At 40.0% G+C, this 60,948-nt stretch overlaps 2 protein-coding genes across 4 annotated transcripts in view; both read right to left on the bottom strand.

The window, feature by feature from the left end:
• Positions 1 to 1,103: 1,103 nt before the first annotated feature.
• Positions 1,104 to 40,506, bottom strand: CPT1A (carnitine palmitoyltransferase 1A). 3 transcript variants are annotated; one of them, XM_039552465.1, is made up of 20 exons: positions 40,422 to 40,506; positions 27,312 to 27,399; positions 27,025 to 27,179; positions 25,856 to 25,995; positions 25,283 to 25,454; positions 22,122 to 22,223; positions 21,321 to 21,458; positions 20,326 to 20,403; positions 19,583 to 19,690; positions 18,679 to 18,766; positions 16,212 to 16,407; positions 15,473 to 15,661; positions 13,919 to 14,024; positions 12,008 to 12,124; positions 10,972 to 11,136; positions 10,110 to 10,244; positions 8,893 to 9,045; positions 7,710 to 7,814; positions 5,722 to 5,814; positions 1,104 to 4,213 (listed from the first exon to the last, which is right to left on the bottom strand). In XM_039552465.1, the coding sequence occupies exons 3-20, from the start codon at positions 27,163 to 27,165 to the stop codon at positions 4,127 to 4,129; spliced, it is 2,313 nt and encodes a 770-aa protein (XP_039408399.1). In that variant the 5' UTR covers positions 27,166 to 27,179; positions 27,312 to 27,399; positions 40,422 to 40,506; the 3' UTR covers positions 1,104 to 4,126. The 3 variants fall into 3 exon arrangements, with proteins under 3 accessions (XP_039408399.1, XP_039408398.1, XP_010404195.1); XM_039552464.1 differs by having other exon boundaries at positions 27,321 to 27,399; XM_010405893.4 differs by lacking the exon at positions 40,422 to 40,506 and adding an exon at positions 34,686 to 34,736 and having other exon boundaries at positions 27,321 to 27,399.
• A 19,628-nt stretch (positions 40,507 to 60,134) lies between these two features.
• ELF5 (E74 like ETS transcription factor 5) overlaps positions 60,135 to 60,948 on the bottom strand; it is a 4,393-nt gene continuing 3,579 nt past the window's right edge. The window contains 2 exon segments of the mRNA XM_039552937.1: positions 60,135 to 60,634; positions 60,636 to 60,662. Coding sequence (XP_039408871.1) covers positions 60,577 to 60,634; positions 60,636 to 60,662 — 85 coding nt within the window. The 3' untranslated portion in view covers positions 60,135 to 60,576.

Genomic DNA, 60,948 nt, shown 5'->3' with positions numbered 1-60,948 from the left:
TTACTTGCAGCTGGAGATAGGAATGATATGAACACCTGAAGAAAAGAAATTTTTACTTATAACTATGTATTAAATTATTCATTTTTAAAAGCCAAATGACTAAACAAAAAACATGACGTAGTGACCTTGAAAATGGGAAGCTATATACATTTTCATGGCATAATAAGGCAATTAAATGCTGTGGCCCATTCAGCATTACCAGCTACTGTTACATACTTAGAATATTATTTCTGTTTTTTTCTTTTCAGTGCACAGCTCTGGTTTAGGTGTATTTACAACTATAATAGCATCACACTTAATACCTACATTTGTGTTTTCAAAAATAAACCAACCAAACAGAAAATGGAACAAAGACAGAAACCAACTGTAGCTTGCTTTTCTAGTTTCAAGTTAGAATTTAAGTTGTTTGAACTTGAAAATTTGCTTTCCACCTGTGTGTGCTGTGCTTGCTCTTTATATATGTGCTTCCGAGCAGTTTAGGAAGGTAAGCAAGCAACACAGAAACAAGCAATCAGTTTTATTTCAAAAAAAGTATTTTTAACCTGACCAGAACTTCATTCTAATACCTTCAAGAAGAAGGGCAAATGAAGGAAACATTCATATTTAGTGTCATAACCTATAAGGATATGAGGAAGCAAGCTGGTCAGAAAGAATTTTCTAAATCTCATTTTTTTAGCTCCTGGTACAGAGACTAACAAACTTTCATTATCTTCAACTTTGAAGAAAGCACCTGTTCCACCTGATCACATCTTTATTATCTGTATGACTGTTCCTTCTGGAGAAAAAATGCCTCAAGTCAGAACACTGACGTTTTTATGTGGCATCACTACAGAAAAAAGAAAGTGAACACAATTTGATGGCAGACAAGGGTGAATCCGTATGTTCAGCTTCTTTTGGGAGCTTTAATTCCTCTTAGTTGTAATCATTCATTAACACATTCCCTATTAACTAGAAGACGTTTAAATCACTGCTAAAACTAACGGAATAGTTCACTGCTACTGCTCCTAACTGGATTTAACAGCAATGGTTTCACAAGTCCTGAATTTCAAGAAACTACACGGAGCTGGGAAGAAAATAGAAAAGATATTAAACATTGTACTAAGTAGTGGTAATTGTGAATTTTTATTTCATTTTTTGAAGTCACAGAAGGAAGTAGAAAATAGAGACAAAGTGTAAGTAACCAACAATAGATGTCAAGTAACTAAACAGGATAAAAAAAAATCTGCTAGCTTAAATTAATATATTTTACATGAGAAGACAATTGGTACAAAAGCTGAATTAGAAGGATGATTTTCAAGGTCAGGCACACACTTCCTTAGTCCCTCAAAACACTCAAACCTTAAAAGAATATTCAGCTGGGAATGGTATTAATCCTGAACAATGGTACCCTGTAAATGGACTTAATGCTTTCCTAATTTCTGCCATGAAATAATAAATTCAGAAAATGCCCATTTGAGGCATATTCCACCAATTCCACACTGCTATTTAATAAACAGAAACATTTATTTTCATCCAACCTGACTTTTAACCACCTCCTCAACCCTAAGTTTGATTTCCTAAATTACTAATTGAGAATTAATAATTCAAGGTTTTAATATCAAATTAGTAGTTTTACTGGAATATGAACATTTTACTTTACAATAAAATACACTGTACTAGAAGGTTCATTCAAAGCTAGGTAATTTCAGTTACATTTCTATGGCTTTGAGCAAAAGAGACACCCCAAGCAGTTTTACTGTATGTACACAATATTGAACATCAAGATTTAAATTATTAATAACCTACATTCACTGTGGATTTCTAAGATTTACATCCAAAAAGCATACTTTATTCACATGCTGCTGACATTTTAAAGAAAAAGAAACAAAATATTATCTCTTTAGGAATTACATCTATTCCAAAATTTAAAAAGATACATTTAACACCACAAAATGTTTTAAACATTTACAATAAAAACCAGCTTTCTGTGCCAATTATACTTACTCTCCAAGAATGTAAAATTGCATTGATAACTGCACTAACTACAATTAGACTAGAAACACTTAAGACCTGAGAGTCAAATCTAAACCATTTTTCTTTTAAAGAAAATCCTACAAGCTAATATGCACTTATGTTAATTTAAACACAGACTGGTCAGTGGTCAATTAAAAAAAAAAAAAAAAAACAAACCAACACCAAAAACAACCCCCAAAACACTCAGTGCATTATTTTTGCAGCTCCAAAAATAGATCACTATAAAATGGTTGCAGTAGCTTGATAAGTGCCAGGCCTGCCAGATGCAGTAAGGCTTATTTCAAAGTGTCCTTTCCCACATACTGGACCCTAATCAAATAATGAGTGTCTTTGATCAATACCTGTGAGGGTTCCTACATTTATGTAAGCATGCAGTCGCTTAAGTACGCATCTTGGATTTTTGAAGGTTCCCACCTCAAGCATACATACCCAGGCATTTTAATAGCTAGATGAGAGTAAAAATAAACATGAAGAAGCATAGAAAGTTAGAAATACTGGCCAGAAAACATTCAAAGTCTAATGGGAAGTTTTATACCCACTCCAAGGGTCTTTTAAACTCAGCATAGCTCAGGAGTATCATTCACTGTATTAGTAGCCATCATGTACCTTATATAAAATAGTAGAAAATAGAAAGTGGTTGTGCTAACAAGTACACTTTACTGCACTGCAGGATGTAAAACAAAGCTACCCCACCTATAAAGCCTGGGGAAGAGAAGCATCATGCAAAAATTACTCCATTTGGTAGCAGCCATTTTGTTTCTGCACTTGGAAACATCGTGCTCCTTTCTGAGTGAAACAGCTTTCCCATCCCTCCCGGTATCCTTTAGAAACTGCCTGACCAAGAGCATCTCCCAGGAGGGGCTTGAGAAGGCCATGATTTTCCCACTCTGGAGCTATTTCCCATGGCTTTAGCAGTTTGCCCTTCTCATGCAGATGGTTGGCAATGCAGTAGTGGCCCCTCCAGGCTGGAAGCAGGCAAACTGCAATCGATCAGCCTACACAGGCAGCCTTGCTTTGCAGGCTATCCAACACATTGCATTCAACCCAATTCACATTTCCTGGGACCCAGAAACTCGAGTGACCACCAATTCCCTTCACCAAAGCAAACACATGAATATCTGTTAACCCAAAACAAAGTTAGTCCTGCACTGCCTAAGGACTGACCTTTGCTATTTAAGACAGGAGAATTTCATTACAGCTTTAAACCTGACTGCACCATTTGGCAACGTATTCACGTCTGCTTATGCCACTTCATTCTAATTTGTAATTTGAAAACCAGATCTGCATTACTACAACTTCACCTCTTGCACCACTGAAACAACTCCCAGCATATGCCTTTCTCCTGGGTTAAGGATCTTCATTTTTCTAAGGCACTCGCATCAACAAGCACACAGGTCCATTTATTTACACAGAAATAAAATCAACGTCACAAACATGCTTGTAAGCAGTAAGAAAAATGTGATACCTGATAATGAGGGGACACATTTTGCTGTCCAATGGTTGGATTTCTTTTTTTTTTTTTCTTTTCAAAAACCATAATATTTCTACAATTTAGTGTGTTAAGGTGGGTTACAGCAGGGATTTTTTGGCATGTTCTACAGTATTTAGCTCTAAAATGAAACCAAACAAGGCAAATGGCCACAAATTTTGTCACTCGTTTACATAAAACAGCAGATATATTGAAGAACATTCTGCTATTAACACACAGAAAATCTAACTTTTTCTAGTATTTAAGTCAGTGTGTTTTATCCCTTTGATTCTGGAAAAAAGTAAACTAAAGTAAAAAAAAAAAGAGAAAGTGTATACAAAATAAGAGAAAACTGCAGAAGTTAGAATATACATGACTTCATGCTTCATCCCTAGAAACACAGGAGATTTTAAAAGTAATCCTTTGTGGAAATAAGCTCTTCCATACTACTGACTAAAAACACCTAACCAACAAACCACAACAAAAGAGACACATTTAATATACTGCTAAGGTTTTAATAGGTGATCAAGAAGGTGTTGACTCAGTTTCTTCTCCAGCTACTCTTTGACAAACCTTGCTCTTGTTCAATGTGCAGAAGACTTCTCATCCCACCAACAGGAGGTTGCTTGGCACCAAGAAAGCAGCTCACTTTGTACAGTTTTTACCAAGGTTAAATAAACCCATGATGTCAACCATTGCTTTCTGGATGTTCTTTCCAAAGCGATGAGAATCCTTTAAAAAGAAACAGAAACCAAAACCAAATACTCGCACTGTCCACCAACAGCTATTTTTCAGGCAAAAGAAGAAACTTTTTAAAAAAGTTAAAAAACTTAGTATTTTTTAATTTTGGAGCTTATGGAATTCAGGCATGTATTTTACCACACAATGGGAAATTAGAATACCAGAAATTTTAACGCTATACAGATTAATCCAGATTTATGCTATTACTGACCAATGAGTTCTTCATTATGCATTTACTTTCCTTCAGCCGGAAATGAGATCATATCCTTTTGAAATCAGATGGATGAATAGCTTTCTGCTACTTTAAAATCACTGGGTTTTGATATTGCTTTTCCTACAAGATTTTGCAAAAGCTCATCTTCAGAAAACAAAGTGAGTGTATGACTGATGACCAAGAAGTACTGAAAGAACAGAAGAATGTTTTTTATTTGAGTTCCTATCAGAAATGCTGAATCATTTGCCACTGAAAAAAATATTGAAAATGAAAGGAACAGTTTCCTAAGTGTAAATAAGATGGGCACTTGTTCTGTTTATTCCAAGTGCTAGATGAATGGTACAAAAAAGAAATTAAGATTACCAATATAAATTATTAGCTACATTACAGGATCTACTACAATGACCCTACTAATATCAAGACCTCACTCATGAAATGCTGCCTTTTCTGTATGGACCTTTGACTTCACTAATAAGTAAAAAGAACAGAGAGAAATTTAAAGTACAAGCTAACAGGCATCTGAAGAACAATTTCAACTATGAACAAAACAAAGTTGCATTTCCTGATCTTTAATGATTAACCAGGCGCCATGATCTCCAGGACAAGTTAAGGTCAAAAGAGGAAAACTAGATCAGCTATGTAACCCTGAACAAACTTAGCATGCTTAGTAAAGTATATGTTTTAAAGTATAAAAGTATAAAGGATAAATTGAACTCAAAGCAGGCTTCCACAACAGCAGGATATTCAACATATGACGTCTACTACACTCTAATAATGGGTGTTATTTTAATAAATTTTTGATTCGTTATGTTCCTTAAGTACAGATTATAACTTATGGGTCAGTTTCTTTCAGGTTTATTTAAAGCAGGAAGGCTTAAATAGGGAGCATACATTTTACTCTGTCTTTACAGCTGCAGCCTGAGACACCAATCAGAACTGTAATGAGAAAAACCAAGAGATGCCCATCTTTCTGTTTAGGGGACACATATGATCATTTTACATGAGTTGCAGGGAACTACATGTGTAAAGATAATCCTGGGACACATGTTTTCTTTATGCTTGAAAGCATAAGTGAAATAGAATACGGTATCCTTGGGTCATGAGCTATTAAACTTATACAAGTGGAGACAAAAACTCCAGCAAAACAGCATATATTGAGAAAGAAAAAACACATTGTAACAGTGTGTTGCAAGTTCTACTGTATTTTTTAGACAATGAGTAGAACAGTTCTATAAGCACAGATCAGAACAGATTTATTAAACCATAGGAAAGGACTGACTCTTACCGTTTCAGAACAAGATACTTTGCTGGAGATGTGGAAATGAATGGAATTTTCACCCAAGATAATGTAAGAAACACCATACCCATCATCAGCCACCTAGGGGAAGAAAGAAGAGAAAAACACATTTTAAACTTTTTTCTCCTTCATTCTCAATCGACTTATGCACAACTAAGAAGTTGTTGCAGTTCTTAAAATCAGTTGCAATTTCCTCAAGTCAAACTTCAACTTCTACATTTAATGCACAATTTCTGAAGATTGGTTCCACTTAAGGAATAGTTCTAGTCTCGTCTGAAAGGCATGGAATTACCATTTTCTGAATATTTGTCTGTAATATTTCCCACCTTTAATATTTTGGAATAAAATACTTATTCAAAGAGCTTCTCTTATCAAGGCCTGGTCCTAAGCAGCTATACAACTTCAGTGCTTAAGCAGCAAGGAATAAAATAGTTCAGCTGTATACCTAAACAATCATTTTCCTGGGATCATTCTGCTGATATAAACAAACACAATATAAAAGCCTTGTATTATGAAAACTTGCCAAAGGCAAGTTTTCATCTGACTCTACAGCAAACATGTGATTCTGAACACCTGTATCATGAGCAGAGGTCTGGTCCAATTTCAACATTAGCAGCATTAACTGTCCCAAGTTTCAGTCTGATATTCAAACTATGCCTGGTAAACGCAGATTATCCTGATGTCACCCCTCTTCATGTCTCTCCTAACTCAAAGGATCACAGCCTTCCATGTCTTGGCTACCACTGCTGCTAAGCAGCCTGACAGTATTCTCACTGTTAGTGCTACACAGGTAAATTCTACAGAATGCTTAAAAAACCCCTTCAAAACCAACAAAAAACACATGCATGGAAAGGTGATGTACTGCATCTCTGGGCTACTTCTGCAAACCAAAGCACAGTTTTTGTAAACAGAAACAAAAGGAAAACAGTGTTAGAAATTCCTGCAGCCAAACCCCTCTCCTATTGCCTTTTGGGCATTTGGAATACTGACTTCATAATCTGCTATGGGAAGCCAGTTTCTCAGGAATGAGCAGTATGGCTGTAGCTAGGCTTCCTTGATACTGCAAGTCAAACTCATTCCAACTTCAAAAACCACTGACAGCTGTATCAGAAACATGAATAAATAAATAATAACAACTTAAGATACCCCCCCCACCCCTCCTCCCACCATCTTCCAGCTTGACAAACCAGCCAAAATACACTGGACTCATCACCCTAATTTCTGTGTGGCGAAGAGCAGTCCTGTGACCCCTCTCACTGTTCTTTCAACAGAAATTATTTTGGAAAACATATTAGTCTGGTATAATAGCCCCATAAAGGCTGCTTAAGAGATCTTGTTGACACCAATATTCTCATCAATGACCAAGTTCAAATACCAGTAGAATATTACAGCAAGTAAGCAGCTTGTCAAATCTCTAACAATACACTGGTTTCTTGAAAGTCTACAGAAGCCAAGAACACAGCTGTATTCTTGATTTGGCCACTTAGGAGGGCAAGCAGAACAATGTGAGCAGCTCAGTCTGGAGGAATGTATGAACACATCTATTAATCAAACAGGAAATATAAAGAACAAGTCAAGTAGAAGTCAACTTCTACAAACCCCAACCTTAAAATCTAGTTCAAGTAATATGGCATTTGTCACTGTAGTAACAGCCTGATGTACAGAAGATCTGGGCACAGGCAATGTGATAAAAACTCCAACTTCATCAGATCTCTCTGCTATGGAGCCCTGTAGCACATTTCAGAACTGTGTACTTCCTTAAGAATGATCCATTCTTGTAGTGGGATACCAGAAAAAGGCGATGCAGATTTTTCTGAGCACATCCACATCATGGGAAAGCATTACATACATGCATTTAAAAGCATGAGCTGCACCTCTGATATGCAGCAATGAGGCATCACAGATCTGAATTTTTTAGACTGGCTTCTTGAAAATAAAACTCTTTTTTAGTGGGGACTTCTATTTAGGAAACATACCGGTCCAAACCCTCCACCAGAGGCTAACATCTCTGGGTTCTTCTTCAGGTCAACGTGCTGCTGTGGTGTCTGACTTGTTGACAGCCTCCAAGGTTCTGACAAAACCTTTATTAGATATGAAAGAGATGCAAACAAATATGAAACACTGTTTAAGAACATGCAACTTTCTCCAAAACTAGTCAAGATAACAAGTGTTATAATGACAAGTGTAATATTGCTTTATGAAGTGTTAGAAAACACTTCATAAAGCAATATTAAGGATAACTCCCATTTCATTGGAAAGAACAATTAAAAAGCTTAAATGAAATAGTTAAACTTGTCCTGGTACGGAAACCATTAACATATGAGGAGGTGATGTCAATTCCTCAAAGAGAATAAAATAGAATTTGGATAGAAATGCTACTTCAAACAAGATTATCTGGTCTATAGCCTAGCAACTTCCACACAACAGGTCTTGTTTTAACAGGATCATTATTAGTCATATTTAAACCCCAGTAAGATCCTACATCAAGTTAGAAGCTTGTAAAATCTCTAACAACACACATATATCTTGGAAATTTGGAAACTGTAGAAAGTTGTTTTATTCTTGACTTAGCCACATTTAGGAGAGCAAGCAGACAAATGTGAGCAGCTTAATTTTGCAGCAAGGTGGAACACATTTTTTATTAATCAGAAAAAATGAACAAGTGCAGTGTAATTATTTTTATAAAATCCAACCTTAAAATCTAGTTTAAGTAATAAAGAGTTTGTCACAGTAATAGTGACATTAATGCCACATACAGCTTAACTCATAGTAACTTAAAAGAAACTGAATTTGTCAGTTTTACAAGAAAATTCTCAGAGAAAACACACAGCCTCTGTTCCACTCCCTTGAAAATATGCAAAACCCACAACCAAAAATCGTTTTTTAATACTGACTATATCTTTCTTGCAATTCCAAGTAACATGTATTATGTTAAAAAGCTCACTGAAAGCATTCTTCTAGGACTATCAACAAAGGTATACATAAAGGAAAATGAAACTAACTTAATTTATCAGCAGATGTTGAACAACACTACCTGAAATTTTACCTTTTTTCTTAGGAAAACCAGAGTTGTATCTTGAGCAGATACCACTGCTAAGAACACTACCTAACCCAAGGACTATTTACTGTAACAAAGAGTTACCAATAAAAGTCACCTACTTCCTTGAGGAAAGGAGAATCTACAGCGAGGTACTTGGACACAATATAAAGGCAGAAGAGGTGGCGGTCGATGCCAGCCCCAGTCATGGCAAGGCGATACAAGTGCTGATGTTTGGCAGCTGCCAGCCCAAACAACTTCAGCTTATTTTCAGTCTAACAAATAAAAAACAGATTAAGAAAACTCAGTTAAGTGAACTGCATTAATGATGGAGGTGCAGAAACTAAGTTACAGCAATTATTCTCAAGCATTGAGCACTTAAAGGTCAAGTACAAGACAACTGACCCCACATAGCATCCTCTGGCTTTTCAACCTCATGTACTCAATTTCAGGTATCAGCAAGTGCCAGCAAACTGCATAAAGAAAACTAATTTGTATTTTAAGTGTGATCTAACCCCACAATCTAACATGATTACAACTCAAGTTTGCTGCATTATTTATGGTTTCTAAAGACACTGGTCTTAAAGAGTTACAGAGAGCAAATCTCAATGTGATTTAAGAAAAACTCAAGCTGCCAGAGCTATTTTAGAAGGCAAACTGCCAACACTGAAGCTACAGAGGTCCAAAAATGCTGGTGATCAAAATCAACACACAAGAACAACTACTTCCTTCATGTGAATTATTCTTGCTTCCCCGTCAGAAAGGAAAGCTAAATTGGTATGAGATTAGTTGTTCTACAAATCTACGTTTGAGTTTTACAACTCACAAAAATTTCACAAGTAACCACTGTTTCCTGGAATTCAGGAACGGTAAATAATGGTATATTTGGTTATTTTCTGCCATTCTCTTTTGGTATGACCTAGAATTTCTGATGCATTGACAGAAAAATGTGGACAATTACCTTATGCTGCTCTTTTTTCCTAAAAAAAGGCATCACTCTAAACGCTTAAAAACTATTTGCGGACTTATACGGTTGTCTAGTGGTAACTCATGTGACTTATAAATTATCACAGAATCACAGGTTGGCTGGGTTGGAAGGGACCTTAAAGATCATCTTGTTCCAACCCCCCTTGCCGTGGGCAGGGACACCTTACACTAGACCAGGTTGCTCAGAGCCCCATCCAGCCTGGCCTTGAACACTGACAGGAATGGGAGAGCCACAGCTTCTTTAGGGCAACTGTCCCAGTACCTCACCACCCTCACAGCAAAGAATTTATTCCTAATATCCAATCCAAACCTACTCTCCCAATTGTATAAGGCACCAACACCATGACCTTACACTTTCAGTTGCATCTTCCATGGCTTGAACAAAACGAGAGGACTCAACAGTGCACGAACGAACCGTCTCGGTCCTGCCTTCTCGGAACAAGCGTGTCATAGACGCTTCATATGTTAAAGAAAATTTTCCCATATCCTTGTAAAAGGGATAAACAAGAACATTAAGGTTAAGCCAGACTTGGCCCCCCTCTTTCTTAATCAACAGTCCAAGCTAAGCACACAGGCTATGAATCATTCCACAAATTAAACTCAACATTAAGTTTTCAGTAGTCCACCATTAGCCCACTTACCTGAAGATAATAAAGGCAAAAGTAAGAACAGAAGCAGGGTTTGATAAACACTAACAGAACAACCAGACTAGCAAGGACTACTCTCTGCATTTCATATTCAACCTTCTTCAGTTTATAAGAGAAGCTGAATGTTACTACACTGGTCTTTTTTACAACACACTACAGAGAAGGTGAACTAACAGAAGAAAACACAGGTAGGCATTTCTTGTTAATCTTCTTAGGGAGTGTCCATGACAACTGCATTATGTGTGACTCTAAACTAAAAGACAAATTTAACATTGTTTACATTATGAACACAGCTAACTCGAAGTTTCATATCTTATTTCAAGTCCAAAATGCCTAGGGATAGACCAACTAAGCAGAAGAGAAAACATTTAGTATCAATATGTGAACCTTTGGAGAATTGTTTTCCAGCTAGTAATCTGTTTAGAGTTTGTATCAATTTCCACCGAATGTCTTTAATAACCATGTACAAGCAGTGCAAGATTACTGTGCACAGTCACATGTTTTAGTCACAAACATGTTATGCCCAGCTTAATGAGGTTCTGTAAGCCAGAAACAGTCTTTTCTTACCCGATAGTGAGCAAGCTGCAGGGCAAGCTGCACAAAGGCATCAGGGCTGGTTTTCACTTTCTTTATTAGTCCTTTCCCAAAAGCATCAAAATAAAATGAACAGAAGTCCACATCATCTGCTAGAGCTACGGCAGTGCTCAGAGACTTCTCAATCACTTCTTGGCACTTAAAACAAACAAACAAACACCTGTATGTATACACACATGCATTCATGGCATTTGAGAGAACTGTTGAAAAAGTTCAAGTATTTTTAACTGATAAACAGGAAATGCTGCCTTTATGCATGCCAGGAACATCATTACCTAAATAATCTCCCTTTAGAGAAAGAAGAGAAGCTATCTTTGCTAGAAAGATAAAATTCAAAAAGCCAATGAAAATGTTTTAAGCCAGTACACATCCAAAAATAACACTTAAAAAAAACCACCAGCATTAAAACTGTTCGGATCAGGAGAATATAAAAGAATGACCTACAGTTATAGAATGGCAAGAGTAGCGTGGCTTCCAAGCTGCCAATGCTTAATTAAATATATCACCAACCATTACCTTTTTATTCAAAATTAAAATCCAAATAGGAGGTGGCAGTTTTTCTTGAACTCAGGCAAAAAAAACCAACTTAAAAAATCAAATCTTATTAGGCATGTATACAGAACTATGAACACACAAAAAAAAAGACAGCTATTCTAAAGGAACTGTTAAACAAGAGTATTTGTTGTGACAACAGTAATGAAACCCCAGCAAATAAAAGTTTCTTTTAATACAGTCACTATTTAGGTGGCCACTTATTTTTGACATACAGGCAACCAAGAAGGCTTCTAGTAAAATGTTGTCACTTCCCAGTCAGAATTTTTAAAGACTGGTATTAAAACCCCCTGACTTTTGAAGCAAACTGACTAATGGCTACTGATGAAGTACACAACCTACAGGACTCAGAGGAATTTAAAGCTGATTTATAGGGTTATCAATAATTACATAAATGATTTGACCACTGGGGAAAAGAGAAGTTTCTTCCTCAAACCACTAAATCTTCTGTACTTACTTCTTCTGGAATTTCCCACTGCAGTTTAGTAGGAATAGGAATATTTGGATTGGTATCTCCTTTGCAATGGCCATCTGCTGAATAGCCCAGTTCAAGATACTCAGTTGCCATCACATTCTGCAAAGAATGATACTTCTTCAGAACTGCAACACATTACTTATTGCTGTGGAATTAGGATTTCATAGTGAAATCAATATAACCTATTTTCACTACACAGTGAAATACAACATACAACCTATTTCCAAATACTGAAAACAACTGCATGTGAAGCCCTCAGTTTTACCTTTCATTTTAAGGTATTTTTACTTGTGTTCTGAGTGGGAAGAACATCAGATGTGCACCAAACACTTTTTCAATTACACTGGTGCATTCTGTTAGATGCTACTGATTTAATCAAAACTTTTTCGATTCAAAACCCACCTCAAACTAAGTAGAAAACTAAACAGATAAACAGACTTAGATTTCACAATCTTTGTTCAATTTAGATTCTAGAGAATTTCTTCAAGTTTGTTATCTGTCAAAACTTACTCATCAAGAAGTAATTTATTTTAAAGTAAGTGCAAATCCCTGCAAGAATTCAATTATTTTTCAGATTAGTATCCCTTTCAAAATTGCAGTTTATTTTACATGTGCTCTAGAGCTCTTGGGTGGGAAAGAAGAATGTTTCCAAGATGAAGAACACAACTTGAACAGACATAAAAGGCTCTGTCTTACAAGATATCAAGCATCCTCAATGTTAAAAAAAAAAAAATCCAGAAACAACAAACCCACAAACAAACAAAAAGAATTACCAAAAGATTTGAATCTGCTCAATATGGAAAGAAAAAGCTTGATGATTTATTTCTAATCTCTTATTTTAATTTCATTTTCTCATTTCACTTAGTGGTCAGAACATGACAACTATGAAATAAAGCTTAGTCCATTCTATTTTAAAAATAGACAATCTGTAAAAAGCTAACAACAGATAACTTTATAGAAAATAAAATCTTATTTTGTTTCAGTCATCCTTATTCTTAGCAGAAAATGTACCAACTAATATTAAGTACAGATATATGAACTAAAAAATACACTATCATTCATTAAAAGCAAAAAAAGTAACCCTCTTTCACTGAGATAGTCTACACTGCATTGTCAAGTCACTCTCAAATCAGTTTGGTCTTTTTTTTTCCCTGGGTGGAGAATGCAATGAGGCTTTTTTTTGTTCTTACACACATGGAAACACTTCTATAATAGAACTAGGAAATTACTTGGGGGACCAGTTTAGACCTAAGACCCATTTGCACAAATACATATGAAACTAAAATTAACTAATGCTTTTGAAACAGTTTTAATTGATTTGAGTCACATAATTGTTTATAGGTTTAAGCTTCGAAAAGAAAAAGGAAAAAAATCAAATAGGATTTCAAGTATTAAACTAAGCATATGAACAGACCTGGCAAAGTGCATTTATTCATTGCAAATAAATACAAGAGATAATGTCAACAGCATATCAATCTGCAGCTTATCAAACAATGCTCAGAGAAAAAGTTAAACTCTGTACAATTTTTTAAATTTTGAAAGTAAGCACAAGAAAGCTTAAGAGCTTTAGGAGCATGTGTATACAAAAATACAATGCCATATCAAAGAGGCAGCAATCCATGGATTTAAAACATAGAAAAGTTAGATGGGGAGCTGTATCACTTTCCTGTGGAAACAGCTAAGCTCACTAAAATGCTGTCCCTCAAAAAAGGCAGCCTCTTTAAGCAAAGGTTTGGGTTCTTCTTCAAATTCTACAGTTGCTGTAGACATAGGCCCCTAGTCACTCATCAGCAACGTGCATGCAAGGGATTGAAAGGAGCTGCTGACCTTCAGGGCTGCTTCAAGACCACATCACATTATCATCTGCATTAGCTCTTGGTACCAAACACTCACCTCCCACAGGTGTCCAACAATAGGAGCATCTGCCCAGGAGTGCTCTGCATTCAGACCAATTCTGCCATTTTTGAATACTATAAGAGTGAATGTCTTATCAAACCACCTACAAAAGAAATCAAGGTTTTTTAATGGTTTTGTACATTTCAAAAGCACTTCTATATTGTAATTTCCTCTCTCTCTAAAATTCACATTCAAACGCAGTAGTTCTTGTCCTTTTTTATTTAAGAACATTTAACTAAATAGACAGAAACCTAAACCTCATGAAGTTCAACAAGGCCAACTACAAGGCCTTGCACCTGGGTCAAGACAATGCCCAGCATCAACAGACTGATGGATGAATGGATTTAGCAGCTCTTTAGCAGTTTAAGCAAAAACTTATAAAATGAAGGCCTTGTTGCCTTTGTAAAATCATAGCTCAGGCCTGTTACTTTGGCTAGAGAAGGACTGTGAGAAAAGTCCGTGAGATGAAAAACAATTAGTTTTTACCCATGAGAATGTAGTATCAACAGAAGCATGAAAGTTAAACAGTAGAAGGAGAAAACAGCAACAGATCTGCACCTGTTACTTTTCTGAAAGCCTGAATGCTGATGCTATAGGTAGCCAATGGTAGTATGTTGAAGTTAGTAATAGCCAGTGAGTCTATTGTAGTGAATATGTAACACGAATGGTAACGTACAAGAAGTGTATAAAAGAGGCTGCTTTGGTTAATAAATGGCTTTTTGGCCCTTGAAAGAGGCACTGTCTGTGTGTGTCATGACCACCCCAACAGTGACACAGAGGACCTGGGAATGAAAAATTCGTCATGAGCTGGCAATGTGCACTTGCAGTCCAGAAAGTCAATCATGCCCTGGGCTGCTTAAGAAGCAGTGTGGCCAGCAGGCGAGAGAGGGGATTCTGCCCCTCTACTCCACTCTGGTGAGATCCCACCTGGAGAGCTGTGTCCAGCTCTGGGGTTCTCAGCACAAGAAAGACATGGAGCTGTTAGACTGGGTCAGAAGGGAGTCATGAAAATGGCAAGAGTGCTGGAATACTTCTCCCATGAAGAAAGGCTGAGAGTCAGACTTACTGCTCAGTCTGGAGAAGTCTCTGAGAACACGTTCTTGCAGCCTTTCAACATATAAAGAGTGTTTATAAGAAAATCTGAGAAAGGCTTTTTAGCATGGCTCATAGTGACAGGACACAGGGCTACAGACACAAACTGAAAGAGGGTAAATTTAGATGTGTTATAACGGAGAAATATTTTTTACAATGGGCTTGTGAGACACTGGAACAGATTGTCCAGAGAATTTGTGGATGCCTTGTCATTGCAAATGTTCAAGGTCAGGTTGGACTGGGCTTTGAGCAGCCTGATGTCGTGGAAGTTGTCCCCTTTCTGTTGCAAAGGGGGTTGGAACTAGATGATCTTTGAAGGTCCTTTCCAACCCAAACCCCTCTGTGATTCTATGGAATTTATAAACTTATAACTCGTCACTAATTCATATGTATTAGCCAAATTCTAAAAAAAAAAAAAAAAAAAAAGAGGAAGTATTTTCCACGGAGTCGATACTGCACCTGTCGTAACATCTGCCATGTATCAGTGATTTCGCATATGCATCCAGTGACCTCACTGGATCTTCTTTCCTGTACCCCTGCTCGATGTCATCCAATGTCACAAAAAATGCTGCTTTTTCAACAGCATCTAGGGACTGTTTGTTCTTTCCACGGCTAAAATAAGCCTGACGAGCCTTAGCCCATGGTACTCTGTAAAAAAAAAATTTGGTTTATAGCCAGATTACATAAATTTGGCTATGTTTTATTACACTTAAAATCACTATGAGACATTCCTCCTACTTCTGTGGTATTTGACACAATTACTTTCATTGCATTCAAACTATGGGAGCTGTGAACAGCTCTGACAGTACTTGTACAATGTAAACCTAGGAACCAATTCAACCCATCATCACACGTGCAAAACCTCATTCTCAGAAACTGAACATCTCTGCACATGCAATACCTAAAGCATGGATCATCTACACTTAAAACTAAACAAAAGAAAGTATCTATTACAAGGAAGAAGACAATAGTAAAAACAATAATCCACATATAGGGTTGCCACTGCAAAATTTCTTTAACTCCACATGGTTACAAATGACTGAAACACTGTTACACATCACCAATATACAAAATCAGTGACCAAGGTATACACAACTGACTGCAGACTATTTTAAAACTCCAAATCCAAAGTTCAATGACTGTGTTATGCAACAACTTCTAAATGCTAAACTTATTTAAAAAATAATAGCCACCATACCTATCTCCTGCAGTAAGAGCTGCAAGTTTCTCTTCACCAGGCTGAGGTTCTGAATCATCATCAAGAATTCTCTGTATTTGCTGTTCAATTTCTCGGGGTCTCAACAATCTGCCATCATGGTACAGCCACACTTTGAAGTACCGGCCCTTGTGATACACAACAATGTGTTTGCTGTCTTTCACATGCTGGAGGGTATCTAGAATTGCAATCACTCACATGAACACAAAGCTGAAGTCTCAAAACACTAATGCACTCAATGACATCAAATGCCCATTGCATGCACTACAACTTATTTCAGCATCCCATGTTATTTCATTACAAAGCATGAATCAGTCAAATACCCAGATCTGACAATCATTTGCATATATAGCACCACCAGTTTGCACACTGGAGGCCAGTATTAAGCAACTAAAGCTGGATTTCTGTATCTGAAAAACAAGCACTAGTTGTGTAGTCTGGTGAAGCAGTCAGCAAAAGAACATGCTAGATGAGTATGAGGAAAGGTATTTTTAAATCTTTTGCATTCAGGTGCTAGACAACTCGTGAAGAGTCTTAAGAAATCCCAAATTTATACCATCAGCTTTTGTTTACATTTGTCCTGGCAGATGCAGAGTGAATACTCCATACATAGCCAAAATGTGTAATGCTATGTGAAGTAGAAGACTAGGCCACATTTTTTTCCTCATTTTCCTATCTATATGGCTTAACTGGGATAAGCCTGAATTTAATCATGAAGGCATTGTATCAAACCACAGGTGAAGTGGTTCACTCCACAGTGTGTTGTGTTAAAAATAATGAATATTTAACCACTGCTCAAGTGATAGGATAAAATGTTCATGAAGATTTTACCACCAGTTAATATGAACACATGTCAAAAATTTTTTTCCCTTTTTTTTCTTTAGGAATATAATATATATAAAATAATTGAAAACGGGGTACAAGGAATGAAGCTGCTCATGACAATGTGTGAAAAATGGTTTTGCAACTCACTTAGACATATACAGAATGACACAATTGTTTTTCCTTCAGAAAAACAGAAACAAAGAAAAATTGAAAAAGTGTAATAAGAAATGTGACATGCTTAGGAGGAAAATAAGATTATTATCATACTGACAGTTAATTTGAAAGACTTTAAACAGGAGAACTGAGGAGAACTAAGATACAGAGGATGTATTTTAATCAGGTGTTAGTTAGAATGAGCCACTTCTACATTTTTGTGCAAAACTCATTTTAGACTGAAAGAACACCAAATACAACGCCAAATGTAAATTGTTTATACCTTTTATTTTATTGAGGACAGGGAAGGGGCAAGGGTTGCACTCTCAGTACGTCAAGTATTGAAGTATTCTAAATAATAGTAGCTCATAGACTACAGTTTTCCAACAGAGATTTATAAAACTGCTCATCCATTTAAGCTACTGGTTATGACAGGGAGTAATCACACCAAGAATGTTCTTTTCTTCACTTTGCAGATAAAGCTGGCTGAGGCACAGCTGAAATAAAATTCCTCAACAATCTAGCAAAGTCCTTATCTGACACGTGCACCTCCTGCTTTATCCACTACCCAATGCCACTTCTCCCCCTTATCCAACTTCATACAGCACAGCAAACATCAGCCCTTCAGCAGGGAAGAGTGGGCACATCCCAGTGTTCAGAAACTCTTTGTTTTGAATTCTGTAGTTGAGTGGGAGTAACATGCTCAAAGGCAGTTTGAAAGCTTAGAGTGAGTTACAGGTCTCACAGAAAGTAAACCAAACATATCCTGTCTTCAAGTGACAGCCTGTCCATGCACTCCCAATGGAGGTGACTGAACAATAACTCCTGCTTGTATTTCACTGTGATCCTGCCACAATGATGCACTGTCGGATAAACATGTGACATCTGCTCTAAGAGGCTCTTCAGCATATGACATGATCAGAGAAGCCTAGATACAGCTTAAGCTTTTGTAGAAAAACACAAGAGCACAAGTCTCCACTAAAATCTGCTGTGAAGTTCTCAAAGAGTAAGAAAATGAATAGCAATGTTTTCTTCCACCTGCTGATCACAAATGGTAAGTCCTTCTAGATGCAATCTGACTCTTTTTACAGTGACAAAACTTAGGAAAAACAAAAAAAAGGCAACAAAAAATGCCACTTTTAATATTAAGACCTCAAAAAGCATCTTAAGCTTGGGAAAATGGAGAAAAGTAAACGTTATTTATAAATTAAAAAACAGGGCAGACAACAGTATCTTGAAGTTCGTTTTTTAAGTAAAGGAGAAAGACCACTGAAAAAGCTTCCAATTCTTCTTAAAATGAAAAACATCCAGGCACTCTACAGCAATCCATTACATCTTGAGTCTTGGAACACAGTATTGATGTACACTTGTGCCACTCAGATCTTTATCTGGAAACCAGATTTTTAGTAGAAAAGACACTAAGCCCTTAACTCAATCAAGGTGCTCATTCTCCTTGGCTGGCCTTGCTTACCTGATTCCTCTCCCGGGATACGGGAAGTATTAAACATCCTTTCCCACTGAGCTGAGCAGAGTGGAACAGTAGATCCCATCAGAAGAATCTGTGATGCAAACATACATTCAAATGTCATTTTGCATATACGATTGGAAAATTAAGAAGTAAAGAAAAAACCCCTAGATCTGGTTAAACACAGGCTTCAGAATAATGAGATTTATAATGCATTAATGCAGTGTAGAGCTTTTTCCTCCTTGCTCACCATCTTTCCTTGAAGTACATTTGAAGGATTCCATGGACATTCCAGTAGCATGATTTTTTCCCCTCCTACCAAAAGCTCACCCTTCCTGAGGGAAGACTGAAGCTAGCTAGCATCTGAAATCCAAAGTGCTCTCCATGGCTGGTCTGGATGCAAAACTTACACATGCAACATGCATTACCCCTCAATTAATCCTTTTAAGCTGTTTATGGTTGTGTAGGAACAAAAGTTCACATTTCTCAGATTCGGAGTTCTGTACAACTAATCACATCCCTTCCACAACCTCGATTAAAACTACTTAATTGTTTGCTACAATACACAGCCACTGGACAGAACAGATTTAGCTTGCCTATCTTTGCTACCCAGAAATTAGTGCAACACAGGATTTTAGCATCATCTTAAGCTCCCACTGGCCCCCTCTTGGTGTCAAGTGGCCTCCAGTCCTTTAACCCAACCTTCCTGTATTGTATCCAGCCAATTCTGTATTTTTCATAGTTGGTAGTTTCTGCCCATGTGCAATTCAAGTGACAGCCGAGGTGATTGGGACCACAAAAATTAGTAACAGTAAGACAATTCCACTCCTCTCCCATTCTGAAAACTGATCAACTTCTCATAGACTGTGCTGGAAAAAGATCAAACAGCCATTTAAACTGATATACATACTGGCTTGATTTCTTGTCTGTCCAGTTTTTTCCGATAGAGCAGGGTGGCATGGATAACATTACCAGCTCTAGCTGCCTGCAGAGTTGTGGGATACAAAGAAAGGAAGTCCTATAAAGTAGAGGAGAATCATAAGCTAATGATTACCAGACTACATTTAAAGAACAAACCCTGATTGTACTTCTCATCCACATTCTTAAAAGTTTATTCTGGACAATACAGAGAAGGCTTTAAAATATATAAAGTGCACAAATACAGTGAGCTGATGAAACTTTTCTTCAGCAGTCACAATCTCCTTAAACATTACTAATCATTTGAGTAGAAAAGACAATGCTACATAAAACTTGATCCGAGACCATCATATTTATTTTTTCCTTTTTATTTTAGAGTCTTTTACAATTTTACTTCCTGTACAGGCATTTACTAGTATGAGCACACACCTCCTTCAACTGTGTTACCCATGAAGTTTTACATGGAGCTTTTGAAAGATTGCTTTTTACAGTAAAGACAAAACTGTTTAAGTCATTACTGCATGAGTTTGCCAAAGTGGCAGCTGTGCTAGGGTTGTTAAGATAGGTGTACTTGAAGTACTTCAAGCACGTGACATACTTGAAGGTACCTGAAGATACTGGCTGCAGGTTATACTAGAAGAAAAATGAAGGTTGCATACTCAGTGGCAACAGATTTCTAAGCAGAACAATGCCAAGAAGCAAGAGCTGCCAGAAATGTTTATAGGATTCACCTACCATTGCAAAATAGTTACTATTAACCATAATCGGTCCACGTCCTCTAAGGTAGATATATTCTTCCCACCAATCACTAACCTGCAGCAGGAAGGAAAAACAAAAGCAGTCAAATCCCATGATCTCCACAGTTTATGTCTTCCATGTTGATGGCTCCACAAGACAACATTCCACACAGAAGCAGGAAGGAAACTGCTACTCTGCCTCCCTACTTAAAACAGACAACAATCCCCCGCCCCGCTATTTTCTATCAAGCTTCAGGGAAAACAAGGAAAAAAAGGGGTGAGAGAACTAAATTAAATTCAGCTATATCTTGCTGATAAGGTTCCAAAGAAGTCATGATCTCCACATAATATTTAAAATGTCCTGAATGTTTAAATATATTATATTTATAATATATTTAATATTTAAAATGTCTCCTGAATGCTTTACAGCCTTTGCCAGGACAGATTAGGCTACCTGGGCACTATTATGGCAGATAATATATCAAGAAGGAATTGCATTACAGGTCTCACTATGATGTTGGGGGTTGGATTTTCTTTTTGGTAGGAAAAAAAAAGAAAAAAAAGAAAAGATAGGCCAAACACTGTATTGCTACAATTCTTTACTTTTCTTACATATACCTCAGATGCTTTATATTAAAAAATTGTTCTAAATCATTCTTCTAAACTACCTAGGTAGTCAGGCCCATTATTGAGGTATCAAGCTCAAAAGGCAAATAAACAAACCCCAAAAGCAATCCTAACAGCAAAATGCTCCAGAACAACAAAATGCAAAATAAGGATTCATTTTTTCAAGTTTCATTCACCTTTGCTCACCACACTGTTTACCAAATCACACAAATTATTTATGTGCAAAATCACAAGTACTTAAAAAAATATTAAGCAGTTTCAATTTCCTGCTTTTACATTTCAGAAATAATAGAACTTAAGCCAAAAAGAGCCCCAGGGAACAAATGATGTAATTTGAACAACTGAGCCTTCTATTTATCTACTCACATAATTGGTGGCCCACCAGGATTTTAGCTTCAAATACCATTGAAGCCTTGGTCCCAAATTAAATGCAAAATCTTTGGCAAGACCCTCCATTCTTTTGAACTCTTCATCATCCATAAGTGGTCGAACTGACTCCAGATACTGGAACACAGGAAAAGAATCAGCATCAGTAGAGGAATTAATACATAGCTTCTCACCATTCCTACATAAAGCACTCTAACAGTAAACAAAGATTATCCAGTCTAAATCCATAAGGCTGCAAATACTATATTCAAACTTCAAAAAATAAACTATTTTTTCAGACATTTGTCAGCAAAACACAAGTGGAAGAGGTAACTTTTCTAGATATTTTCCTTTTCAAAGGATAAGACCTGCTGCTTCTCCAGTAGCAGAGATTTTCTTCTCTAAAAATCAAACCTTCAGTTTCTGTGACATACTGTCACATTTGCACACTTTACTACAAGGTTTTGTGTCATAACACACCATTTAATAACACACACTGTACAGCCTGTGGAGGATCACAAAAGTGCTGTGCTTCAAAAACCCTGGATATTACACTTTGTGGCACAGCCTTACAACAACAGGCATCATGTCATCCAGTGTGAATCACACTGGCTTCAAACTGTCACCAGTTTCACTGGTTTGTCACAGCCTTCATTTTAATCTCCATGCAGAAGTTTGAACCTGTTACACTATATTAGTACCACGATGCAGTATTTCATGAGACATGGCAAAAACACCCCAAAAGGCATCTAAGTATGGATTCTGTGTTACTGAAGAAAATAAATTGATGAATGTACATACCCTGTTAACTGTGTCTTTAACAGCTGGAACTGGCAATCGTGGTAAAGATGTCTGGAAACTGTACAACATGGGCTTACGCCCTGAGAAGAGTTTTACAAGGGCCTGAAGAAAAGCAAAACCAAAATACACACATCAAATTATTAGGTTCAACAAAAGAAAAATGACAGATTAAATGTGTAATGTAACTCACAGTCCTTTGCACTGGTAAATTATACTGTACTAGGTTTAGGAAGCTACCATATTTATGACTGTTTCACAAGTTAAAAAAGGCCTTGACAGAAACTAACTTCCTAAAAGTTAAACAACATGTCAGTGGAAGAGCAAGATAGGCATGGTCATTCCTGACTTCCCAGTCATTTTCCTGTCACAGACAAGATTGCTGTTCATGTATTGCACACCTTGATCTCAATATAAAGACAGTTACTTAGCACTTCTTCATACATTCCCTCTGGAAAGATTAAAAAGACCAAGTCTACCAGTTGATCTTTTACTATACTACACAGTAGATACTACAAACATATCTGAATTGTGCTTCAAAACACAATCATTATCAAGCCTGTGACTCACCTAAAGTTTCTAGATAACTACAGTACTCTTTAAAAGTAATACTTATGCTTTGGTATCATGGTCTATTGTTTTCCAAAGTTACAGCTCAACATCAATAATAGGGCTGTGGTTAATTCAAGCATGAATCAATGTCAGGTAGTCTACTGCATGATTTGAACATACCAAATTGTGCAAGCATGCCAGTGTTATACTCAGTGCTTGTGTTACAAAACCCCCAGCAACAAAACAAAAAAGCCAGAGACAACTTAGCTTCAGATATTATCCTGTTCCATAGGAGAGTGAAAACAGAAGCAGCATTTCTGTCTACCACCACTTTTCAGCTGCAGCACACACTAAGCTGGAATTCTAGACCATGCAACTTCCAGGCTACTCACAAAAGGATTTTGATACTGCCACCTTATTTCAGCATGAAAGTAAGGTCAAGTGTTATACAAACAATCCAGTGGAACTTTTATTGTCAAAGTGTAATCTTGGTCCAATACACAGGATAGTATACACAAGCCAACAGACAAGACAAAATAAAACAGGGGATGTCATTTCACTACTAAATTCTGAAAACTCCTACCAAAACTGTTAGAAGGCAGAGTTTTTCCTCCCTCTCAGTTTCCTGGGTCAGCACAGCTAGAGAAGATAATTTTAGGCAGCACAAAAACAACTAAGAATTGCACAGTATTACCAGCAACAAAGACCTCCCTGCAAATGAATCTGTATCAGAGCCATCAGAAGCCACAGTGATCTGCCCAATGAAATCTAGTTGTGCTTCAGGACAAGATAATTTTGAAAACGGGCGGGAAAGAAAAAGCTCAGCTTTTCATCAGGAAATCTAATTTCGTACTTAGAGACAATTTTATTCCAGAACTCTTAAGCCATAAAAGGCTAAAATTAGCCTTTTCAGAGAGTACTTGCTCAACTGCAAAAAAACCAGCAAACACATTTCACAGTATCTCTTAAGAAAACTTGTAATAGAGAACTTACAATAGCTTGAGACCAATAAAGTGATCTGACAGACACACACATTTTGTTACATCTCTGATTTCATACACAGACATGACAAATAATGTCATTCTAACGTACGTTGCATTTGTTCACGCATTATTACCACTTTTAAATTAATTTTTTAAAACAGCAACTAATATTTGGATCTTCCCCTTAATACGGATACAAGAAATCTGACTTTACAAGGTGAAATATGCTGATTAAAAGTGCCACCAGACTTCCAACCAGCCTGAAAAAATACTTTGTACTGTGACTAAAATCAGAGTTCAAGTTTTTGATCTGCATGACCATTTGAAGAGAAAACAGTACTAGAAAGCTAAGCTAGTCGGAGCTGTTTCACTAGTGAATCCAGTCTTCTCTTTTGTTGGGTCTGGTTAAATAGACCTCCATAGTAAGTATAGATGAGACACTGTTGGGCAAACACCTCTAATGTTCTGTATTTTTAAAACATATATAATACACAGTAAAATACATATGCAACATATATGATAGACAAAATTTATAAATACAATATGCAACAAAGCATGGTAAGTAGCATTACAGTTCGTACTGTTTTAAGGTTGGTAAGGCAATATTAAGAGCTTTAAAGTATCTATCTGGTAGGACATGCCGAAAACCAAGGCAGCTACAGCTCCAAGCAATTGACAGAAAGAGCCTTACCATTCAGAGCCTCTGGACTGTATGAATTCGAGTCACGAGGCTGATACCGCTTCCAGGAGAAACCACCAATTAGAAATTCCATTTGTAACAGATAAACATTAAACTCTATTTTAGTGTACACCATTCTGGACACCTGCCCTTGAACATCTCCCATAGTAAATCATGACCTGTGCTTAGTTTAGTGTACATCCGCTCGTTTTTGAGGCTGCAGAGACTAATTTTAGCACAGTACAGAAATGAAGCTATTTCTACAACAATATGGGCAAAAGTGAGATGGAACAACTGAGTCCAAGTAGTAAAACCCCACTTCATCTCTTGCAGCACCTACATCTCCTACATTTTCTCACTTTATACCTATCACATCCTCTAAGAGTCCTTTTCCAAAGCACCACAACAACCCACAGGAGAAATGCCACTCTCACCTTATCCTTATCTGAAAACTGCGTAACATGTTACCTACACCTTATGCTTCTTCCCTAACCCATTTTGGAGGCATACAAATAAATCAATTGAAAGGACATTCAATAATATTTTCTTGAAGCATGAGAATAATTTTATAATGGATGACTAGAAACCCTAACACTACAACAAAGAATTAGGGGAGCACTTTCTGAGAGGATAAGATTCTTTGGTGCTTGCAGCCCAAGATCTTTAAGATGTACTTGCACATAGAGAAAAAGTAGGTATTGAGTCACACAGGCCCAAGGTGTTGGCAAATTTAGAAGTTATTCTTGAAGTGTTTACTCTTCTTTCTAGAAGACCATAATGAATAGTTTATTTACAGCATTAGAAGCTGACAGTAGAAATAGCTACCTAACAGCCTCCTGTCCCATGACACAAAAAACACAAGAAAGGAATAAAACTACAAAATTTTCTCTTAGGGCTTTGAATACTGATCAGTTAGAAGTTAAGATGAAATGAAACCAACATATCCTTACCATCCACAACCTGGTGCCAGCAGTAAGCTTGCCATGCTCAGAGAACATCCAACCATGGTAGGAGAGCAGCATTTTCAGGGAGTAGCGCATTGTGACAATAAGGGCAACCCAAAGCCCTGTGCCAAAAAGTACTCCACTCACAATGTTCTGTGTTTGGTTTGACATATAGCCACTGTTGAAAACAAAAGCCAGCATACGCCAGTTAGTGTCCATTTAAGATCCAAAGAGAAGCTGGTATTGCAAGCAGAAGTCTAACAGTACTACAGGCAGGCCTTACACAAGCTTTATGCCGGCTTACCCTGCTTTCATAAATTCCTTTCCAAACACCTTTTCATGCAGCAACATCAAAGGCCATAAAAGTTCCTAAATGTGCTTCCCAAATACCCAGAAAACAATGCAGCAATACTGGCACAACCACCTTCCTATTTCATATCCTCATACATCTGTTTATTTGGCTTACCATGTCAAAAACATACTGTTCCAAAATGGATACATTTTAACAGGAACTTTAAGAGTAGCTGCAAATAAAACGAATCTCCCTTTAGAGGAACAGCAACCTTTCAGCCTACTTACGTTGTATCAAGTGTTCGGTTGATCTTAGCTATTATTCCTAAGGAAGGATCAACTTTGGCATACATTGTTGACATCACACCCACAACTACAATAAGCCAGCTAGATGGGCTCGCAGGATAAACGCCGGTGATAATTCCATTCTGGAAAGAAAAGCCTTCACATAATTTTTTCATACCAAAGTGATTGACTTCATATTACCATGGAAAGAAACAAAAATCAACACATTTAAGTCATTTAGTTATAAACAAGTACTTAAGATTATCCAACATTTTCTTACATATGATTATCTCAGGAGGTAGGGAATGGATTTGCTTAAGTTTGATTACTACAGAAAATTGTAACAATGTTATCAACAATGAAAGGAACTTTTACATTCTCTTGTAGAAATCACTGATCCTGCTGCAAGTCTTACTAAAAATACTGAAGCTAACAACTCTAAAACAAATGACACTTCAATAATTTCAACCTACACTGAGTTAGACCTTTCTGCATGAATACATGGCAAAAATATTCTACTGAACAAGACATTGAGAACCAGAATTAATTTGGTTTTATATAATTTAAACGGTCCTTGTCATAGCTTTATAAGAAAATTTTAGTAAGATTGCTGTTAACATGTTTATGTTTTTGAAAGAAATGTGGAATACAGCCTGTAGGTTATGTAGTTTGCTACTAATGAAACAGATACTTACAATTATAATCTCATGAACAAAACAATAAATTCACAGCAAACAAATCATCATCAAATACCTCATCAGAAACAATACTACTTAGCCTAAATAAAGAGTGGAGCCTTGTACCTCTAAGAGGTATGACACTAAAGGTCACAACTAGTTGTATTTTTGACTTCTGCTAAAATATTACATAATTACACAGCACACTTTGAAGAGAATGGAGTCAGTTAAAGCTGTTGTTAATTTCTGCATCTGCTTCATCTTGCTTCCATAGAAAAAATCAAAAATATGCACCCTTTCAGTCTACATAGTATCACCCAGTGCTATCTTCCTCAGTACCCCTTGTCCTCACTAAACCCCACATAAGTCTTTCACAATGAGGAACTTCACTTACCATAAAGAAAAAAAAAAATCTATTTTCCCTAACAAAGTTCAGTAAATTCATAAAACATTAAATAACCCTGAAGTTTGGTGGACTTCACTAGTTTAGCATACCTTGAATCTGATGAACTTCTTCTTCCATGAATAGACACCAGACAGGTAAATCTGTTTGAGTGCCTCATGGCTCATACGCAGGTCAATCCCATCTGGAGTTACTGTAAATTGAAAAGCTACTGCCTGATGAGCTTCCGCCATTTTCAGAGAGAGTTCTGCCAAAAAACAAAGTTAAAAACAAGTATTTCCTTCTTGTCCAAAGGAACCAGGACCTAGCCCATTTCTAGCAAGATATTTTCTACACCATAATTTTGGCAAAGATCTCCAAATATGAAAAATTTACGTACAGTACTTGCCTTTTCCTTACAGGCTATGCTTGTGCTTCAGTCTGAGTGTCCTGAAGGTTAATTAAGGCACCTCTTCTAACCACAACAGCTGCAAACAGAAACAAAACACTCGAGTAACTTGGGTGTTTTGGCAGCATCATAGATAGCTGCATATCACCTAATACATGCAATACATAAAAAAATCAGAGCAGAACAGAAAGTGAAAGCCATGGCATTTAGAAAAGCATATCACAGGTATACAGCATCTTACTTCTCGAAGAAAATTCAGATGTTTTATTTGAAACAAAATGTATCTAAAGTTTTCACCTCAGCTGGAAGAACAAAGCTGCTGCTGGCCATGTCTTCTCCCAAAATTTTTTTCATATCCTAATTTCAAACTGATTACTCAAAGCAATAAGAGACTATAGACCCTGTGGCTCCGTGCTGTGACTGGCAAATAACTAAGAAAATCAAAACTATGCAGAGTTGAGGAAACCAAATTACAACTGTCAGAAAAATTACCTTCCCATAGAAATTTGAAATTATGATGAAATTTCATGGAATTGCAGCTCAGTTTAACTGCCCAAACAAGTATCAACAACCATGCCAATATAGACAGAAGACAATTATACTGGGCAGCCATAAAAGACTCAAACAAAAACAACTGGAAGTTAAAACAGGAATGGAAACCCAATGTAGCCCCAAGAATCCCACCATGTGCCTGAGAGTGTTGTGCAAATGCCTCTTGAACTCTGTCAGGCTTGGGGCTGCAACCATATCCCTGGGGAGCCTGTGCCAGTGCTCAACCATCCTCTAGGTGAAGAACCTTTTCCAAATATCTAACCTAAACTTCCCCAGAAGAGCTTCAGGCCGTTCCCTCGGATCCTGTCACTGGCCACCAGAGAAGAGATCAGTGCCTGCCCCTCCTCCTTCCCTCACAAGAAGTTGCAGGCTGCAATGAGGTCTCCCCTCAGTCTCTTCTTCTCCAAGCCAAGCAGCCCAAGTGACCTCAGCCACTCCTTGTATCATTTCCCCTCTAGACCCTTCACCATCCAGAGACCCTCTGGACTCTTTCTAATAGCTTTATATAATTTTTATATTGTGGCACCCAAAACTGCCCCAGCACTCGAGGTGAGGCCGCCCCAGTGCAGAGCAGAGCAGGACAATCCCCTCCCTTGCCCGGCTGGCCATGCTGTGCCTGATGTACCCCGGGGCACGGGTGGCCCTCCTGGCTGCCAGGGCACTGATGGCTCAGATTCAACTTGCCAGTGAGCAGGACCCCCAGGTCCCTTTCTACAGTGCTGCTTTCCAGCACTTCATTCCCCATCTGTGCACACATCCAAGGTGCACCCCAAACCAAATGCAGAATCTGGCACTTCCCCTTGTTAAACTTGTTGGAAATTCCATAGCTTTTCTTAGTTTCTGTAACCAGCATTTGTACGTGAACACCCTGGAAGTTACTCCTACTAATCATTAATTCAGACTAATGTTGTTGGAGCACATACAGTTAGAATGTAAATTTTTGCAGACAGACTCTATGTATAATGTTGAAATAGTCCAAACTATGTATTCCTGAAGAGCCCATCATGATTCCAAAGTCGGTCTCTCGTCCAACTTAATTTATTAGCTTACTAAAACTTTCATGCATAGCCATAAAAACAATATCCTCCTAGAAGTGTGACTAAATGGTAGTGGAATTTATTACCCCGTCTGTAGGTCAGGATTCAAGGGTAAGTTTTAGATTAAGATTTTCACTGGTACAAAACACATTATCAATACCAAGTATTCTAAGGTTGCACTGGCATTTCTATGTAAATAAAATAAAAAAAAGTACAACTTTTACCCTTTTAACATCCTAAATGCTAAAATTCACATTTTGTTTGCAAACCTAAAACTAGTAATGAAATTCTGGTAGATTGTCATCCCCTGTTGAACAGCACATGAGGACCAACCAGTGCAGTTTAGGTGGGCATTTCAAAAGCACTTTATTGTGACTGTAGTGCTGCTCCTCTAGTCTGTAAATACTCCACTATATCAAAGTCATCTGAAACACAAAGCATGGGTGCAAAGGTGTACGAGTAGACAACCAGGGAATATAAGCACTGGGAATGCTGCAATAACAGTAGGCCTAGGAAATAAATACACAATAAAGAAAGAGGAGGAATATTTGACAGAGATGAATGAGGTAAGTGCTGCTGCACATCTTCTATTAAGGTTGCTGACCAACAGGCATGGATTCTTTGCAATATTTAACGTGCCTGTCCCTGGACCAGCCTACAGTGATCCACCTCTGCAATACAACTACTGCTACAGTGCCTAATAGTAATTCACAGATCTCGCAAATCTATCAGCCACTGCTCAAGTTTTAGAAGCTGTGTGCTGGGTGAATCAAGGCAGCTAAAGCTCACAGTATCCTACAGATAGTACGCAACTGATTTATGTGTGTGCAGTGTCTGATTAAAATAACAAGGAAGAAAAAATAGGAAGAAGGAAACCCAGCTTTGAACACCAGTTTCAAAAGCTTTAACACAAGCCCTTCGTGCCCTAGTAACAACTGCAATTTGTAGTACTTAATGACTCTGTCACTAATAACTACTTATATGGGCCCTGCTGTAGGCAAGTATGAGGAAGTCCAAGTCAGCTGTCCATTCATTCATTTAAATTGTTCATCACTAGCTGACAAGTGAGCAATAAAACAGGCAGAGGCAGCAGTAATACAGGGTCTAACCGGAACTCAGCAGGGTTTGAAAAAGCATTCAAAGTTAAGAATTTATCATATGTTTAGTGGCCCTATTAAGACTGGAATGATAAAACCTGAACAAACAACGAACCTAACTGGATCTGCACACAGAGAATCAGGCACCTGGATTTGTCTCAAGAAGGGCCAGCAGGTTCTGCTCAGTTCGCTCACGGAATTTTGTATTCTGGAATGCCAGTGTCTTAAGTACAAGATCAATTAGTTTCTGTTACCCTTCAACTACCCTGTGACTTCTCAGCCTGGAAATTTGTATTTGACCTCCTCTTTGTTTCTGAATGGAAAGAATTTCAGGAACTCTTTCGTTTTTAAGCACATGCTTTTTTTACAGTCCAAGGCAGAAAAATATTATAAATAGCATTAAGCATTAATAGTCAACCCCGACATTTTAATGAATTAAAATTTAGCATTCTCATAGAAATAAATAAGCTTCATTAAGGAAAATATTCCTCACTCCCAAATGAAAAAAAATATTAATCCAGCAAGAATTAATCCTGAATCAACCAAACGAGCCCTGAAAACAAATACAGTCCAGTTCTAGGACTGTACTGCTTGACATTAAGATGTGAAACAATAAAACAGCTTGTTTCTTTTCATATTCCTTTTCTTTACTTAAGAAAACCATAAACCTTTAAGACTGCCCTGAATTATGATGGCGGAATACCAAAGGCTTCCCGAAGCCCGCTTCTTTGAACACTTGTTTCCCTCCTTAAAGGCCAATTTAATCATAAGCCGCGGTACGCTTCCCCTCGCTGCATTCCTGCGCTGCCACGTGCTCGCCAGCAAAGTAGGTAAAAGGGCACAGGCGGAGCCTTGGACTTTTAAACTTGACTTGCCACTGTTCCTAAGGCAGCACCCACATCAATCACTCAGCCAGCACCGAAACAATAGCGTCTTCTAACTGCGGGCATTTGGGTCTGCAGCATATTTGTGCACAGCATACACTAATTAACCTCGTTCCCAACAGAGAGCCATGAACAACAGCTTTTGACTTCCCTAGCAGCTTGGCAGTCTTACTCAAAGGGGAAAAAAAACCCCCGGCACAGTAATTTCTACAACTGATCGGAAATGGCTATTTTCATTCTTTTCAGTGTTCTCTCGTGATAATAATGTATCTTTAAAAAAACACACACACCCCTTAAAGTTTGGTTTATTGATTGTTTGCGAGTTTTTTCCTTTTATTTAAAGGAGAAAACTGCCTGTTCCTTGCTCTTATCTGGTTTTGCTTAAATTCAAACATGCTGTAACAGCTGCAGATGATTCTCCGCTTCCTTTTTCATACCTCTGCTTGAGCCAAACTAAACGAAGTCCAATTTTTTACTCATTGTTATAAACAAACACTGCTAGGCTGGATGTCACTTTTAAGTCAAGAAAATACATTGCACACTAAAAATCCTGTGTGCTGATGGTCTGAAAAACTATGCTGCTACATCTACTATGCATAAAGCATCCTCAGACTGTTACGTTATTTCTGCAGTTTCAGGACATTTACACTGCAAAGACTGAGGTTTAACTCAGACACCTTATGACTTCAGGTTGCAGACACTCAACAGTCGGTGTTAGGGCTTACATGTTGCTACAATCACAGAAGCAGGTAAGGGCTTCAGCTCTGGAAAATCTGAAGCTAAGAGAGGTCCCATGTGCAGGATGCTTCCATTTAAGTCAGGCATGCAAGAAGTTACCTGTGGTTGGCAGTGTCTCTCTGAAGCACAGAGAAGGAACTGCCATGTGCATTTTAAAAAGCATCAAGCCATGACACAAAAGCTAACTGCATTACAGTACACTGCACAAAACAAGGTATTAATTCTTGAAGCAGTTACTCTTGGAAATGCTATTGAGTATGAATCTTTTTATGTTTTTGTAGATTTCATATGCTTTACATGGATAGTGCTAAAAAGAGTAAAGTCACCACCTACACCTCAAAAAGAAGCAAATCCTCGGCTTTAAGAGGATGTCTTCTGCTTCCCATACATTGCTTGGCTTATGCAATTCACTTTTTCCCCCCATTTACTCTTCCTCTTGAATAGAAAACCCCCTGCCATTTCTCCTTGTCAGGATTCTAAACACCTAATGAAGAGAGACATATTACTTAAACACAATTTTCACATCTAGAGCTCCTGCAAAGGAAATTAACAACTGCAGAGGAAAACTGAAGAGGTCTCATTCACATGATCCCAAACACCTAAAACCTCAATGAAAGACTTAATTCTATGACTCCCCTTTCTAGGTAGGCGGATAATTTAGTTTCAGTCTCTCCTCACAGGTTTCTGACACCTATTCATAGGTTAGCTTTTATATGCATATATATATATGATAGGACATATGACTGTCAGTAACCAAACCAAGCTCACAAAACAATTCTCTCCAACTATTCTACTTGGACAACCAAAAATCGACAGCTTTCTACAAAAAGCAATGGCTGCTGCGTACAGTGTCTCTGAGAACATGGCCATGTACCACCACACACAGGTTTGATGCTGTCAGAGCTCTCAAACAGACATCCTTGGCACCTAGGCCAAGAGTGTTCACAGATTGTGGGTAGATTTGCAGCATTATAGGTATGATGGCAGTTCTGAGTTCAGAATTACCTGTATCATGGCATTTCTGAATTCAGAATTACCTGGAAGCCCTCATAACTTCAGGCACATACAAGGTACCACCAATAAAGCAATGAGAAGCATCTTATCACAAAGGCTTTGTCTTCTGACTCCTGCAAAGTTCCAACTAGGCAAGCTTAGAAGCAAAAAAAAACCCAACCCAAAACAAAAGATCAACAAACCACAACTGAAACTTGACCCTAAAGAACTCTTCATTCCTTTCTGAAAATAAACTTACAACTTCAAATTTTAGCTTGGCACTCTGGTTTAAAATACAGACTAGTGAGGAAAAAAGTGTGACACTAAACTATTTAAAATGACATTGCTTAAGGAAGCTTTCAAGATGGGAAGTGGAGGAAAATATCAGAGGAAAGTACATGAAACCCAATTTTAATTAGTAAACATACTTAAAACTATATTAAAATTTCCATTTAAAGGTGGACATCTTGAATGGAGAATGGTTTTGGAAAACTAAGCAAGTACCCCGAAGTCTTGGTCTGACCCCAAACCAGTCTATTTAAAAGAGAAAAGCGAGGGGGAGGGAATCTATTTCTATTAACATGCAAATCAGTAAGAGTTACTGTTTGAATGTTAAAAGAAGCCACAGAGAACTGGAAAATAATTCTGGAGTTCCCAGAAGTTCTCGTAAAAGGCTTTAACTCTGAAACCTCTTTAAATATTGAAAATATTGAAGAAGTTTTATTTAGTATTTAGCTGTCCACACATCAGATCTCCCTTCAGGAGGTGAGCTTGCTATAGCTTTTAAAAGAAAACAGACACCCAAAAGGTTTATTTTGTATGTTTAGTGATAACGTATTTTGACACTTTAGGGTAGATCACTAAATTTTAAGAGTCTGAGGACAGACTTAATGAAATCAAAGCCAGTATTTAAACACTTGAACATCAGCACTGTGTTTGTGCTGAGACAGTGACCAAGTATTTTCTCTCAGGGGTGTAAGCCATCACTATAGAAATTTGCATTTTCTATCTCCCAGAAAGCCAAAACTATTAATGCATTTTTTTTATACAAATCACTAAGTAACTTCTCATGCTCAAATGTGTTGATTTCATATCAGGCACTAAATCAAAAGAAAGAGAATTCCAAACACTGAGATGTCTATCCAATCTCTTCAGGCATTATTACACATTTCACTTGGATTTCTGTTATTGATGGTCCTGTCAGTCCAATCCCTCAGTACCACCTACACAAAGTATTCAGGCTAGACTATGGCAGCTGACTTGGCCTAGACTGTGCTTGCAATGAAATGATATATAGTGAAGCACTACAAAGCCAGTGTCAACATCCTCAAATAACTTTTTAGCACGTTTATTTCCACACTTTGCCACTTACTACAGTTTAATTGACATATACAGTCATCCCAGAAGTGGATGCAAAAAAAACCAAAACCCCACCCACCAGAGAAAAAAACCACCAAACTGAAACTGCCCATGGATTTACAAGTACAGGGAATGAAACTGGGAGCAGTGGCTGAGAAACTAAAGGTTTTCACTGCCATCCAGATGGACCTTGACAGGCTGGAGCAACAGGCAGGCTGAAACCTTGTGAAGTTCAACAAGGAGAAGTGCAAAGTCCCACATGTGGGGAGGAGTAACCCCACACAGCAGCATACACCAGACTGACTGGCTGGAAAGCAAAGCTCAGCAAGCTGCATGTGAGCTAAGAAGGTGCCCTTGCAGCAAAGGCTGCAGAGGGTTCTAACAGAATCCTGGGGACACTAGGAGGACTGTTGCCACCAGGTTGAGGGAAGTGACTCTGCCCTTCTACTCAGTGCTGGTGAGGCCCCATCTCAAAAACTCTGCCCAGTTCTGGGCTCCCCAATGAGAGAAATGAAATTACTGGAGAGAGTCCAGTGAAGAGCCAGTAAGAGGATTAAGGGCTTGAACCATCAAACATGCAGAGATGTTTTAAGAAATTTAATGTAGGAGTTTTCATAAGACACCTGCTGTAAAAAATAAACTTATAGAGCACTAAGGCCTGAACAAGAAATTTTGTGCTTCAATTGCTTTAAATAAATAACGTACCTTGAAATTCAAATTGGTAGCAGCAGCCAAATATTCGAAAAGAGCCAAGTTTTCTGCAATTGACAAAAATGTATGAGTAGTTTGGAGGATAAAAGAAGCTGGACTTTGCAGGAAAAACTGTTTAGAAAATGATTCATCTCAGATTTTCAATGTTATTCCAGTAACTCTGCCTTCGCTGAAAAGCACCAATGTGCCATTATACAAGGTTTTCAAATGCATGTTGGTATTCTAAACACCACTACCTTGTCCAGTGAAAGCCTGCCAGTCTTAAGGCTGCAGGTAGATTTCTGGAGCTGACTTTGAGTGCCACGTATTTTGCAGCGATATGGTGGGAAACTGTGAAAGCTCCTAATAAAAAAATAAGCTTGAAATTCAATGTTACATGTATATACACCTACCTAGAGAAAACACTGACTGCTCCTATCAAATTAAAAACTACTGTATTATCAATAATAAAACTGATGTGACTTCAGTAAAGTATATGAAGGTTTTTCATGGAGTTTGCTATAAATAAAATAATTTCAGGCACTGAAGTACACTGTACAGCAGCATCCAGCACTGACTCGGTAACTCAAGGTCCCATCCACTCCTGGGTCAGACAGTGGTGGGGAGTCAGTCACTCACATAAATGCCAAAATTCTGCCCTACTGCAAGAGGATCAATAAGGTAAGGCAGCTAACCAGAGAATGACAAAAGGATGCCAAAAATGCTTTTACTTGTGTGCATGTGGTGCTCCTTTTATGCATAGTTGAACAAAATTAAAACTAAAGCTATGGAAAAAGCATTCAGTTTATGAGAAATCTAAACAAACAGCAAATTTGTCTAGAGTTCTATGCCTTTCAAAGGAAATTCAGGTCTTGTTATATAGAATCTTCAGTGAACAGTATAGAATATGCAGCTGGAACATTTAAACATATGAACAAAAAGACTGTCTGGTCTCTTATATCTGTTTCTTGGAAATTCTCTTAGGTAATGACACCTTCCTGTATACTGCACTTACGCAAAAAGGTATCAAGATACCAAAGCCTCAAAAAGAACAGTTTATTGAGCTTATACTTAGCTCATGTGACATTCCACAAGGTGCTGACTTCTGAACTTACTATAAAGATTAACCAGACGCAGTTATTCCCTTTTGATTTTCTATTTCTAAATTGCTTCCTTGCCTACTAACCTTCAATAATGTCTGATCATGCTTCAGGATATCGGACGACACTGATACTTGCTGCTTCCAAGTCTTACCAATAACTCAGCTATCTTACAATGACTAATCATATTTTACAGACACAAAATCTTTATGGGAAATATGAGAGGAGTGAAGCCAAATCATATCTGTGCAAAAATTAGCCACAAGGATTAAATTCACTCAAGGCTTCTCAGGTGAACCTAATGACTATGGCACAGAAATAAAAATCAAAGAGTCACTCTCCTTTAAAAGATGAATTAACATAGCCCTGATGAAAACAAAGTTAACCTGACAGGTGTTCTCATGATGCTTTTGTTAGGACAAGTTCTCATATTTGATTATTGCTAATCATTTGCTCCAATCCTTCCCACCCTCACCTACACCTGACAGGTGTGGTCTCCTGGAATTGCAAATGTCTTTAAGGATTTTTCACAACTAAAAGAAGAACAAATGCTGTAGTTCAAGCCAAGGTGGAGAACTGAATACTTCTATTTGCCCAAGTACAGCAATACTGGGACCCACAGCAAATCTCACCCCCAGGAGAGACTCTGAAATTAGAACAGCTTAGAAGTCTTCAGTAACTTGCTGTCCCACTGACAGCTTGTGTCCTGACCTCAGCAGTTTCCCAAGATCACCTGTGGGTGAATTTATTCATTACCCTCTGCAGATATCTCCTTTGGAGTCTTGGGCCAATTTTCTTATTCCCTTTCTAGGCGGTAAACTGGAGCAACGGGTCTATATGGATGGAAAGAGATAATGACAAACAGGCCAATGAATGCAACATAAACATACCCCAACAGCTGTCTTCCCTAAAAGCAGGCTTGAGATCTATTTGTCACGCACAGACCTTCTGTCCCAGAAGCTTACTGCCCCTGGGATCCTGAATAATGCAGGACACACCAAGAGGCAGACTCATTCCAATGCTCCTAGCTCCTAACAGACACTACACTGTAGCAATGGCAAACACACAGCTGTAGCTCTCAAACAGAAAGTCAAGAAAAGCAGCTTGAGCTTTGATTCACACACAGCTTTCAACTGCTCAGAGGGGCTGGATCAGATTGGAACCATTTCAGAAAAACTGATGGCAATGGAGAAAATAGCCACCGACAGGTTCTGAAACACTATTTTCCATTACACTGAATGACACTGTTTACACTGCACACGTCCAAGGCGGTGAGGAACTGTGGAGTGACAGAAAGATCATGTGCTCCCCACTCGGTCATTGCTGAGGGCTCAAGCAGTGATTGCCAGCTACTGGGACAAGCAAGTTAATTTCAGGGGCCAGACTCCAATGCTAGGCTCAGCTTTCAGTTTAAGACATCTAACCAAGTGTTTGTCTGCAGGCTTTAAACTCCCATTAGACTCAGCACAGATGCTATCAAGATTTCTTGGAGAGGGGTTCAGAGAACAGACTGTTTTCACCAGCATTTCAAGGAGAAAACCCACGGTTAGCAAGTTGTCTTCTCACCTGATCTGGAAACAGGCAAAGTACAGGAGATTTGCAAACAATCTGTTAATTAATTACTAGGCTAACCCTTAGGAATATTAATCCCTACAGTTACTGGATCATATCATCTCTCTTCTCTTCCCAACAGCATGCTCCTGTAGAAGATGGTTCCAAAATGTACACTTCAACAAATAAACAAACAACCTCCTAAAGCCCCCAACAAACACAAACCACCAACATTCTCCAAATCAAAACAGAAACTCTTACAACTGGGTTTATTCCTAGGGATTTTTTCCTTATACAGGACATACTATATTGTTCCTAGGCCTCTTAGATCATTCTAGCCTCTATTGCAATACATGTTATATTGTCCACATCCCAGCAAGCTACATCCTTTGACCTTCTAGAAATCCAGAATAATCTTACTGAGTAAGAGAGAAGCATACTCTGCTAAAACACTGCACAGTTACCGTACCACGTAGAAACCTCCCCCACTCCATAAAAACTAGGCTTTAGACCTGGGTATTTCTTTTTAACTGCTATAAAAGACATACCCGGGCATTTAGATTATACAAGTTTATCCCTTCCCTCGCCCTTTGAACTTAATGAGCTTCTGTGCTCTTGCAGTAAGCAAGAATTATTATCTTCCCTATGACAACAAATGTCTCTGGAACGGCAGGACTTATACGAGACATAAAAGATGTCACATTTTAGGATTTAGGAGATCCTGGAAGATGGACAACAATGTGTGGTGATCAAAAGCAAACTGAGTTAATTGCTCTCACAGTAGTCCAATGACCATTTACTGCACAAGGTTGAAAGACCTCAATAAGGTCTTTCAGCCTGTACGAGGCTGAAAGACTGAAGAACCGGTTCTAAAGATCTGCAAAAATATTGAAATTGACATTCGCATTAAAGTCAACCCAGACTTGAAGAAATAGGGTTCAGTCATTTGAATCCTGTTTTTCCAAACATGCGGAGTTCAGGACTACAATACAGCATGCTGCAGGACAAACACAATGGGTTTGGAATGCTAAAAAAAAATACATAGCTTTGAAGTTTTGTTGACTGGCGGGGGTTTTATTTGTGGATTTTTTCGGGGAGTGGGGATGTTATTCGTTCGTCTTTTTAATTCAAGCCCTTGCTTCAGCCGCCTTTCACCCGGGATATCGGGGGAAGACGTGAATCCCACACCGCCCCGGCCCGGCCGCGGGGCCGCCCCAGCCGCCGCCGGCCCCAGCGCGCTCACGTGACCGCGCCCGAGAAGTGGGTGAAAGGTCGCGCCGCCGCGGCCCCGCCCCGCGCCGCCCGCGCGTCCCCGGCCGCTCCAGGCCTTTCCGCGCGCGCCGGGAAGGCGCTGCCAAACAAAAGTTCCCAGAGAAAAGGACCGCAAGCAGGGAGAGAAGCCAAGCGCACCTCACTGTGAGCAGGGGGAAAAGGGTGTGCTCAGCTCGTGCAGCTGAGAGGTTTCTAGTCTGGTTCTCAGCGCTAAAAAGCCTCAGCTGTTCAAGGTTACACTTTTCTTGAACAAGGCATAGTGATTTCTTCCTGGATGAAGCTCTTCAGTCAGGGCTGAAACATCCCAAAATTTCAAAGAGCTTTCAGATCAACCTACCTTTCAAACTAAGTCAACAGCTGTGACAGAGCCCGATACCTGTGTAACCATGTGAAGTTACATTTCGTAGGCTAACAGGGATCCACACACCACCACCTGTGCTATTGTAAACTGGCAATCGTTAGTTTATATCGATATGCTTACAACAGGAAAAGAACCTGCTTTCCAGAGTACTTAGCCCACAATACTTATTTTAAGTACCATCCAGTCCTGATGGTCAGAAAAAGTGTAAAGGAGTTACCAGAGCTGGAAACTGAACGCGTCAGATACTCTGGAAAACATAAGGAAAGAAGAACGAAGGCACCAGGTCTCTATTTTCAGTGCTACTCCCCTACACACACGTGGAAAGGAAACGAGCAGTTTTCTGTACTGTAATTTCCTTTAGACTGCAGATTGTCCTCTAAGTGCTGACAAACTGCCAGGTTAAGAGGAAGAATGACACGTTTGTCTTGGTCCTACTTTGCACTTTTTCCAAAAAAGGTGCTTCCTGTTACAGTTTCACCAACACTAGTACAGATCTATTATAATTGGATCACAGCCCAAGCAATGTTTTAGGTTGAGTTTTCTATTTTAAACCATAGCGCAAAAGACCAAACTTGCGGGAATATGGGGTGAGAAAATGGAATTCCGTGATGCTGCAAGAATCTTGATCTAGCTTTTAAAAGAAGTCTAGTTAGCATTCTCATGCAGTAAACCTGTCACGCCTTGAACAAGATATTACACTTCCTGTGTTTGTAGTTCCAGCAGTTTGTAGTGACTGCGGTTTTTATAGGTTTCACAGGCTGGAAGCACACAGACATATAGACTAGTCGCGCGCTCTCTCTCTCTAGACACACACACAATAAATTCGCTTCCGCACTTGAAAACCCACCACTGCTGCCACGCCGCGGGCACACTTCCACAGCCGTGAAACTCCTCCCGGTTACGAGTCAAACCCACGAAGCTGCGGGTCACTAGTGTGACCTTTGTTTCGGCGGCGGCACAGACCCGGCGAATCTCCCGGTGTACCTGTGCCACACCGCTCCCCTGCCCCCATCCCCGCCCTTATCTGCAGCACTAAGGCACTACCCCTCAAACGGGGGCAAACCGCGAGCACGATGCCAAGGACACCGCGCCTTTCCAGGACTCTCCAGCGCCCGCCAGCACCGCGCCCACCACCCTTCCCTGCATTTCCACCCTTTTCTCCAGCAAAGACAAGCCCTGCTTAGGGAGCAGCGCCCAGCGCACTCGCACATGCACCACGGAACTTCGTGCTCGACCTAATGGAAACAATAATTAGGCTAAAACCGGACCAAGCGAGCCCGTCCGGCTGTCGCCCGATGCTGCCCTTCCTCAGCCCCAAGGAAGGCGGACGGCGGCGCGCTGCGGGCGCGTCCCGGCTGAAGGGGGAGGGGAGCGGCAGCCCGCGGTGAATCAGCCGGACACGGCGGGCACACGCCGCCGCCGCCCCCTGTCCCGACCCCCCGGAGCCCCGGGTCCCGTGCCGCTCACCTGCAGAGACCGGCGGTGACCGGCTGGGCGGGCGGGCTGCCGCGGCGGCCGCTCGGGAAGCAGCGATGGGACGGCGGCCGCTCCCCTACACGCCCCGCGGAGGCGGAGCAGAGATGGGCGGGGATGGCCTGGGCTGGGCGGTCGACGGGGAGCCGGGACATGGGAAGGCACCGGCGGACCCGCGGGGACATCTGGCTGTGGGGGTGGCGGTCCAGGGGTTGCGACAGGAACAGGGAAACACGGTCCCTGTGGTCTCGCCACCGTCCGCGGGAAAGAAGCTCCGGGGACTGCGAGGAGAGGATCCGGGGCTGAAAACGAGGGGGCAGAACCGTGCTCCCTGGAGGAGGATTGCGCCTGGGGCACCTGTTTGGTGGTGAAGGGACTCCCAAGGAGAACGGAGGTTTCGAACCCCCCAGTCCCTTCTGTGAGCCCAAGGCAATGGCTCTCGTGGGCTCTGGCAAGAATGGAGTTAGAGCAAGTGCAGACGAGGGTGTGAGGGGCTTCCAAGGGAAGGCGCAGGCCAGCGACAGCCCTCCCTCCTGGTTCCTTCTGCTCGGGAGCCCTGGCTGGAGGATCTTTAATTTGAGTTTTCTCTTTTGAGCCTGGGTTCTGACTGGAGCAAGGCATTAGGTGAGCGATATCCTTACAAGGCAGCACAAGGGCAGAGTCCCTGTGAGGGTCAGCAAGAGCTTTCAGTCCTGCCCCTTCTGTGTGAGAGCCCCAGCACGGAGCCAAGATAGCCTCCCCTGGGAAGGACCAGCCAGCCCATTCTGCTGCAGAAAATACTGAGATTTGAGGGAAATAAGTACACTCAATCCATCTCAGAAAAAGTGACTACATTCTTTAAAAAATGCAAAATCATGAAAGTAATTAAAATGCAAAGGTGTCAGTCTCAGGGCATAGTGGCATTCAGTTTGAAAGTGACTACTTTTGGAATTTCTAATGGACTTGCCACTTTCAAGAGCTTGGATATCAGATGCTTTGTTTGATTTTAGCATTATACCAGCTGGAAGACTGCTCTGTACCAAAAAGAGGTCATGGCCTGACTACAGTGGTGTCAGTATGGAGTCTCTCCTTCGAACTGCTAAGAGCTGGGATTCCTACATTTTTTCCTTGTGGCCACACCCACCCCGCCAGGCAGTCCTTTCTGCTGCAATTTCCAGGATGTGGCTAAAAGCTTCTAAATACACAAATGTGACCAAATCCAGAAGCATGGACACTACACACTAAATCTTTCCCTTACACTGAAGATCATGCAGCGTCAGTCAAAAGAAAACCCCACTTCTGGTCAGAATTTTCCCTTCTAGAGTTGTGTGCTTAATGATGCAATTTTAAGATGTTATTCTTTCAGAAGGAAACACAAGGCCTAGAAAAAAGCAAGGTGAGGAGAAGAAAAAGCAGAGGCATTTAGATTTATTAATATTAGCAGGGGGAGGAAGAAACAAAAAAAAATCATCAGCTACCCCCATCAGCACCACTCACATCTACATACTTTTGGCTAGGATATGATAGGAATAGTGGGTAGGAATGTAATGTGGACAGTTACAATAAGTGGGAAAAATAATCTGTGTGGTTTTCATTATGCACAAAGGCAACCTAAAATGTCTTGTTGGGCATTCATTTATTTATTCTATCTTGCAGGTGCCTTTTACTATCAAGATATTTCTACAAAAAGAAAAGAATAAAAAACAACAAATCTGCTTTTGTTCATTCTACCAGTACCTGCATACATATTTTAGTCTGCAGTCCACATTTTCAGCTACACATTAAATCACATTAAAGATTATCAGTCAGCTGAGAGTATATGTTGATGTTAATTATTTTGTTCTCCAAATAATTGTGCAAGCTGTCATGAATTTGGGAGCATCAAGACAGAGTTCATACTTTAAGATGATTAAGCCCCCTGCAGATAACCTTAGTAAAGACATGAAAAGCATTGCATTATGTAAAGCTGTGATGACTGCAACTTAGCTAAACCTGACTTGGCTCTGTTTAGCTGGCAAGTGCAAACTTCACAGATAATCCTGTGAATAATTCCCACTAGTCCTGACACTGATATCTAGGTCAGGCTCTATTCACCCATTAACCCACAGAAGCCAGTTTGGTACTTCTGTAAGAACAACCTAATCAGAACATTTTGTGCCTTTTATCGTGGCAGTACGCACTGCTGAAATGCTCTAATTCCTCTGCTAACTGTGTTTCTTCAGCTAAGAAGGTGATAAGATATAAGGTGATTCTGCCTTCCATGGCTGCAGCTGCAATTGTCTGCATGCCTGCAGCATGGCCTGTGCTTCTGTAGCAGCCTTGCACTGCTCAGCAAAGTTAACTCAATTTTACCCCTATAATTGGCCTATTTTTATTTTCTAAAAAAATTATGAGTGTCATCAGCACAGACCACATGTGCATGGTGCTGTAAGACTTCTTGTAATTAATTCTGATCCTTGTAATCAAAAGAAATCAAAATAATCAATGACAGGTCATCTTTATCTGTGTCTTGTCAGACTGAAATAATATCAGTTTACCACGCTGGTTATGTAGTTCTTGACCTAAATATATTTGATTATCTTACCCCAGCCCTTGAAGACTTCCTGGTTTCTGTACATGCAGCATGACTTCTTTGTAGCACCTTTTCTTACTCAGTGTATCTACCTTTCATTATTCCTACTTTTGTCTGTTTTTATGATGTTGCAAAGTACTATGCCCTAAGCCTGGATCTGGTCTGGAAGTGTGGCTATCTCCAGTACAATTCTGTGTTTCTCTGTTTTGGTGTATTTTTAAAAAAATTACTTCAGTTTCTCAAGTTTTTCACAAGCAGTTTAATATAGATAACAGAATTAGTCTGCTCATTGGAACTGAATTATTCAAGACCTTCAAAGCACAAATTGATTGGGTGCAGTGTCAATTTCTTGAGCAGATATTTTTCCAATTTGCTTGCTAGTGAAAACACCACTGCAGTTTCATTTTAAACAGGGCCAGGACCACTTGGATTTTTTTTTCCCTTCCTGTTATCTCCCACGGCATCTAAAAATGAAGGTTTCCATAGTTAGTATGTAAGCACAGGTAAGTCAATGATCCACAGTCACTGATAGCCTGAGTGGCAACACAAGGTGGTAGAAAATGAAATTAAGAACAGCACAAAAGTGTCGCTTTGTAACTTTTTGTAGAAAGCTAAGTGTATGCCTATTTGTATGCCAGGAGCCAAGGGTGAGGGCAAAGCAGGCCAGACAGGACCCTCCCTGACAACAGCATCTTCCCATGGCATCTCAGCAGGATGAGCAGGACAGGTCCTGTGACAGCAAACAGGGTTGGCCATCAGATGAGTCCTCAGCAATGGGGCAAGTCCGAGGCTGTCAAGGTGGAAAACAGCCAGATGCAAGTCAGCTGCAGGAGGGCACTGAGAATGAGACCATGCACTTAAAAGCTACTCCCAAGCTAAGCAGGGAGCCCCACTGGGACCCTGCAGAGCAGATTCTCCCAACAGCTCATTTAAAAACCAGACACCTGCAGCCTTTGTCTAAGGAGGCCCAGAGGTCTGGCAGAGGTCTGGCAGTCAAAAGCCTGGGAGAGGTGAAGGGAGAATATCCTCACATACATGAGTGCAGTCTCGCTGAACAGCCACATTTACCTTTTGTGGGATGATGCAGGGATAGTGTTAATTTATTTGTTCTCCAAATAATTGTGCAAATTGGAAGAACTGTTAACTTCCTGGAGGGCAGAGAGACCCTGCAGAGACCTTGACAAATTGGAGATGGTCGGTCTCCAGCTGTATGAAGTTTAACAAGGGCAAGTGCCAGATTCTGCACCCAGGATGGGGCAATCCTGGTTGTGTGTGTAGATTAGGAAGTGAGAGGCTGTAGAGCAGTGCTGTGGAAAGGGACCTGGGGGTCCTGCTCACTGGCAAGTTGAATCTGAGCCATCAGTGCCCTGGCAGCCAGGAGGGCCACCCGTGCCCGGGGTACATCAGGCACAGCATGGCCAGCCGGGCAAGGGAGGGGATTGTCCTGCTCTGCTCTGCACTGGGGCGGCCTCACCTCGAGTGCTGGGGCAGTTTTGGGTGCCACAATATAAAAATGATATAAAGCTATTAGAGAGTGTCCAAAGGAAGGCCATGAGGATGGTGAAGGGCCTTGAGGGGAAGCCACGTGAGGAGGGGCTGAGGGCACTTGGTCTGTTCAGCCTGGAGAAGAGGAGACCGAGGGGAAACCTCATTGCAGTTACAGCTTCCCTGTGAGGGGAAGAGGAGGGACAGACACTGATCTCTTCACTTGTTACCAGTGACAGAACTGGAGGAAACAGCACGAAGCTGAGTTGGGGGAAGTTTAGGTTAGATATTTGGAAAAGGTTTTTTACCCAGAGGTGGTTGGGCACTGGAACAGACTCCCCAGAGATGTGGTCACAGCACCGAGCGTGACAGAATTCAAGATATATTTGGACAATGTTGTCAGGTACATGGTGTGACTCTTGGGGTAGCCTGCACAGGACCAGGAGTTGGACTCAATGATCCTGTTGAGTCCCTTCCAACTCATATATATGATGCTTCTATGAAAGTCCTTACAAAATCCAATATCCAAAAGGGACAAGATGTTTTGTCAGGATCAAAATGTTGCAAAACTGTGTAGTGCACATTACTGACCAGTGAAAATCATTGAGTGATTGCATATACCACAAATACTGCCCATGCCTTGCCACATCCTCATTTTCTAACATGTTCCAGACCAATCCTGTCTCCCAAGCCCTCACTGGTATGAACTGACCATCTCATCCTCTGTTGTTATAGTGAGTAACACCACGCTTTGCCAGCACAGTAATATCTCAGACTTTGAGCTGGCTTACTCTTTTTCCATTCTTAAATACTTTCTCTTGAAGAAGCAGTAACAATTCAGCAGATATTTAAGCAGATCAGAGTGTTTTGCCATGTCTTGCACCGCTTTTTTTAACCAGAACTAACCTCACTTGACTGAGTCGTCAACAGGGTTATCAGAGTGACAGTCAGATCTAGCACAGAACATATGGTGTGCATCTGTGATTGCAACAACAGAAAGATGTTTTGCGAAAATAAACATGCCCCTCTTCTCCTAACCAGGATCCTTTTTAGAACACTTTTAGTTTATTCATTTTCTTGAGTGAGACAGGCGTTTTGTTTTTAAGGAGTGGCAAAATGATCACTCAAAATATGTCATGACTTTTGATCGGAGTTTAAATCCAAATAAAACAAGTGTGCAGTGCTCTGTCAAACTAACTAGACTTTGCAGTCTGTCTGGAAAGTGAACACTTGCAGGTGCCATTTAACCAGTAAGTAACACATTATTGCTTTAGAAATGAGATCCTCTCCAATAATTCTCCATGGCCATGGTTATGTCCCCAGTCTCTGGTATTACTATGTTGAACAGCTGAGATAGTCTCACTTATTGGAGCAATACCTCCAAAAAGATGACCAGGGAACCAAGTTAACACAAGCACTAATCAATCTCCATTGAGAGGGCAAGTACTGGTCTAATATACTATTGACCAAAATGCCGTAGGCTTAGCAGGTACCTAAGTTTTTTAGGAAAGCTTAAATTTTTAATTAAGCAACTGTGAGTAGACCCCATTGAGATTTCCTAAAAATGCCTGAGCATCTTTGGCAGAAGAGTGCAAAAGAAATTAAGTGATATCTACATACTCTATGTTCCAAGCAATTCACTGCCTCTCCACATTATTTTTATTACATGTTGACCACTAAGACCAGAATGAAAGCACTGCTGTAGCACGCAGAAGGGAGAGCCCTTCTGGGCGAGTTCATAGGGGCCCTTCAATGAGAAAAATGGGTCAAGGGGCCATTTGGTGGGACCACCTGCAGCAAGTGACACTCTGCATCACATGCAGATTTTTAAATCTCATGGTTTTCATTTCTCTCCTTCTGATGTTTCACTTCTTATCTGTTGCTTTGTATATTTATGGCTCCTGACTTTGTCCTTTGGAGTCACATTAAGTGAGGAATATGGATCTCCTGACACCATCCTAGATGTGGGAAAATGGATGACATCCCAGGTATAAAGGGTGTTACATACAAGCCTCACAGCATGTGCCTAAGGTTACCTTAATAGTAGCAAAATGGAGCCTGGCCAAGCTTTGAAAAGAAAGTATGTAGCTGGAAGTTTTCTAAGGCAAGGGAACAAGTCAAAACCACAATACTAAAGGTTACTGTGTATTAGAAAAAGCTGCAGTGAGTGCTACAACCTAATAGTGGTTGTGTCTGTGACACTCCCTAAACTCTGCAGAACTTTGAGAAACAAAACTCTCTGGCCTGAAAAGACACATCTAGCAAAGACTAGAGATGTATTTAAGATTATTTCGAAAGTTATTTAGAGGCTTGGTTTTTAGATTGGCAGATCTGGCAGATACTTTTGGAAAGACACTGTTATATCCACTCATAAAATATTTAAAATAATCTATTGTCAATAGAAAATCTGTAACTCAGACTAACAGTCGCTCCGAAACTGATAGCATAGTTTTCCATAACGGTTTCAAATGCCAGCCAAAACTGAAGGGGTTTGTATTGCAGAATTTTTTGCTCATTGTAGTACTGTAGTACTGTATGTACTATTTTTGCTGCAGTCTCCTGGATGGAAGCAGAACTGTTACCCACCTAGGTCTGCAAGGACGATATTATTAATTATTTGCGACTATTTGCTTGATTTCTGGTGTACCAACTGTGTGCCTTACAGTAGTTCTCAGACTGGTTTCAGAGGTTGAAGTAGATTGAACTGCTGTTTAGAGACAAAACTTTAAATGAAGGAAGTGAGTTCAATTCCTTGCTACTCTAATTTACAGTCAAAGAGTATCAGCTGACTTCCTCCTGTAGTTCAAGTTAAGCAGAGGACATGGGAAAGCTGTGCAAAACCTGATCTGTGCAGGTGGGGTAGTAAGGAGGAGAAAAGTCCTGTTGTTTCACCTGTTTTTGCCATTTTAGACAGAATGAGAAATGCACAGGATAAGAGTACATGCTGAGTGGATTAAAAGGTTTGGAGTGGACTGAAGGATTCTTCCGCTTTCCTCATGGTTTTTGAAGAAACAAAACCTCAAAGCCTTGCAACACTCACTAGGACAGCCGTTGGTTATAGAGTGTTGCTGTGTCACTGTGTAACCCAGTGTTTCCCTTCAAACGTCGGCATTCATCCCTACCTGACTGAAGCACATCCACACATCATTATGGCATTTTCCTTACTACATTTCCTTCTCACTCAGATATGCCTTCTTTAGTGTGGAGTACAGCTGTGTGAGGACATACTCTTCCATCCTGCCTAGAGCTTTGTGATTATTTGGCTCTACATTTCAGAATACCTCTCAGAAAAGACAGGAAATTTGAATCACACCAACTCTGCCCTCATCAATCTTCTCTTGGCATCTAGTATCTGTGCCAGAGCTATTTCCAAACTAAGCCAGATAAAATATCCAGTACTGAACACCACAGTCACAGCAATCAAACTAAGATCCACAGTGCTAGTCTTTATAAAAACTGTTCCCCAGCCACTGTTTCAGGAAAGGTAAAGGTATTCTAACTTTAATCCTGAAAGAGGGCTCATTTTCATTATAATGTTCATCCTAAAGTAAAAACTGTCTGTGCTGTAGTTTCTCTCAAATCACACCAGAAATTTCCATAAATAAACTGCAATATGAGCTCAATTTCTTAGACTTTGTTTCAGATGTATAATGCATAACCAACAGATCTTAAGGCCCTGTAGATTGGCAGTGTATGCAAGTCTCATCTTCAGTCAAAGCTGAGTGTACACATATGATTCAAATCCACCTTTGTGCCTTTTCTGTTGAATTTCCTTATCTTTTTATATTTGCAGCCATAATAAAGCATGATTTCTTTGTGATGTGTTTCCTTTAACTTCTATGGTACCACCAGCTCCAGCGAAGCAGAGTGCTGAGTGGGTAAGAAGAGGGAAAAATCCTTCAGAAACTGGGACAGGACATTAGAAAGCATTCCTCCCCCTCTGTTGTGTTCTGTTGCCTTTGATGTCCCCGATGACATGTTAAAGCCTCTTGCTTCCTTACCAGGAGGAGAGGAAACATGTGGCTGACAAACCAGGATCTTGGTTACTGGTCATAAATGTTTAAATTAGAAGCCCAAGTGTTCCTTACATCTGCCATGGAATATCTGACATCAAGCAAGATAGGCTTTTTGCCTTTTTTTCCCTTCATCAGAAATTGACACTAACACTAACAAAGTCAATGGCTAGTTTTACCTCCAAGGCCTCATTAGAGAGCAAAATTGTTTAAAGGCAAAGAACTGGTTCCAGAGTTACTCTGGGTGTTGGGTTTCTTGCTTTATAGTTGTCTGTTGTGCTGTTTGTATTTATTATCCCCACTTGAGCAATTCCCAGAGCAAACAATTTGTCATATTGGTCTTCCTTCCTCACTTAATTGTCAAAATGTATTGCCTTTATATTTTTGCAATTTAGTATTTCCTGAGCACATTGATGTATCTACATATATGAAAGCAAAGCAAGCTTGGAAAAGGTATTTTGTACTGGGTGCAGAAGTAGAGAATTTTGTGGTACACTTCACCTAAACATGTGCAGGTGAAAAGTTGGCTCTGTGAGTAAACAGCTAAGAAGTGCACCATAATATTTTTCAGTTTCTGGAGAAATTGAAGTATTTAGTCATGTTTAATGACCCTGTGTTTATCAAACCATCCCAATGAGTAATAAAAATTGTTACAGAAAGCAAAATATTTGACTAATCTATGTACCAAAATTAAGTTCAGGTCATGTCAAGACGGGCAGCAGAAAGTAAACCAAGTGCTTTACTGCTGTTTGGCTGGTCTGTGAAGTGACCCAAGCATCCAGTGGACTTTGTTCATATTTGTGACTGAACAGTTTGAGTCCGTGTAATTCTGCTCAGTTTTGTGGTTGGACACAAAGAACAAATTCTTCCCACATGCATCTAAAGCACGTATTGTAACCACATAAAGAGCTGAGAACAGATGAGTAAAAGTGACTGGAAGCACAGATCATCAACATGTTTCACCAACAAGTTTTTCAGGACCTAAACAATTACAATATACCCAACTCTGGGCATTTTACTACCCTGCAGGCAGGTCAGCTTCCTAGGTAAGCCATGTCTGCCAGGCTACTGGTCAAAATACTGTCAGCCAGGGAGTGATTATTGCAAACCCCTGTGTTCTCCCTGATGGAGCTTCACACTCTCTTTCTGAGAACAAGCCTAGTTTGCATTTGTGCCTGGAAAGCTAATGAACTTAGGAATCACACAGATGACCTGCTGGATGAGTAGAATAACATCTGCAGTTTAGGATCGAGGGGAAAATGGGTAAGATAAAAAAAGACATGGGTATGTGGAATTATTGAAAGCAAAGGCTGAGAAGTTTGTTGCCTTCTATATACAAGACAATATAAAATAAAATTAACTGGTCAGAGAAGGGACTGCAGTCACATCTCTCCTTCAAAGACTGTACTTTTAAAAATGAATTAAAATGAACACTAGTGGAGAAAATCAATATTGTGAAATATCACAGAATGCAAGGAAAAATTGCTTTCTACCAAAGCTCCTGAAAAAGTAGAGTGCTATTCCTCAGGACATCTTATGCAGGCCTAGTACTTGTAACAAAGTGAGAATGACTCCACCAGTGACTGATTTTACATGGCTCTAGGAGGAAAATAAGATTTGAATAATGAATTTGATGCAGGCAGATTGTGGTTTCAGAAATAATGACATGAAAATTACTTTGGAAATGATGCATGGGGGAAAGTTACATGCTCTAGAGTAAAGACATTTTAAAAAGGCCATAATACTATGTCCCTAAATGTACTTATCCTCGTGAATCTTCAACTTGATTCAGGATTTCAAAGTGATCCTCACTTTGAAAACTTGGTGAGGTATTGCACTGTGTCATATTAGGTCTTTAGAGTGCAAGTATCAACTGCATATGTTATTGAACAAGCACTTTGTGCAGCATGGTCAATAGAAAATGGGTCATACTGCCGTCATGTGGCTGTTGCTAAAAGAAATAATAAATAAAGGCCTTGGAAATGTACGCTTCAGGGTTTAATGCAATGTAACTGCCAAGAAGTGGCACTCACCAAACACAGACTGCACATTTTTCTCATAGGGAAACTTTTTCTTCTTGCCTTTAGAACAGCTGCTTTGAAGAAGGACTTGACTTGATGACCCACTGATCTTACATTGTCTGACCTTTACCTTTTCCTGGACTCTTCTATATTTAAGGAGGTATTTTAGCTCATCTCTTTGGAGACAAGAAGGTAATGATGGATTCATTTTTTTCATCCTATAATTTTTGTGACTGATCTTTTGTTCTTTCATCATTTTCTCAGTAGTATAGGATTACCTGCATGGAGGTCAATATTCTTCTTAAATCCCAGCATAAAATGTGTTTAAATAGTTTTGGATTACTGCATTTGAGAAATTAGCTAAGATCAGAGTTATTCTGCTCTCCTACTTTTTCAGAGTGTACTTCTACAAAGCCCCTTTGAAAGCTGAAGGGGTTTGCTTGTTTGTTCTTTTTTATCTTGGTACAAAGTCGCACACAATGCAGGCTTCTCACAGATATCTGCAGTTCTCACCCCTCTCATGGGATTTGGGTTGGACATGACCTCCAGAGATAGAAGTGTGCAGTTTTGCTGGACTTCTCGTGATAGTGTACAAACAGCATGAATATTGATGCAAATATGATTGGACTGTTTGGAGATATTAGTTAACATCCCTCACCCCCTTTCATCACTAGCTTTCTGTGGAGGGGCTTCTGGCTGTATGCATCACTACTTTTCAGAAGCAACAATAATAATAACAACAGCAATAACAATAATAATAACAACAGCAATAACAATAATAATAATGCAACAGAGATGAGCTTGCAAAGCTCCATTTTTTTCCACAGGGTGCAAGCCTTTGCAATCTTCCTCTAATACCTGGTGATTACACTGACAACACTGTTAGCCCTGTGAGCTCACGACTGACCCTCCACATTGTACCTGCAGCCTTCCAAGTGAAAATGTCGCCATTCAGTGTCATGGGATTCCAGCATTGCACGAAGGGCCATTACCCACCAAAGATGTCCTTGCCTGGAGCCTCATGTGTAGGATGCTGTCACTGGCCATACTGCTTACCAGGCATGTTAAGTAATGGATATTACAGCACTATGCTATGCACATGTCCCTATGCCTGTAGGGTTAATATCAGATATAATACCTGACTTTACTGGGAAAATTTAGACATGTTCTCCATTCCTGCTCCTCCCTCACACAGATTCTTGCAGCAGTCAAGAGAGAGTAGAGACCTTTGAATTATCCTTTAAAAACAAATGCTGAGTACAAATAGAGGGAGTCTTTCTCAAACAGCTTGTTGTTTCAAAAGAAGGCCACAGGCACAAAAACACTTGGCACCCTTGCCCAAAATGGACTCTTGAACTGGAAAAGATACATGGTTTGAGGTTTAGCAACTTATTTATTTCTCTCTCTGTAAATACTGGTGCAAGGACACTATCACCTACGCTGGTGTTTACATTTCAGCCTGCTGACAGGAAAGGTGGACAAGTGTGGCTCAATCGCATCTTGTTCAGCAAAATCTCACCAAATACCAACCAGTCATGGTAGAAGTGGTTTAACATCTTACCAAGTTGTTCATATAAATTAAAAGAAAATAAGCAACATAAGAAAAAAGCAACATGCTTTGCTGGGAAAATTACTGGAGAAAGCATCGTTGCTGGTGCCACAGCTCTCGGAGGCAGTCCAGGGTGGCACAGGTTTTTCTCATGGTCCCAGACCCTGGGCTGCAGTGGTTAATCAGGCCACTGGTGTTTTCATGTACATGGGGAGTTTATGATTTCTGCCTCAGAAGGAGAAAGCACAGTTTATTCAGGGGGCTAAAGTGGGGAAGCTCCCACTTTAGAAAGGGAGGGTACATAAAGCCAGGGTATCATTTTTTAGGCTGAGGAACCTGGTTTAATGAAAATTTGTCACCATCCAGGCACTTGCTCCAATTTGCCATCATGACAGAGTTTTTCTTGCCTCATGGTGGCTCTCTGATACTTAATCCACTAAATCTGATCCCAGGTCCCTCTGTGAGCAGCGACAACACCTCCTCTTCCAGGCAGCAGGAACGTGCCCCACAGGCATTGCAATGACTCTCCAGGGCGAAGAGAGGAGCCCACAATACTTATTTTACACTTCAAAATTAATTCTTAGACACCTAAAATGAAGCGAGATGGATTCCTTCACAAGTAAGTTAGTCCAGTGATGTTAATTAATGGCCAGATGCTGTCTGCCTGCTCCCACTGATGACTGCAGTGCAGTTAACTCCATTTCTTCCAAAGTAAGTGAAGTGTTTTGCTGTGGGCGTTAGCACTACAGATTTGGTCTTCTGACTATAATCTGTGTTGTGTCCATATAGCAACTGAAGTAATGAAACATTTAATTAGAAAAGGAAGTGATTCATAACATCAACTTTAAAGCAAAATGTTTTTTCACAATGAAGCAAGAAAGTTGCAGTGACTCATTTTATCTTCATTTAAATGACAGGGCATCTCAAGAAATATCTGCAATTTGCGGAAGTCTCCTTTGAAATCCAGCCCAGTATACTTACTTCTCTTAGCTAGAGTGTGGCAAGGCTTGGGGGCCTAGGGTAATCTTTCTACATGACACTCTGTGAAAGACACTGGCTTGCTGAGTGAAGAAACTCTACTGTAGAAAGATTTACACCCACACTGCAAGATTGCTAAATTAGCCTGCTGAGATCCTGGCTCTGACAGCTGATTGTCTTGACTGTGTCAAGTAGCACATTCAAGCACATCTGTGCTCTTCTAGGCTACAGATCATAGTGCACAAACAGCCTAAAGAATCATAGCACTTCAGCAAAACTGTTAATTGTACTTACTGCACCTGCATTTGAGTAAGCATGGTGGTCCTGTCTGACTCTTGGGGCAGGCCCTTTCCATTTGTAGTGATGGGTTCTTATCAAGGACAGAACCAAAATCAGTTGCAGATCCTCCATCTTCCCAAGAGAAGTCTGTACTGTGACATGTTGAGTCCCTGGCTCCAATCCAGCAAAGCATTCAAATCATTTACATGTGTACTTTGTGTCAGTGTTCATGTGCTTGGAGATTAAAAAGTCCTTAACTGGTGATGTGGTGGTGTGCAAAAACAAGAGCAGCCTTAACACAAAACATGGTATTTGAACTTCTCACTTTTAAGATTTTCAGGCCTTCCATCTGAGTGACATCCATGGTCAAACAACTACTTTCAGCAGGGATTTTTACACTAAAGCCTCCTTTTAGGCTTTTATGTCTAGATTGCTCTGCAATATTAGAGAGTGGAACCTGGCCTTCAACTTACAAGACCACCAATCCCACCAACAGGAGTGACAAATAAGACAGAAAGTCAAAGAATGCCTATTTTTGGTACATGTCTGGTATTTGAAATAGCTTTCTCTGCTAGATGCCACCACCAGTTAATTTTCTGAAGTAATTTTCACCAGTATACAGGGATATCAAGCAAAACAGTGTGAAGTACAGAAAAAGTTGCTGCGAGACACACAGATTCAGCTCCAAAGGCAAAAAATTGTGCAAGAATTTCCTGTAACTGATGAGTTATTAAACTAAGGTGTGTTTATGAACTACAGGAACTGGTTAGTTATCTACTTCCTGGAAGTACCTAAGTGTTGCCGGGAACATTTAATTCGCTTTAACTGAACAAAGTCAACTGTAACACAGAAAAATCCTACAGGTTACAAAGCTTTGAAAGAGGGAAGAGCAAGACTGGCGTGTGCCACAAACCACTAGAGCCAGTCCCAAGCTGTTGTAATTTACTTGCTGCATGTCTGGTGTGTCTTCCCAAGCAGCCCTATCTCCTGGTGCTTTCTATTCAACAACCTTGTCCTAGGAAATGCTGAGTGCTACCAATCTTTACCATTGCAGCCTGTTAACTACACCACTACCACTGTGGCTAAGCACTTTCCTTCCAAAGGAAATAAACCATCACATTATTTTACACTCCGCAGAGCCCACCTCCAAAATGAAAAAATTTCAAGCACTGCTCCCATACAAAAAGTGACAGGACAGAAAGCTGCTGCTGGCTTCTACCTTGCCCCTGTTGCCCACCCACAATGCCACTAGACGGGGATAAGCAGCTGCCTAACAAACTCAACGTACCCTAGCACTATTTAACCTATCACAACTGCAGCTCCAAAATTGAGTATGTCTGGTGACTGTTCACACACAGGGGGTATCTGGAAAGAAAGCAGCTGCAGGCCTTCAATTTTGCATTGCAGCCTACAAGCTACACACCCAGTGCTATGTGCTTTCTTCTCCACCTCAATATACCATGACATTATTTACTTTCAGCAGATTCCAGCACAAAACCTGAAAACGTCCAGCATTGGCTACCAAAAAAACCCCAACAAATGCCAGGATAGGAAGCTGTTGCTAGCCTTCCTTTCTCCGTAGAGCCTATAAACTGCACTTTGGGCACTGGGGCTGTATGTGCTTTCCATGCCTTGTACAGCTGCCTGTGATGTGCTTGCTGAACATAACAGCTGCTTGTGTATGAATGGAAATCCTGGGTTTGGCAGGCGTTTGCAATGTCACTGGTGGCCCTGTTGTGATTGTGCTGGAGCAGGAAGCAGGATTCTGCAGCTTTTGATGATGGCATTGGTGGTGGAGTAGATGTCAGGGGAGAAGCAGGGCACTGGTGTGAATTGGGAGGAGCTATGCTGATGCCAGGTATTGAGGAGAAGGAGTAAAAAAAGCAAGGTAGGTTGTGGTATGTTGCAGAGGGGATGAACCAGAACATGTGCAAATGTTAGTTCCCTCCTTTCCACCCTATATAACATTGGGGCAGGGATAGATAAAGAGGACGTGATTTATTATGCAAGTTAAGTGCTCAGATAACTGGGAAATTCTGCATAGTTGCAGATCCCACAAGAAAAGGCATGGACGGCTCAATCCTATTAACAAATGAACCAGATCTTGGAGGAACCTGAGAGTGACATCCTGGATGTGGTATTGAATGCTGCTTAGAGAATGTCAACCTGAATTTAATACTTCTGTATTACCAGTAAAGAAGGCCCTTGCTGAAGAGCATAGGCTGGTACAGGATTTAAGAGCAATAATCCAGTAATCGAAATACAAACAAAATAAATAATGGGCAAGTAATTATTTGACTGTTTTGGACTTAGAAGATGCTTTTTTTTTTTGCATTCTGGTGGATGAGCAGAAATCTAACAATGGGAATAAAGATGCAGCTATGTTAGACAGTACTACCACAGAGATCAAAAAACAGCTCTTCTCCGTTTGGTGATGTATTTGCAACAGAACTGGAACAATGGTTAGGTAACAATAACAACATAATTCCATGCCAATATGTGAATGAAAGACGGTTGATTGGCAGAAATACTGAGACATTCAAAAAAGAAAAACTTTCTGCAGTTTGGTGGATAACTCTGTGTTGGGAGGAAATGGGTTGAAGGAGGAAAACCAGCGAGGAATATCGTCAATAGCTCAAGTGACTGTGCAGCTGGGAATAACCCCTGATAAAGCAGAGTGACCAGCAGGCCAGTGATGCTCTAGCATGCACGAGTTCAACAGTGCCTGTGTGTGCCTCTGCCCGGGTGCTGCTTTGGGGATACCCCAGTAAGCAAGACAATGGAAACAGATTTACTATTTTTAAGTGTTTTAAGTGTAGGTTTGTGGTTATTATGGTTGGCTGCCTGTGAACTTTGAATCACACACTGAATCAACAAATTCTCACAACCACTAGAAAATCAGTCTGCTGTGCAAATAATACTAAAACCCCTGTAGGAGGGGTAAAAGGGGGAATAGCCCCAGGGCAATACTGGAAAATAGATTTCTTTGAGTTATCTAAATGTGGATGTTGTAAGGATCTGCTAGTTCTAGTTGATACTTTCTCAGGATGTCCGGGAGCTTTCCATTGCTGCATCAGCTGAGCCAGGGAGGTTGTTAAAATTTTTATTAAAATAAATAATTCTTAGATTTGGAATTCCAGAGGGTTTATCTTCAGACAGTGGACCACATTTCATCAAAGAGATGGTTCAGGGATTGTCTAATTTCCTTCAGTTTAAGTGGTATTTGCACACCCCTTGGAGAAAACAATCTAATGAAAAAGTAGAAAGTTTGAATCAGACTATCAAGACAAATTGTCAGATTTTAGGTAGATGTATTTCCTGTTGCTTTACTGAGAATCCAGATTACTCCATGTGCTACAGAGGGAGTAAACCCCTTTGAAAATCTGTAAGGCAGACTGTATCCAATTAATACTGTGGTGACAAAAGGTGATCAAATGCCTGTGAAAGATGATGATATGTCGAGAAATTATCTATTATATCTCTCTCTCGTGGATTTTGTCCTCTTTGCATAGGTATCTCAGTCAGCGGATTCTCCCTTCCTTTGGATGTGTCCGTCCATAGCTTTCAACAAGGAGACACTCTTTATATCCAGAATTGGAAGGATGAACTGCTGGTGGGAAAGCAAATGTTTAGCTCCAATGCTGGTGATGCAGCTTATAGGCTGCAATGGGAAACCTACATCTTTCTGTCCTGGCTCCTTTTGTGTGGCAACATTTGCCTGACTTTTTCAATTTTGGAGCTGCACTTGTGCTCAGTGAAAAAGCATCCGGGTTCATTTAGACTGTTAGGCAGATGCACACCACCATCTAGCGGTGTTATTGAATGGCATTGCGGGAAGCCAGCTCTTGCTCACTTGCACTTCTCCATCGCACCCTCTAAAATGTACCACCAACTTTGAGGCTATGCACTCTCCTTCCCAACAAATGTGCCATCTCATACTTCCACTCCAGGAAAAGCCCAGCTCAAAACTGAAGAAGTCCAGCAACTGCTCCTGCACAAAAAATGCCAGGACAGAAAGCTGATGCTCACCTTCTTTCTCTCTGCAGTCTATAAGCTGCACTAGCAACTGTGGGGATATGTGCTTTCCTTCCCACCTAAATATACCATCACATCATTTACTCTCAACAGACTACAGTGACTCCAGCTCAAAAATTGAAAACATCCAGGGACTGCCGGCATCCAAGTTCCGGACAAAGTTTCCAGGACAGAAAGATGTTGTTGGCACCTTTTCCTTGCAGACTGCCAACTGCACCACCAATACTGGGGGCCATGCACTTTTCTTGCCAACTGAATCATCACATATGATCAGTCTGGAAGGAGACCATCTCCGAAACAGAAAACATCCAGCAACTGCTCCACACAAAAGGCTGAAGGACAGAAGGCTGTTGCTGGACTTCACTATGCCCTGCAGCCCATAAATTGTACTACAAACACTGTTGTTATGTGATGTCCTTCCCACCTAAATCTACGGTTAGGAAACTTTCCTGTCTGACCACCCAGGAGCCACTCAGGCAGTCACGCTCCCACCTCCAGATACTTTCACTGCTGGGACTGAAGCCCCTACACTGTAGATGGCCCCAGTGACCCCATAGGTGCCCCTCCTGACTCCCTGCACACTCCACACTCACAGTCAGACAAGGTTTCCTTAGTGGATCGACAGCCAGTTTCCCATAGCAGAGCCCCAGATATCTGGGTCAGGCGTTTGCTCGGGGCAGGGTGGGGGCATGCAGAGTGTGGCCCGGTGTGGGGGGAAGCGCTGTTGGGGGTATGACAAAGGCCAGCAGCAGCTTTCTGTCCTGTCACCTTTACTGTGGGAGCAGGCACTGAACATTTACAATTTTAGAGCTGGGCTCCAGAATGAGACTATGAGGGTGGGAAGGAAGGCATTTGGTCCCAGTGTTGGTGGCACACTTCAGAAAATAACTTCAGAAATAGTGGACTTGCCCAGCCAACTAAATGTGCAGTGACACTCTCTTAATCACCACAAGCGTAGCTCCAAACCTGAAAACCTCCAGTGACTGCCCCTCCACAAAATTTGCCCAGACAGAAAGCTGTTACTTTGCCTTCATCTTCCCCTTGCAGCCTATAAACTGCATGACCAACACTGGGGCTCTGTGTTTTCCTTCCCACCTAAATGTACTACCACATTATTTACTCTCGGCAGACCCCAGCTCCAAGATTGATAACGCCCAGGCACTGCTACCACACCGAACTTGTCAGGAGGGACAGATCTTGCTGGCATTTACACTCCTGCTGTCTCTGTTCCACAGCACCACTAGATGGGGCGATGCACTTGCCTATCAAATTAAATGTACCCTGGCACCAAATGAAACCAAACCTAGCTCCAAAATGGAAAATGTCCAGCAACTGCTCCCCACAAAAACGGGCTCCAGGACAGAGAGCTGTTGCTGGCTCAAGGTCCGCACAGAAAGTGATCTAAGGGATGAAAAGTGAACAAAAGTGTACACGGGGGTCCCTGGGCTGTGAAGAAGGGCACTCAGAGGGCCATGGGGTACACAGGATGGCACTTGGTTCCCAAATCCACACAGAAAGGGACACAAAAGGTAGGAGATGAACGCATTGTGGTGTCATTCCCTCCTGCCCCCCCATTCTTTCTACCTCTTGCTCCCCACATCCCCCTTACTTCTCTAATATGAGTTTTGTAACATTTGGTGGGTAGACATGAAGCCAGGACAGGATGCAGGTGTACAGTCAGTAAGAGCCATCCTGGCCATTGCCCACTAACCCTGTGTAATACGGTGCCAACCTAAAACATTATTGCAGCAGCAGTTAATTTAATAATTCCAGTTCTCAAACCAAATGCTTTCTGTAAAAAAACCCCAACTTATTGTAGGCATGGCCATAGTCTTCTGATTTTCAAGAACAAGACTTTTAGGGCTAAAGAACAAAGGAACTCAACAATGAACTGAGGTTATGTGGAATAACATGCTGCAAAGAAGTCCACTGGAAAGCAAGATCAGAGCCCTGAAAGCCACCTGTGGTTAGCCTAAAATTGTTGATGGATTACAGCTGTTGTTTTAATTTGTAGAATTAAAAACCAGTGTCCACAAAAACTACCGAACAGCTATGATGCTTTCAAAAAACACAATTGAATTTTCATATATCATCTTTCATTCTAACCAATTTACTTATTGTGAAGTTTAGGTAGGGAGCAGCTGAGAGCACTTACTGCACACTAATTGTTACTGGTATATGTAAAACTGTATGTCATAGACTGCTTTGAAGAATTAAAACTATGGTTGCATAGATGTGGGCAAAAGTTCTAGAGAAACTTTGCCACAAATAATAATTTGCATTTCAAAATTAATCTACTTCAGCAAATGCTTATACCTTTTCCAGAACTGCTTCTTCCAAATGCAAAGGTTACTTGAATTCACCTTCAAGAGGATTAGTAGAAGAAAATTGAAATTTACATGCATGAGAAGTTGTAGAAAGTGAACTTGAATTTCAGTGGAGTATCTTCCCTGAAAATTCTTTGTAATAAAAATTATACTCATTCTGCCATGTAACAGAATTGATATCATGTGAGCATTTGCAACTCAGCACAAGGAAGAGTGATAAAAATTTGCAGTGAATGCTTTTTTTGCTCAAAAACCTAAATATACCACGTATATATGGATTAATGAATTTGCATAGATGAGATTAATAGGCAAGGAAGGTAGCTGCTTAATAAATAATTCAGAATAGAGTCATTTTTATTTGTTAACTTGATTGACTGGACATATTAAATCCAGACAAATAGAGAGGATTGAATTGTTCATTTTGGATGACATGCTGAATTCTACCATATCTGAGAAATGCAATGGCTTAGGGTACAATGGATCAGAAAAGCTTTTTCTTATGAAATGAAAGAAAGTTTTCTGTGTTACTCCAAAGTACAAGAACCTAACTGGGAAATGTACCTAAATAATTTCTTTTAAAAGGCAATGAAATGGGGCAGAATTTAATGCTTTCCAGTGGAAATACTGGCTAAGACAGAGAGAGGCAGGTAGTTTTTAAATACCAACATTAATCCTAATCTCCTGAGGAGCAGTAAAGAGGTATGAGGAGATAATGCTCAGCTGAAATCACAAAGAAGACAACTCTGAAATTCAAGTGCTGTTTTTGTTGCTTTAGTCTGTGTCTTGAAGCAGACTGTAATGAGTTCAACCAGACTGGCAGAGGGGAGAATGGATACTTCCTCAAGTATCCATTCCAGCTGTGTAATTCAGGCTGCAGCATGTTCCATGCTGAAAAGAAAGCATGAGGCAGTTCACATCTTGTTCTCCTGCCATCCATGGGCATGCTTTCCAAACTTGTACACCAGCCACTTCCAAAATGCCAGTTTTATAATGGTAACTGCTGGGGAAACCCAGAAAAGAAACAATGGACAAAGTAGTAGTGGAAGTCACCTTAGGGAAGTTTTTTATATGGACTTTATGACAGCAGAACAGTACCTGAGTCACCGTGTTCTTTACAGGCAGAGAGCTCCTCTCTTCCTGTTAAATTGCTCTTGAGGATTTAAAACAACAGCTTAAAACTTTTCCATGTTCCCTGGAGGATGCCTTTCACTGTTTGAAAGATACAAGAATTACAGTGGTTATCACAGTTCAGAAGAAACCATCAGTGTTACTGGTACAGCAAA

The sequence above is a fragment of the Corvus cornix genome, chromosome 5, assembly GCF_000738735.6.
Source record: "Corvus cornix cornix isolate S_Up_H32 chromosome 5, ASM73873v5, whole genome shotgun sequence".
Lineage (NCBI taxonomy): Eukaryota > Metazoa > Chordata > Aves > Passeriformes > Corvidae > Corvus > Corvus cornix.
The sequence above is the reverse complement of the archived record's forward strand: the minus strand, read 5'-3'. Positions and strand labels throughout refer to the sequence as shown.

Excerpts from the sequence above, each read along its gene's own strand:
- CPT1A (XM_039552465.1), bottom strand. The coding sequence starts at position 27,165 with ATGGCGGAAGCTCATCAGGCAGTAGCTTTTCAATTTACAGTAACTCCA. Across the intron at positions 19,691-20,325 it reads ATAGTAACTATTTTGCAATG|GACTTCCTTTCTTTGTATCC; the intron begins GTAGGTGAATCC and ends TCTACTTTATAG. Across the intron at positions 5,815-7,709 it reads CTGGTGGAGGGTTTGGACCG|GTGGCTGATGATGGGTATGG; the intron begins GTATGTTTCCTA and ends TTCTTCCCCTAG.